At 33.6% G+C, this 71615-nt stretch overlaps 7 protein-coding genes across 11 annotated transcripts; 4 read left to right on the top strand and 3 right to left on the bottom strand.

Moving 5' to 3' along the window:
- The first annotated feature begins 4640 nt into the window (after nucleotides 1-4640).
- LOC110648410 (pentatricopeptide repeat-containing protein At2g18940, chloroplastic) lies at nucleotides 4641-9165 on the top strand. Of its 3 annotated transcripts, none has more exons than XR_009145505.1 (2): nucleotides 4641-7422; nucleotides 9027-9165. XR_009145505.1 is itself a non-coding variant. In XM_021802629.2 (1 exon), exon 1 carries the CDS (start codon nucleotides 4820-4822, stop codon nucleotides 7313-7315), a length of 2496 nt encoding a protein of 831 aa, XP_021658321.2. In that variant the 5' UTR covers nucleotides 4641-4819; the 3' UTR covers nucleotides 7316-7678. The 3 variants fall into 3 exon arrangements, 1 of the variants encoding a protein (XP_021658321.2); XR_009145506.1 differs by lacking the exon at nucleotides 9027-9165 and adding an exon at nucleotides 8716-8841; XM_021802629.2 differs by lacking the exon at nucleotides 9027-9165 and having other exon boundaries at nucleotides 4641-7678.
- Nucleotides 8151-9673, bottom strand: LOC110648411 (stemmadenine O-acetyltransferase-like). Its single transcript, XM_021802630.2, has one exon. It carries the CDS (start codon nucleotides 9622-9624, stop codon nucleotides 8317-8319), a length of 1308 nt encoding a protein of 435 aa, XP_021658322.2. The 5' UTR covers nucleotides 9625-9673; the 3' UTR covers nucleotides 8151-8316.
- Nucleotides 9674-27307: 17634 nt separating this feature from the next.
- On the top strand, nucleotides 27308-34189 carry LOC110648409 (adagio protein 1). The gene is made up of 2 exons (XM_021802628.2): nucleotides 27308-27814; nucleotides 32307-34189. Exons 1-2 carry the CDS (start codon nucleotides 27570-27572, stop codon nucleotides 33913-33915), a joined length of 1854 nt encoding a protein of 617 aa, XP_021658320.2. The 5' UTR covers nucleotides 27308-27569; the 3' UTR covers nucleotides 33916-34189.
- Nucleotides 34190-36188: 1999 nt separating this feature from the next.
- LOC131175538 (uncharacterized) lies at nucleotides 36189-39775 on the top strand. Of its 2 annotated transcripts, none has more exons than XM_058140090.1 (4): nucleotides 36189-36567; nucleotides 36865-36962; nucleotides 39338-39397; nucleotides 39488-39775. In XM_058140090.1, exons 1-3 carry the CDS (start codon nucleotides 36315-36317, stop codon nucleotides 39389-39391), a joined length of 405 nt encoding a protein of 134 aa, XP_057996073.1. In that variant the 5' UTR covers nucleotides 36189-36314; the 3' UTR covers nucleotides 39392-39397; nucleotides 39488-39775. The 2 variants fall into 2 exon arrangements, with proteins under 2 accessions (XP_057996073.1, XP_057996072.1); XM_058140089.1 differs by having other exon boundaries at nucleotides 39473-39775.
- A 1281-nt stretch (nucleotides 39776-41056) lies between these two features.
- LOC110648414 (uncharacterized) lies at nucleotides 41057-43461 on the top strand. Its single transcript, XM_021802634.2, has 3 exons — nucleotides 41057-41294; nucleotides 41411-41584; nucleotides 43080-43461. Exons 1-3 carry the CDS (start codon nucleotides 41161-41163, stop codon nucleotides 43318-43320), a joined length of 549 nt encoding a protein of 182 aa, XP_021658326.2. The 5' UTR covers nucleotides 41057-41160; the 3' UTR covers nucleotides 43321-43461.
- Nucleotides 43462-44298: 837 nt separating this feature from the next.
- Nucleotides 44299-47397, bottom strand: LOC131175609 (nifU-like protein 3, chloroplastic). 2 transcript variants are annotated; one of them, XM_058140308.1, is made up of 5 exons: nucleotides 47043-47397; nucleotides 46829-46946; nucleotides 45557-45855; nucleotides 44535-44736; nucleotides 44299-44398 (listed from the first exon to the last, which is right to left on the bottom strand). In XM_058140308.1, exons 1-4 carry the CDS (start codon nucleotides 47097-47099, stop codon nucleotides 44545-44547), a joined length of 666 nt encoding a protein of 221 aa, XP_057996291.1. In that variant the 5' UTR covers nucleotides 47100-47397; the 3' UTR covers nucleotides 44299-44398; nucleotides 44535-44544. The 2 variants fall into 2 exon arrangements, with proteins under 2 accessions (XP_057996291.1, XP_057996290.1); XM_058140307.1 differs by having other exon boundaries at nucleotides 44299-44736; nucleotides 47043-47396.
- Nucleotides 47398-47714: 317 nt separating this feature from the next.
- Nucleotides 47715-50568, bottom strand: LOC110648412 (pentatricopeptide repeat-containing protein At1g79490, mitochondrial). The gene has a single exon (XM_021802631.2). It carries the CDS (start codon nucleotides 50395-50397, stop codon nucleotides 47860-47862), a length of 2538 nt encoding a protein of 845 aa, XP_021658323.2. The 5' UTR covers nucleotides 50398-50568; the 3' UTR covers nucleotides 47715-47859.
- Nucleotides 50569-71615: the final 21047 nt, after the last annotated feature.

The following is a 71615-nucleotide window of genomic DNA, read 5'->3' as shown; positions in this document are numbered from 1 at the left end:
TAATCAAGAAGTAATCGTTTTCAAGTTCCATGATCTGGAATTCTCCAACAGGTTTCCACAAATCCTTCAATCTGTTTTCAAGTGCTTTATACCCAATCATACGTCCTAAAAGCTTCACAATCACAGCTTGGGCAAGGCTTTGCTTGAGAGTAGATTCAACCTTTTCATTAAAGACAATACTCTTCTTCTCCGTAATAATATAATCATCCCTGGTGCAAGCAACTTCGTCGAGCATGGAGTACTCAGCAGAGAAGACATCAGATCCCTTCCCAATTGAAAAGTTTGTCCTTGAAGGAAGAAGACTCCAGCATCCTAACATCAGTTTCCATCGAGTCAGCTTCATTCCCAACATCTTCCTCGGCATCATTTTTGTCTCGAAACCACACTTTTTTCATGGATCTTTCATCTGCCGGTGGTGGGGGAAGGTCCCCCTTCTTAGTGGCTGCGGAGAGAGCGAGAGGATTATATTTTTAATATATATATATTTTTTTTAAATTAGATTAAAATCTAAAAACTTCAAAAGAATGCATAAAAAAATTTTATTGTAGAAAAAAATAGTTATAAATTGAAAAAAAATTCTCTCATTGCATTGCATTTGATTACCATCCATGAAATGAAACATATGTAATGCAATGGGTGGAGTTAGATTTGTATTTGGGTTTACCTTAATGGGCTGAAAAGGAGACCCATTTGGTTCAATAGGCCAATAATAGGCTTGGACTGCCAAATCAATTGCTTTGCACTAAATAAAACATTTATGATATTTCAATTGAGAAATTGTGTTAAAAGTTCAATAAAAATATTTTATTATAAATGAATTTTAATTTATATATGATTCTATATTATATAAAATAGTTTAAATTTTTCAAGAACTTACCATGTGGTTAAATCTTTCTAAGAGTTTGTCATATGATATTAAAAAAAATAAAATAAAATATGGAGTATTTAAAAATTTTGCCCACTCTCTATTTTTTATGTGCTTAACAAATTTTAATTTACTTTAATTTAATTTATTTTTATAATTTTTATATTAATATGTATTTAACAGAATCTTTAATCGGATAAGTTACAATTTATATATATAAATTTTTTTTTTCACTATCCTTATATTTTCAAAAAATTAAAATTATTTTTTAAAATATTATTAATATTACTATATAAAGATAATATTTGAATATATTTTATTTCTTTAATTTATTAAGAGATTATAAAAATAATGATATTTTGAAGTAAAGATTATTATATGATTTAACCAAACTTAAATTATTCAATATTTTTAATCAATTTCTATTATATTGCTATATTTGTATTATTTTTACTATAAAAATCTCTATTAAAAAATTTGAAATTTTATTTTTATATATTAAAATTAAAAATATATAATTAAAATTATTTATTTATATTTTAAAATTATTATTGGTTAGGTGTAAAAGCATGTGCAATTCCCTAACATATAGCATGGTTTTTCCAAGACTATGACGCATGACATTTTTTATAAAAATGTAATGTTGTTACGTGACACTTTTTTTTTTATAAAAAGAATAATATGTTAATTAATAAAAAATTAACATGCTAATTAATATTATTTAATTAGTAGTAGTAAATATATAATTTAAATCATTAAGATCAATATTTTAATTGCATTTATTTAGTAAAACTATATAAATCCTAATTATAATGATGGAGATAAATATAGATATAATGGTAGCTAATTAACTTAGCTTTTAGCTTCGATACTATTAATACATATTAACATATATTCTATACACCTAAATTTTATATAATACAATTTTTTTAATTTTTTTATCATTATACTTTTTATATTATTGGTATTATTTTAGAATAATATTAAAATAATAATAAAGTTAAAGTTTATGCATTTTTTTTAAAATTTTAAGAGGATAAATAAAATTTTTTATATTTTAAAATGATAAAAATGATTATATGATTCAACAAATCTCAAATTATTCTATATATTTAATATGAATTCTTATTTATTATTATTTTTATAAAAAGTGTTTTTGGTTTTTATAATATTATGAGATCTCACTTAAAAAAATTGTGAGATAAAAAGTTTAGTCTACATAAAATAATAAAAATAAAAAATAGAGTAACTCATAATAAATTAAAATATTTTATTTTTAAAAATTAAAATTAAAAATTATTTGCACTTTAGGCATATATTAAAATTATTAATAGCTACGTGCAAAGCAAAGCATTATAGCTCCTTAGAAGAGTGAGTATGACTTTCAATTTCCATGATATCGTCCATGTCATTTTCTATGAATAATGAGTGTTTAATTTTCTTTTATATTAATTATTTAATTTTTTTTATATTTTTCTCTTAATTATTATTATTATTATTATTTAAATAATTATTTTCTTTGACAATTGATTATCAAAATTAAGGTTTTTGTGCTTAAATGTGTTATTTAAAAATTTATTATATTAATGCTTTATTTAAAAAAAAATATTTATGCAAAAATATAATATATTGATTTATATTTTATTTTTGTATTTCATTTTCAATTAATGATATATTTTTCTTTTTTATTAAAAACTTAAATTTTATAATTTACTTCATATTGATTAAATAATAAATACATATTAAATCATTGTTAACATTTCAAATATGCCTTGACTTTGGTAATATTATTACAACATTATCTCCTTAAATAACTTTTATAAAATCAATTTACATATAATTAATGTACATATTATTATTTAAATAAACACATATTATTTGACTCAAAAATATAATTTAATTATTTATTTAACTTTAAAAATTTTTAAAATTAGCTTTAAATATGTAAATTAGAAAATAATAAAATATATTAATTTATAGTATCATATTTAAATATTTAACTCTTAAAATTTTAACAATCAACTTTAAATATGAAAATAAAAAATAATAAAATTTATTAATTGATGCTACCATATTTAAAATGAAATGATTTCAATTTTTTAAAGGAATGTATTTTTTTTATTTTACTTTTTGTTCATTTGTTTTTTATAATCATTTGAAATATTAATGTAAATTTATGATAATAATAAATTTGTTAATATTTTATATGTCTTTTAATAATTTATATAGTACTAAATTTATGGTTTTTTAATTATGATTAGTTAATATTAATTTTAAATATAAATATATTAAAATTTAAATATTAAAAATTAATAAATTTACGTGCAAAGTATTATTATTGTTGTTGTTGTTAAAGCAAGCTAAATCTTTTTAAAAGTTTATCATATGTCATTCCTTTTCAAGAGCTAGTCATATGGCTTAATCCTCTATTTCCTCAATTTCCTTTTTAAGAGCTTGCCATGTGACTTAGTTCTCTCTCTCCCCTCTTTATATCTTTAATAAATTTTAATTTACTTTAATGCTATTTTATTTTTTTTATTTATCTTAAAAAATTATTTTTGGTATAATATTAATTGCCATTCAATTATAATAATTATTGCTATTATTTAAAAAAAATAATAGGACGAATTTGAGTTTTATATAATCGAGTTTATGATGGGTTCAGGTTTAAAAAAATAATACTCATGACGGGTTTGAGTCAGGTTCAGGTTTTATATGTTGAACATCCATTATCCGAACCTGTTTATATAAATACTTAATTAAATATAAAATATATATATTTTTATAATAATATTTATATATTTTATTTTATATAAAATGAAATTTAATTATTTTATGAAATTATTAAAATTTTAAAATATAAATTATTAATCAAAATAATTTTTTATACACAAATACACAAAATAATTCTATTTCAGATCAGTATAATTCTTCGGTTGATCCAAATATTCAGTCCATTTTCTGAAGAGGGACAATCTTTGATTTGTTCTCATGATATGCCCGAATTCATGTTTCTTCGGGCTAATAATTAGTTTAGTTTATTGAACAGTTTAAGTTTTTATTTAAAATCTGTAGAGACTCCGTAGTTTACTTATGGGATATTTATGATTTTTATTCAGTATTTTATTTATTTAGATTTTGTCTATTTTTTTGGGATTAGTAAGTGATAATATATTTATTCAATATACTCTGATAAGGCTTGTATAATTTAAGAATACTTAAATTATGCGCCGGTCACAACTCAGAATTTTGGGTCGTGACATAAAATAAGAAAAAAAAATATTTAAAAGGTACAAAAGTTTAAAAATTTCATAAAAAGTTAAAATATAGATATTAATAAAAGGCGTATTCTATGATTATTTAGTTTAAAATAAAGTTAAATTACTTTATTACAAAAAATGAGGTGATTTAATGAAATTTGATAATTCATTTAATTAAATTTTTGTAAAATAATATCTTTTTCATAAATTAGTTATCTATGAAAAACTTTATTAACTTAACAGAAAAAATATAATTTTTTCACATAAAAAACATATATAATATTTTTTAATAATATTAAAAAGTTATAAACAAAATTAAATAAGATTTATTTATTTAATATTCACATTTAATATTTATTATTTTAATTAAAATTTAAAATATTATAAAAAAAAAATATGATAATTTAAAATGTTGAAAAATTTTTTTTTCATTAAGTTAATAAATTTTTTATAATTAATTATTTAAAAAAAATATTATTTCACAAAAATTTTGTCCCCTTTGATAAATAAGGAAAATGTTGAAAAGGGCGTATCCCAAGCGCCTGTTCTCCATTCTATTTCTGCCTCGTTCGAAGGCCCAATCTTCCATCTTCAATAGAGACCAAACAACTCTCTTGCCTTACCCATTCTTGCTTTCTGCAACTCTCCACTATTTGAAGTAGAAGAACCCAAAAATCGCTTGTGGGTTCATGCGATGGAAGGTACTCTCTTCCCGAACAAACCCGTGTATTCTATCCCAAAGAACAGACCACCACAACCAAACCCACCTCTGAAATTCAGCTCAGCAAAACTACCTACACCTCCTCCGACTTCTACCAATCTCTCTTTCCATTTTGACTCTCTCCTGCAACACCTCCTCCATCTTTCTTCTCCACCCAATTCCACTGCCCACAAGCTAAATGACACTAAATTCTGTTCTTCTCTTAAAATTTCTGATGTTTCAGCCCAGAAACAGAGAAATCCCATTTCAGTCCTTGAGTTTGAAGTCGACGAAGGAGAGGGTGTATCCAATAATGATTCTCTCGATTACTTGTCAAGAAAGGGTAAGTTGATACTTGATTCAATTATGGAACAGCCTTTGCATAGTTTGAGTTCTTTCTTTGATTCTTGCAAATACGAGCTGCTTCATGTTGATTTGATCAGCCTCTTGAAAGCACTGGACTATTTCGGCAACTGGGAAAAAGCCCTTTCATTGTTTGAATGGACCGTTTTGAATTTAGGAACTGCAAATGAGAAAGTAGATAACCAGGCCATCGAACTAATGGCTAGGATTCTTGGTAGAGAGTCGCAGCATTCTATTGCATCGAAGCTGTTTGATGTAATTCCTCTTGATGACTACTTGCTAGATGTCCGGGCTTACACAACTATTCTTCACACATATTCTCGTACTGGCAAGTACAAGAGAGCAATTGAAATATTTGAGAAAATGACAGAGTCAGGTTTGTCACCAACTCTGGTCACTTACAATGTCATGCTTGATGTTTATGGGAAAATGGGTCGGTCTTGGAATAAGATTTTAGGCCTTTTAGATGAGATGAGAAGCAGAGGACTTGAGTTTGATGAGTTTACTTGCAGTACTGTAATATCTGCTTGTGGGAGAGAGGGCCTGCTGAATGAAGCAAAAGACTTTTTTACTGGATTGAAGTCTCATGGCTATGTACCAGGGACGGTTACTTATAATGCTTTACTGCAAGTGTTTGGTAAGGCAGGGATTTACTCGGAGGTCTTGACCATCTTGAAAGAAATGGAGGATAACAATTGTCCACCTGATGCTGTGACTTATAATGAGCTTGTAGCGGCTTATGTGAGGGCAGGGTTCCATGAGGAAGGAGCTTCTGTCATAGATGCAATGACTTGTAAAGGAATCATGCCAAATGCTGTTACATACACTACTGTGATAAATGCTTATGGCAGATCAGGAGAGATGGACAAGGCTTTAATGTTGTTTGACCAGATGAAGGAGTTGGGTTGTGTTCCTAATGTGTGTACTTACAATGCAATTCTTGGAATGCTAGCAAAGAAGTCACGATCAGAAGAGATGCTGAAGATACTTTGTGATATGAAATTAAATGGATGTGCTCCTAATCGCATTACGTGGAACACAATGCTTGCCATGTGTGGTAATAAGGGTATGGAAAAATATGTGAATCGGTTTCTTCAGGAAATGAAAATTTGTGGGTTTGAGCCTGATAAAGACACATTCAATACTTTGATTAGTGCATATGGAAGGTGTGGTTCTGATATTGATGCTGCAAAAATGCTTGAGGAGATGATTAAAGCAGGGTTTACTCCATGTGTTACCACATACAATGCACTTCTGAATGCTCTGGCTCGACGAGGTGATTGGAGAGTGGCAGAATCAGTCATCCTAGACATGAAGAGTAAAGGTTTCAAGCCCAATGAGACCTCTTACTCATTGATGCTTCATTCTTATGCAAAGGGAGGCAATGTGAAAGGGATAGAAAGGATTGAGAAAGATATTTATAGTGGTAACATCTTTCCCAGCTGGATGCTTTTGAGAACCCTTGTTCTTGCAAACTTCAAGTGTAGGTCACTAATGGGAACGGAAAGGGCATTTAAGGCATTGCAAAAATATGGTTACAAACCTGATTTAGTTTTATTTAATTCTATGCTTTCAATTTTTACAAAGAACAAGATGTATAAGCGAGCTCATGAAATGCTGCATTTGATTCATGAGAGTGGGTTGCAGCCAGATCTCTTCACCTACAATAGCTTGATGGACATGTATGCCAGAGGGGGAGACTGCTGGAAATCAGAAGAGATTCTCAGGATGCTACAAACGGCTGGTGGCAAACCAGACCTTGTTTCATATAACACTGTCATCAAAGCTTTTTGTAGACGAGGACTTATGCAGGAGGCTATAAGAATCCTATCAGAGATGACATCAATAGGAATTGGACCATGTATTTTTACATACAATACTTTCATTACAGGCTATGCAGCACAAGGAATGTTTACAGAAATAAATGAAGTGATTAGCTACATGATTGAGCATGACTGCAGACCAAATGAGCTAACCTACAAGATTGTGGTAGATGGTTATTGTAAAGCAAAACAATATAAAGAAGCCATGGACTTCGTTTCAAAGATTAAGAATATAGATGACTCTTTTGGTGATGGGTCTGTGCAAAGACTTGCTTCTCGGGTGCGCAATAATCTGGAATCATGAATTCGTGGAGTATCCCACCCAGACTCTGTATATTAATCACTTGGGGAGCTTCAGGGAATGTCAATTCTGAAGAAAAAAAAAGTGGATTTCTTTCTAATCTTCTTCAGGTAAGCTCTCCTGTCATAGTTATATGACAGCAACTTTGTTTAGGAAAAAACTTAAGGTGTATGTTTTCTAGATTATTGTATCTGCTTAAAAAGAGCAAGGCCTGTCAATATTTCAGTCCCAAACATATCTTTGATTTCTTGTCAGAGAAATTATGGTTCTTTTTGCAGTTCTTGCCATCACTTTTAGAATGGCTGTAAATTGAGAGCCACTATAAATAGAAATAGATGGGGCAAGACCAAAATGATTCTGATTTTCTCTTTTTATGTTTTTTTTTTTTAATAAAACAAAAAATGGCAATATGCTTTTGATGTTTATCATCATTTATCATTTCTGGATTGTGCAGTTAGCTCCAATTCAAACTAGGGCATACATTCTTTGTTATCATTATAAGCAGCTGCTTCTTCTTTATCATTATAAGCAGCTGCTTCTTCTTCTCCTTTTTTGGCACTTGTATATAAAGCTTTGCTAACTTTGAGTTCTTATGATTAAAATATGTTTAATTTCAGTTCAAAAATTGTTAATGATTTTAACTAATATATTAAGATTTTTTTTTTTAACAAGAGCTCAAATATCAATAATAAACACATCCTTGGCTAACAAAGGCCTTTGTCTCTGTTCATGAAAAAGTAAAATTCTATTTATTCAAGGGTATTTGGAAACTCTGCCACCTGATGAATCAACCGTAAACATTGGCACCTTCAAGATTGGAAGAATATAATGACAAATATTGGAAGAACATGATGACAATCTTATATTAGAAAACTGGAAGAAAATACAATGTTATGAATTATGCAGAAGAAAAAAACAAGATTACAGAAACCGTAAATAGAGCACTCACAATTGATAACCAAAGGCAGAACGTAGACTACTAGCATATCAATTTCACGACAGCATCAGGCACTCGTTGAAATGAACTGAAGAAGTTCTTGACTACGCTCAAATTTTTCCATGTCTTTTTCAGTCAAGGTCACCCATGCCTCTATCCCATCACCGGATTTTGTGCCCATCAAAATAACACAGTTCCTAACAGGCACAGTTATTGTGCAAACTCTTGCTGGCTTTCCCCATCCAAAATTAATCTCATATAGTGGAAATCTTGCCCAACTGCTAAAAGTGTAGACCTCAACTCCTCCTCCCGAGGCCAGTTGTCTTAGTTCTTGGAGAGGTTCTATGGCCTTGGCCAACCCGTTGACTCCTTGAAGTTTACTGACATAATCACTGTCAATCCTTCGAATTGATTTTCGAAGAAGACTGACCAACTCTTGTAACTCTACCTGTTTCTTTACATCTAGATATGGTGCTAGCGAAAGTCGCCAAAGATTACCTAGAGCATGCCTTGGCAATGGTGGATTTGTTCGTTCCCGAATGTTCACCAAGTGGGTGGCAATAGATGCTGGAAGCATATCTTTCCCTGAGTTTATTCTAGCTGTTTCCATTGCAGATTTCCAGATAAGAGCTGTTACAACTTCCACACGAGTAGGATTGCCGTTAACAATTTTTGCTTTTAGATTAGCCAAATTCTTCCCATCAAATTCAAATCTCCTTGTTACAATTTTCTCATTTCTAATAATGTCACTTTGCTTGATTATATCTATGCCTTTAGGTGGAAAGAGCACAGCTGAATCCAGATTGGGTGCAAGCTTTTCATCACTGCCACTTGCAGTTGCAGACCAAGCATTGAGGAAGGAGGCCATGGTTGCGCCGTCTGCAACCTTGTGAGAAACACACACACCGATCCCGACACTACCACACTCGAAAACATTAAGTTGAACACCTGTGATCACTGCTTCCCCGTCGGCTTTCTCACCATCAGGCCTCACTTTGTAGGGATCAAATGGGAAAAGCTTATACAGCATCTCAGTTTCTGGGTTCTTGGCAATCTCTGCTGCAATATTGACTTTAGTCTCCACAAAGAGAGCACCTTCATCATTACATTCGACGAAAAGATTTCCTTTCAGTTTTCCACATAATGGATAGAAGCGAACAAGAGTTTCAGACAAAGACTTCTTCAACTTGTCTGACATAGCTTTGCAATCATATATCGTGTCAAAATCAGCAGAAGAATAGAAAAGAAGAATTGGAACATAAGATGGAGGAGCCAACTCATCTAAGAGGCAAATTTTGAAGTTTCTAAGATGATCAGGAGTTGGGGAGGCTGGCTTTATGGTTGCCCTAGAGATGATCTCCACCTTCATTGCCATTGTTGCATATATCAGATTGCTCTGCACTAGAAGTTTTTGTTCTTGTAGTTATCAATTTTCTACTATTTATAGAGCAACTTTTGCTATACAAAATTACATTCTTTCTTCTTTACAATTAAATGAATTACGTCAGTTTCAGTGTGCCTAGGAACTCTTTTTTGTGCACATCCTAACATGTGTACAAAATTGTCAACCATTGGATTAGATAAACAATGTTGATTTAACGGTTCATTTACTACTCCTACGACTGATTCTTTGTTTTGGTTAGTTAGACATAAACTGGAAATTTTCAGATAGACAGTAATTTCATATAAGATATTTTATATGAAATAATAACTCAATAGTTAATGAACATGTATATGTGTCCTAATAAGTGAATATGTATGAATCAGTGAGTCTCAAAAATTTATATTTTTTTTGCATTTTTTTCAAATAATAACCATATTTGTACATACGTCTAATTACTATTTATTTATTATTTCATGTCGAATACTAACATGAAATCACAGTAATACTATATAATTATTTTGAATTATGAATAAATAAGTTTAAATCATAACCGAATCAATTCATTTAAAATTCATTTATTACCCATAAAAAAAATGTATAAATGAATAAACAAGTGTAACCCAAAATGATACAATATAACCTAGTGTATATATATATTGAAATAATTTGAAAATTAGAATGTTGTAAAGTATATTAAATGTAATAGAAAGATGATGTATTTATATTATATTATGTTATATTTTGTTAAAATTTATTTTAAATTATATATTTAAATTGATTAAATGGATTATGTCATGTAACATGTTTAATAAATATATTTAAATTAGAGTTTATGATGACACGATATGAATAAATATATTCAATTATGATTTGAACTCATATAGACAATTTTAATATCTCTAAGAGAAAGCTTACTCATGGGTAGTGTGGGTTGATCCCGTGAACTTGTGATCTGGACATAAAATTAGGCAGGTTCTTTAATTAAACCGAATAAAGAATTGATAAGAAAAAAATTAGATGATCAAGTGATTGAACCGATGACTCACCTAATGACTTGATTTTTTTAAAGTGAATTTTTTTTAAAATATCAATTAATTTTAATAAGTGTAATATTGAATTAATTTTTTCAATAACCTATTAATTGAATCATTAACCCATTAATTAAATCAATGATTCATTGATTCAATCCTTTAACTAGGTCAAGCTATGAGTTAGGTTTAATAACTATGGTCATGTTACAACATATGTGACTTATATTTGAAACTCTTGGCTGGCTCTGGATACCCTTGACTTGTTGGTTTGAATGGCGTATATAGCTTGGATTTGGATAAAACTAGGGCAGCATATGAGATCTAGTATAAGACAAACAATGGGACATTTCAACATTTAGAAAACTCATGGATTTGGACAAAAAATGGTATAATATATCTACGAATGTAGATTTGTTTCTTGATCATGAAAGATTATAAACATGAAAGATTATAAAAATGAACGATTTATATAAATATACATATAACTAAAATAACAATTAAGTCATATATATTATACGTAAATGTTATAAAATGAAAAAAAATATATTTTTTTTCTACAAAACAAACTGAAGGTAGGAATGAAAAACACTAACTGGATGTGGATGCCTATTTTTGGTATGATTATGTATATATATGCATTATTGAATAACGTGGGGAAACTCAATAATGAAAATTTAAGTTTGAAAATGTATGAGCAATGAGTCAATTGTGATTTAGGGTTGATTTAGGGTCTTTTGGTTCTTAACCATAGTATTTTCGGCTTGGATAAAGTTTGAACCCTTGAAAATGTATTTAAAATCAACAAAAATAGTTTAGAATTGAATTAACTAGAAAATCAGTTGGCTCTAGATATTAAAATTAGGTCAAAGCTTAGGATACGAGGCATTTTTAGAGTTATGTGAGCCCTGAGCCTAGCCATTGTGACTATGCTAGCCCTAGACCTTATAAATAGAAGCCTACACGCCGATCTTAATTTCTTGCTTGGATTGAATGCAACATAGTTTGTTAATATATTGTATTGTATAATTTTTATTATTAATATGTTTAAAAAAATAATATGATATAAGATGATTTAATAGTATTTTCTTATTTGGTTAAATAGTATGGTATGATAAAATAAATATAAATATTATTAAAATATTTTTATTATTGTTTTAAATATATAAATAATTTTATTTAAAATGAGAATATAAAAATTTAAAATCATCTCAAACCACTAATTTAGTGGTTTGAAGACCTATATTATACAATTTAAAATTATTATTTTTTAAGAATAATTTAAAGAAAATAAAAAATATAATCATATCATACAATATAAAATCATGGTAAACCATCATCCGAGCAAAGATTAATGGAAGAGGGAGCTTTGGGCCATGAGTTAGGTTTGGCTTATTAGGGAGCTCGATCAAAAGGTCAACTCAATGGCAAAATTGACTTAGATAAACTTATAATTAGATAAACCTTAAGCCCCCGTATGGCTCAACTAATTAATTGGCCAAATGCTAATTAGACTTGATTAAGACCCCACAAACCCTTAACTAATTTTGAAATAGATATTTTAACATTATTTTAATGGTTGGCCGATAATTGGATGTGACACCCCTTACCCGTCTACAGTGCAGCCGAGTAAGATATGCCACACAGTGTACCGGAACACCATATTTTATTTCAATTATTTTTATCCTTCCTTATTTATTTCTTTCATAGTTATAAAGTACCATTTTGTGAAGTATAATTTATTTAAGTCATTTATTGAAATTACAAATTCATTTGGGGTTCCAAAAATTTTATAGAAAATCCGGCGAAGTCCTGGCTAAAAATGGATAAAAAAGTTATTCGGAATCTGTGAAAAACACTTCCAATAATTTCCAATCATTCTCAAACTCCATTTGTATCACATCAATTTATAACAATTTCTTAACAATTCCTCAATTTGTCATTCATTCATTTCACATTATCATCATGCTTAAACCATAAATAAATTCTTATATGTTATTTATAATCACAAGTTATAAATACTTACATTAATACAAAATTATATTACATTTGTTTCAAATATACATGATAAGATAAGAGTTTTAAATTATATTACCCCCGTCTGATGCAGTAGAGTAAGATATGCCACAGAATCAAACACCATATTTTATTTCAATTATTTTTATCCTTCCTTATTTATTTCTTTCATAGTTATAAAGTACCATTTTCTGAAGTATAATTTATTTAAGTCATTTATTGAAATTACAAATTCATTTGGGGTTCCAAAATTTTATAGAAAATCGAGAAGTCTGGCTAAAAATGGATAAAAAGTTATTGAATCTGTGAAAAACACTTCCAATAATTTCCAATCATTCTCAAACTCCATTTGTATCACATCAATTTATAACAATTTCTTAACAATTCCTCAATTTGTCATTCATTCATTTCACATTATCATCGAGCTTAAACCATAAATAAATTCTTATATGTTATTTATAATCACAAGTTACAAATACTTACATTAATACAAAATTATATTACATTTGTTTCAAATATACATGATAAGATAAGAGTTTTAAATATATAAATAATTTTATTTAAAATGAGAATATAAAAATTTAAAATCATCTCAAACCACTAATTTAGTGGTTTGAAGACCTATATTATACAATTTAAAATTATTATTTTTTAAGAATAATTTAAAGAAAATAAAAAATATAATCATATCATACAATATAAAATCATGGTAAACCATCATCCGAGCAAAGATTAATGGAAGAGGAGCTTTGGGCCATGAGTTAGGTTTGGCTTATTAGGAGCTCGATCAAAGGTCAACTCAATGGCAAATTTGACTTAGATAAACTTATAATTAGATAATCGTTATGCCTCGGTATTGCTCTACTAATTAATTGGCCAATTGCTTATTAGACTTGATTAAGAACCCTCAAACACTTAACTTATTTTGATATATATTTTTTAACATTATTTTAATGGTTGGCGATAATTGGATGTAACACCCTTACCCGTCTGATGCGTGAGTAAGATATGCCACACTGATGTCTAGGAATACCATAATTTATTTAAATTATATTTATCCTTCATTATTAATTTCTTTCATATTTATAAAGTACCATATTTTTAATTATAATAAATATAATACATATATTGAAATTACAAATACATATGGGGATCCAAAAATTTAATAGAAAATCCGTGAAATCTTGGCTAAAAATGGATAAAAAGTTCTTCGAATCTGTGAAAAACACTTCCAATAATTTCCAATCATTCTCAAACTACATTTGTCTCACATCAATCTATAACAATTTCTTAACAATTCCTCAATTAGTCATTAATTCATTTCACATTATCATCGAGCTTAAACCATAAATAAATTCTTATATGTTATTTATAATCACAAGTTATAATTATTTACATTAATAATAATTTATATTACATTTGTTTCAAATATACATGATAAGATAAGAGTTTTAAATTATATTACCGCAAGTAAGATAGATATGCCACGATGTCTTGGAACACCATATTTTATTTCAATTATTTTTATCCTTCCTTATTTATTTCTTTCATAGTTATAAAGTACCATTTTGTGAAGTATAATTTATTTAAGTCATTTATTGAAATTACAAATTCATTTGGGGTTCCAAAATTTTATAGAAAATCCGGCGAAGTCCTGGCTAAAAATGGATAAAAAAGTTATTCGGAATCATGAAAAACACTTCCAATAATTTCCAATCATTCACAAACTCCATTTGTATCACATCAATTTATAACAATTTCTTAACAATTCATCAAATTGTCATTCATTCATTTCACATTATCATCGAGCTTAAACCATAAATAAATTCTTATATGTTATTTATAATCACAAGTTACAAATACTTACATTAATACAAAATTATATTACATTTGTTTCAAATATACATGATAAGATAAGAGTTTTAAATATATAAATAATTTTATTTAAAATGAGAATATAAAAATTTAAAATCATCTCAAACCACTAATTTAGTGGTTTGAAGACCTATATTATACAATTTAAAATTATTATTTTTTAAGAATAATTTAAAGAAAATAAAAAATATAATCATATCATACAATATAAAATCATGGTAAACCATCATCCGAGCAAAGATTAATGGAAGAGGGAGCTTTGGGCCATGAGTTAGGTTTGGCTTATTAGGGAGCTCGATCAAAAGGTCAACTCAATGGCAAAATTGACTTAGATAAACTTATAATTAGATAAACCTTAAGCCCCCGTATGGCTCAACTAATTAATTGGCCAAATGCTAATTAGACTTGATTAAGACCCCACAAACCCTTAACTAATTTTGAAATAGATATTTTAACATTATTTTAATGGTTGGCCGATAATTGGATGTGACACCCCTTACCGTCTGATCTGCGGTAATGAGTAAGATATGCCACACGATGTCTTAGGAACACCATATTTTATTTCAATTATTTTTATCCTTCCTTATTTATTTCTTTCATAGTTATAAAGTACCATTTTGTGAAGTATAATTTATTTAAGTCATTTATTGAAATTACAAATTCATTTGGGGTTCCAAAAATTTTATAGAAAATCCGGCGAAGTCCTGGCTAAAAATGGATAAAAAAGTTATTCGGAATCTGTGAAAAACACTTCCAATAATTTCCAATCATTCTCAAACTCCATTTGTATCACATCAATCTATAACAATTTCTTAACAATTCCTCAATTTGTCATTCATTCATTTCACATTATCATCAGGCTTAAACCATAAATAAATTCTTATATGTTATTTATAATCACAAGTTATAAATACTTACATTAATACAAAATTATATTACATTTGTTTCAAATATACATGATAAGATAAGAGTTTTAAATTATATTACCCGTCTACAGTGCAGCCGAGTAAGATATGCCACACAGTGTACCGGAACACCATATTTTATTTCAATTATTTTTATCCTTCCTTATTTATTTCTTTCATAGTTATAAAGTACCATTTTGTGAAGTATAATTTATTTAAGTCATTTATTGAAATTACAAATTCATTTGGGGTTCCAAAAATTTTATAGAAAATCCGGCGAAGTCCTGGCTAAAAATGGATAAAAAAGTTATTCGGAATCTGTGAAAAACACTTCCAATAATTTCCAATCATTCTCAAACTCCATTTGTATCACATCAATTTATAACAATTTCTTAACAATTCCTCAATTTGTCATTCATTCATTTCACATTATCATCAGGCTTAAACCATAAATAAATTCTTATATGTTATTTATAATCACAAGTTACAAATACTTACATTAATACAAAATTATATTACATTTGTTTCAAATATACATGATAAGATAAGAGTTTTAAATATATAAATAATTTTATTTAAAATGAGAATATAAAAATTTAAAATCATCTCAAACCACTAATTTAGTGGTTTGAAGACCTATATTATACAATTTAAAATTATTATTTTTTAAGAATAATTTAAAGAAAATAAAAATATAATCATATCATACAATATAAAATCATGGTAAACCATCATCCGAGCAAAGATTAATGGAAGAGGATCTTTTGGCCATGAGTTAGGTTTTGATTATTAGGTAGATCGATCAAAAGGTCAACTCAATGGCAAAATTGACTTAGATAAACTTATAATTAGATAAACCTTAAGCCCCCGTATGGCTCAACTAATTAATTGGCCAAATGCTAATTAGACTTGATTAAGACCCCACAAACCCTTAACTAATTTTGAAATAGATATTTTAACATTATTTTAATGGTTGGCGATAATTGGATGTGACACCCTTACCGTCTACGGTCTGTGAGTAAGATATGCCACACAAAATCTTAGGAACACCATATTTTATTTCAATTATTTTTATCCTTCCTTATTTATTTCTTTCATAGTTATAAAGTACCATTTTGTGAAGTATAATTTATTTAAGTCATTTATTGAAATTACAAATTCATTTGGGGTTCCAAAAATTTTATAGAAAATCCGTGAATCTTGGCTAAAAATGGATAAAAAGTTCTTGAATCTGTGAAAAACACTTCCAATAATTTCCAATCATTCTCAAACTCCATTTGTATCACATCAATCTATAACAATTTCTTAACAATTCCTCAATTTGTCATTCATTCATTTCACATTATCATCAGGCTTAAACCATAAATAAATTCTTATATGTTATTTATAATCACAAGTTATAAATACTTACATTAATACAGAATTATATTACATTTGTTTCAAATATACATGATAAGATAAGAGTTTTAAATTATATTACCCGTCTACAGTGCAGCCGAGTAAGATATGCCACACAGTGTACCGGAACACCATATTTTATTTCAATTATTTTTATCCTTCCTTATTTATTTCTTTCATAGTTATAAAGTACCATTTTGTGAAGTATAATTTATTTAAGTCATTTATTGAAATTACAAATTCATTTGGGGTTCCAAAAATTTTATAGAAAATCCGGCGAAGTCCTGGCTAAAAATGGATAAAAAAGTTATTCGGAATCTGTGAAAAACACTTCCAATAATTTCCAATCATTCTCAAACTCCATTTGTATCACATCAATTTATAACAATTTCTTAACAATTCCTCAATTTGTCATTCATTCATTTCACATTATCATCAGGCTTAAACCATAAATAAATTCTTATATGTTATTTATAATCACAAGTTACAAATACTTACATTAATACAAAATTATATTACATTTGTTTCAAATATACATGATAAGATAAGAGTTTTAAATATATAAATAATTTTATTTAAAATGAGAATATAAAAATTTAAAATCATCTCAAACCACTAATTTAGTGGTTTGAAGACCTATATTATACAATTTAAAATTATTATTTTTTAAGAATAATTTAAAGAAAATAAAAAATATAATCATATCATACAATATAAAATCATGGTAAACCATCATCCGAGCAAAGATTAATGGAAGAGGGAGCTTTGGGCCATGAGTTAGGTTTGGCTTATTAGGGAGCTCGATCAAAAGGTCAACTCAATGGCAAAATTGACTTAGATAAACTTATAATTAGATAAACCTTAAGCCCCCGTATGGCTCAACTAATTAATTGGCCAAATGCTAATTAGACTTGATTAAGACCCCACAAACCCTTAACTAATTTTGAAATAGATATTTTAACATTATTTTAATGGTTGGCCGATAATTGGATGTGACACCCCTTACCCGTCTACAGTGCAGCCGAGTAAGATATGCCACACAGTGTACCGGAACACCATATTTTATTTCAATTATTTTTATCCTTCTTATTTATTTCTTTCATAGTTATAAAGTACCATTTTGTGAAGTATAATTTATTTAAGTCATTTATTGAAATTACAAATTCATTTGGGGTTCCAAAAATTTTATAGAAAATCCGGCGAAGTACTGGCTAAAAATGGATAAAAAAGTTATTCGGAATCTGTGAAAAACACTTCCAATAATTTCCAATCATTCTCAAACTCCATTTGTATCACATCAATCTATAACAATTTCTTAACAATTCCTCAATTTGTCATTCATTCATTTCACATTATCATCAGGCTTAAACCATAAATAAATTCTTATATGTTATTTATAATCACAAGTTATAAATACTTACATTAATACAAAATTATATTACATTTGTTTCAAATATACATGATAAGATAAGAGTTTTAAATTATATTACCCGTAAGATATGCCACACACAAATTTTAACACCATATTTTATTTCAATTATTTTTATCCTTCCTTATTTATTTCTTTCATAGTTATAAAGTACCATTTTCTGAAGTATAATTTATTTAAGTCATTTATTGAAATTACAAATTCATTTGGGGTTCCAAAAATTTTATAGAAAATCCGGCGAAGTCCTGGCTAAAAATGGATAAAAAAGTTATTCGGAATCTGTGAAAAACACTTCCAATAATTTCCAATCATTCTCAAACTCCATTTGTATCACATCAATTTATAACAATTTCTTAACAATTCCTCAATTTGTCATTCATTCATTTCACATTATCATCAGGCTTAAACCATAAATAAATTCTTATATGTTATTTATAATCACAAGTTACAAATACTTACATTAATACAAAATTATATTACATTTGTTTCAAATATACATGATAAGATAAGAGTTTTAAATATATAAATAATTTTATTTAAAATGAGAATATAAAAATTTAAAATCATCTCAAACCACTAATTTAGTGGTTTGAAGACCTATATTATACAATTTAAAATTATTATTTTTTAAGAATAATTTAAAGAAAATAAAAAATATAATCATATCATACAATATAAAATCATGGTAAACCATCATCCGAGCAAAGATTAATGGAAGAGGGAGCTTTGGGCCATGAGTTAGGTTTGGCTTATTAGGGAGCTCGATCAAAAGGTCAACTCAATGGCAAAATTGACTTAGATAAACTTATAATTAGATAAACCTTAAGCCCCCGTATGGCTCAACTAATTAATTGGCCAAATGCTAATTAGACTTGATTAAGACCCCACAAACCCTTAACTAATTTTGAAATAGATATTTTAACATTATTTTAATGGTTGGCCGATAATTGGATGTGACACCCCTTACCCGTCTACAGTGCAGCCGAGTAAGATATGCCACACAGTGTACCGGAACACCATATTTTATTTCAATTATTTTTATCCTTCCTTATTTATTTCTTTCATAGTTATAAAGTACCATTTTGTGAAGTATAATTTATTTAAGTCATTTATTGAAATTACAAATTCATTTGGGGTTCCAAAAATTTTATAGAAAATCCGGCGAAGTACTGGCTAAAAATGGATAAAAAAGTTCTTCGGAATCTGTGAAAAACACTTCCAATAATTTCCAATCATTCTCAAACTCCATTTGTATCACATCAATCTATAACAATTTCTTAACAATTCCTCAATTTGTCATTCATTCATTTCACATTATCATCAGGCTTAAACCATAAATAAATTCTTATATGTTATTTATAATCACAAGTTATAAATACTTACATTAATACAAAATTATATTACATTTGTTTCAAATATTCATGATAAGATAAGAGTTTTAAATTATATTACCCGTCTACAGTGCAGCCGAGTAAGATATGCCACACGATCTTAGGAACACCATATTTTATTTCAATTATTTTTATCCTTCCTTATTTATTTCTTTCATAGTTATAAAGTACCATTTTGTGAAGTATAATTTATTTAAGTCATTTATTGAAATTACAAATTCATTTGGGGTTCCAAAAATTTTATAGAAAATCCGGCGAAGTCCTGACTAAAAATGGATAAAAAAGTTATTCGGAATCTGTGAATAACACTTCCAATAATTTCCAATCATTCTCAAACTCCATTTGTATCACATCAATTTATAACAATTTCTTAACAATTCCTCAATTTGTCATTCATTCATTTCACATTATCATCAGGCTTAAACCATAAATAAATTCTTATATGTTATTTATAATCACAAGTTACAAATACTTACATTAATACAAAATTATATTACATTTGTTTCAAATATACATGATAAGATAAGAGTTTTAAATATATAAATAATTTTATTTAAAATGAGAATATAAAAATTTAAAATCATCTCAAACCACTAATTTAGTGGTTTGAAGACCTATATTATACAATTTAAAATTATTATTTTTTAAGAATAATTTAAAGAAAATAAAAAATATAATCATATCATACAATATAAAATCATGGTAAACCATCATCCGAGCAAAGATTAATGGAAGAGGGAGCTTTGGGCCATGAGTTAGGTTTGGCTTATTAGGGAGCTCGATCAAAAGGTCAACTCAATGGCAAAATTGACTTAGATAAACTTATAATTAGATAAACCTTAAGCCCCCGTATGGCTCAACTAATTAATTGGCCAAATGCTAATTAGACTTGATTAAGACCCCACAAACCCTTAACTAATTTTGAAATAGATATTTTAACATTATTTTAATGGTTGGCCGATAATTGGATGTGACACCCCTTACCCGTCTACAGTGCAGCCGAGTAAGATATGCCACACAGTGTACCGGAACACCATATTTTATTTCAATTATTTTTATCCTTCCTTATTTATTTCTTTCATAATTATAAAGTACCATTTTGTGAAGTATAATTTATTTAAGTCATTTATTGAAATTACAAATTCATTTGGGGTTCCAAAAATTTTATAGAAAATTCGGCGAAGTACTGGCTAAAAATGGATAAAAAAGTTCTTCGGAATCTGTGAAAAACACTTCCAATAATTTCCAATCATTCTCAAACTCCATTTGTATCACATCAATCTATAACAATTTCTTAACAATTCCTCAATTTGTCATTCATTCATTTCACATTATCATCAGGCTTAAACCATAAATAAATTCTTATATGTTATTTATAATCACAAGTTATAAATACTTACATTAATACAAAATTATATTACATTTGTTTCAAATATACATGATAAGATAAGAGTTTTAAATTATATTACCCGTCTACAGTGCAGCCGAGTAAGATATGCCACACAGTGTACCGGAACACCATATTTTATTTCAATTATTTTTATCCTTCCTTATTTATTTCTTTCATAGTTATAAAGTACCATTTTGTGAAGTATAATTTATTTAAGTCATTTATTGAAATTACAAATTCATTTGGGGTTCCAAAAATTTTATAGAAAATCCGGCGAAGTCCTGGCTAAAAATGGATAAAAAAGTTATTCGGAATCTGTGAAAAACACTTCCAATAATTTCCAATCATTCTCAAACTCCATTTGTATCACATCAATTTATAACAATTTCTTAACAATTCCTCAATTTGTCATTCATTCATTTCACATTATCATCAGGCTTAAACCATAAATAAATTCTTATATGTTATTTATAATCACAAGTTACAAATACTTACATTAATACAAAATTATATTACATTTGTTTCAAATATACATGATAAGATAAGAGTTTTAAATATATAAATAATTTTATTTAAAATGAGAATATAAAAATTTAAAATCATCTCAAACCACTAATTTAGTGGTTTGAAGACCTATATTATACAATTTAAAATTATTATTTTTTAAGAATAATTTAAAGAAAATAAAAATATAATCATATCATACAATATAAAATCATGGTAAACCATCATCCGAGCAAAGATTAATGGAAGAGGGAGCTTTGGGCCATGAGTTAGGTTTGGCTTATTAGGGAGCTCGATCAAAAGGTCAACTCAATGGCAAAATTGACTTAGATAAACTTATAATTAGATAAACCTTAAGCCCCCGTATGGCTCAACTAATTAATTGGCCAAATGCTAATTAGACTTGATTAAGACCCCACAAACCCTTAACTAATTTTGAAATAGATATTTTAACATTATTTTAATGGTTGGCCGATAATTGGATGTGACACCCCTTACCCGTCTACAGTGCAGCCGAGTAAGATATGCCACACAGTGTACCGGAACACCATATTTTATTTCAATTATTTTTATCCTTCCTTATTTATTTCTTTCATAGTTATAAAGTACCATTTTGTGAAGTATAATTTATTTAAGTCATTTATTGAAATTACAAATTCATTTGGGGTTCCAAAAATTTTATAGAAAATCCGGCGAAGTACTGGCTAAAAATGGATAAAAAAGTTCTTCGGAATCTGTGAAAAACACTTCCAATAATTTCCAATCATTCTCAAACTCCATTTGTATCACATCAATTTATAACAATTTCTTAACAATTCCTCAATTTGTCATTCATTCATTTCACATTATCATCAGGCTTAAACCATAAATAAATTCTTATATGTTATTTATAATCACAAGTTACAAATACTTACATTAATACAAAATTATATTACATTTGTTTCAAATATACATGATAAGATAAGAGTTTAATTACAAAACTTACAAAAATTACAAAATATAAAATGGGACCTAGTGTCCTACCAATGCACTGTAGCCTATGAGGTGACATGAACACTAAGCAGAACTGTGAATGGCCTTACCCAGTCTGTGGTCTACTGGGCTTTCTGTCCAAATCTTCAGTACCTACGCATTGCAAAAGAGAAGCGCTAAGCATAAAGCTTAGTGGTGCCAATAATACAAGAAAATATAATATGCAAATAAAAGTAAAAATTTCATAGTTATTGTGTTCATAAGAAATGAATATTTACTAACTTATTGTTTAGTCGAAGGCTAATTACATTTTATGATATTAACTTCTTCATGCATTTTGTTAATTATTTTCTTGATGATTTTGAGCTTCTTTATATTTTATTGTAATCACTCTTGATCTTTATCTTGATATTTCATTTCCTTATTTTCTTTAATAATCAGTTCAATTACAGTTATACTTTTCCATGCCCAAGTAACCTATACAATTTGACCGGACTGGATAAATGGATAAACTAGCATTGGGTACCAGGTACCTCGGGCCGTCACACCATCGGTCACAATGTATCTCCCGGTGTGCAAACAAAATGGCTAATAAGCCATAAAAGCAATTAGGCATAAAGCCAAATATAACATCATAATCAGTATAGCCATAGGTTATCATCACAGAATGGCATGGAGCCATACATCATACGCAGTACTACTATCAGAACCTTATTGGCATGCCAACCTATTCAAACCAATTACATTAGGCTTACTAGGGCATGTTACAAAGTCATTTCTTGAATATTTATACTTTATATGTAAGGTTACTATTTATTTCATTAGTCAACTAAAATGTTCACTTTTTCACAAATAATAGGTATATTGGTTCAAATATCACCAACATACCACATTTTGCATTCCAAAGTTGTTGGCATTGGTTGCTAATTCCATTTCAGAACTTAGTGTTAGTTATTCACAATTTTCAGATTTCAAGCACAAAATTTACTGTTTCATTGGTCATTTGTACAGTAGGAATTTGATAAAATTATCTTCATGAAAGTTGTTCCTTATTGTATCTAGTTACATTTCTTTTTTTAAATCACTCAATTTGGAGTTTTTTAGCTCAAGTTGTGGCCTAAACACCATAATTGGCCGGATTGCAATTTTCCAGATTTTTCTGGGTAGAACCAATTCTGCAGGTTTTGTACACTGATTGTAGATCAGTTTTTGAACATGTTATGATCAAAATTTGGGTTTTATTTCTTCATGAAAGTTGTAGGTCTATGTCTCAGCTATTTACTGGTAAAATTTCAGGTCAATTGGACCTTTCTACACTGAGTTATGACGAAATAAATAAATACTATTCATTTGGTCATTTTGCCCAGGTAGAATGCAAGTCACCCAGATTAGGGCAATTTTTAGGTCAACTTGGTTTGGTTTTCTGGGTAGGGTTTCTTCACCAAAGTTGTGCAATGATGTGTCTAGTTTCATATCCAATTGGCCTTACACAAATTGAACCTATACAACTCCATTTATAGCTGCCCAAACCTGCTAGACTCACAACCAGTCCTGCAGGTCACCAAGGGCAGCATGCCTAGGTTCAACTCCAACATCCTTACTCACTTCAATTCCTCTTTACACACATTCAAATGGTCACTAATTGACCATTACAATGTTAATATACCATTACATGAGCAAGTCCTAATGTTGTTCAAGTGTCCACATTTTCAAGGTTCATTCATGCATCACACTTGCATTTCACTTACTCTTACATGTTCAAGCACTCATCTCATGCTATGGGCAGCTCATAAACACTTTACTTCAAGTAAATTCATCAAACTCTAACCACCCCTAAGTTGCCAAAATTGTAGGGGTGAATATACATAAGTTTTATTTTGTTTTTCTTACAATTTTCATTTATCTCATGTTAATAAACATGAATTAAACAAGAATGGAAGGAGATTGGTCACTAACCTTGTTGGAGCTACTCCCAAGCTTGCCAAAACCTTTCTTTTTCCTCTTCAAATTACTGTCCAAGGCTTGCTCTAGTGGTAGGGATAATTTTTCATGAAGAGAAGTTAGGGTTTAGAGGTGATTTGGTGGGTTGTCTCAAGCTTGCCTTAAGCTTTCATGGAGGAATGGGTTAGGGAGAGGGAAGATGAGAGTCACGGCTGGAAATGGGAAAGGAAAGAAACAGATTGGTTTCTTCAAATTTTCAGCCCATTTTATGCTTTTTAAGTGGTTTATGGACATATGTCACAATGTGATTGGGTGGGAGTGCTTTAGTGATATTATGTGATATCATAATTGACATTTTCTTTCATTTTCTTTTCATTTCTTCTCTACTCATTTTCAATTTAATTTTTAGCAATATTTATTCACATTTTATGTCATAATAATTATTTACTTAACTGAACAAGTTGGTTAAAAATTATCTCTGAAGACGAAATGACCAAAATGCCCTCTGTTTGGCTTAACAGACTAAAATTGTCTGTACCGATTGAAAAATTTTTCTAAACATTTTCTTGACATTCTAATGCCATAGAAACCTCAATGACTCTTCTCTGGAGTCCCAAAAACTATTTTATAAATTTTCTCCCAGGTCTAAGGCTACTAGTTACGAGGACCGCAACTTCCCATTGGGTTACCCATCGCTAAAGCACTGGCTCACTGAACTTGGTTGTATTTTATTTCTAAAATTTTTCTACATTTTTCTTGTTAATATTTGAGTTAATTATGGTTCCTCACTTTAGTTTAAATATTTTTCTAAACGTTCTAGCTGTCCTGACCGACACCAGTCATCGAAACAGTAGAATGTACGGAATGGATACAGTGAGGGTGTTACATTGGAGGTAGGGGTGAGCATTCGGTTCAAATTGAATCGAATTGAATTAAATTATAAAAAAACGAATTATATATTTTAGAAATCGAACCGAATCGAAATAGGTAAAAAATCGAATCGAATTGAACCATTCTATTTGGGTTCAGTTCGGTTTAAATCGATCAGTTTTGATTTTTGATTGATTTTTTAATTTAGACTTTATTTTCAAGTTATTTGGTCTAATTTTAACATTGGTTTGAACCTAATAACCATTAGTCAATGAAATTAAGTAATTAATATATATAAAATTAAATATAATTCATAAATTTCTCATAAAAATAAATCAATTCAAAAATTGATTCGGTTCGATTTGATTCAATTTGAACATATAAAGTACTATTCGGTTCGGCTCGGTTTAACCGATTTTTTTCTCTTCAAAACCTAACCGAACTGAAATAACTGAAATATTTATAATGTAAAACCGAATCGAACTGATTAAATTTAAAATTGAACTGATTGAACCAAATTGACTTGGTTCGATTTGATTTTTCAGTTTAAACCGAAATCTCTCAGCCCTAATTGGAGGGAGAGGATAAGGGTTTTGGAGTTGGTTTCTCAATCCCATTCTTATTATAAAAGTTTTATCTCAACGTATTTATTTTATATATATATAAAATAAAATATTAATTTAATTACTTAACCAAAAAATAAAATTTTATCAGTAATTAATATTGTAATTTAATTAGTGAAACATAATATATAAATATTTAAAATGTTTTCATATCCATGTTGGAAAATTTTGTCACATCTACAATAAAATTATAAAATAAATTTTTTTAAAATATAATAATTTATTTTTTTTTAAAATTATATATTGTATGAGCATTAATTTAAATTTTAAGCCTATTAATATATTCAGTGTTAAATAATTAATAGTGATATATTATTAATATTAGCACAACTCTTTTCGCATCCTTTGTACACTTCCTCCTCTCCATAGCACTATTTCCCTTACAACACGTTTGAAGGTTACTGTCGGCCTTTCGTTTTTATTATTATCATCTTAAAAAATAAAAAATTGAAATACCCCGCTTGTCCCTTCCCTTCCCCACCTCCTTCGCTCTCACTCCCATTTTCCTTGACAGTTCCCCCCTCTCTTTCTTTCTTTTTACGGCAACCACCCAAAATAGCCACACATTGTGCCTCCTCCACTGGCAATCTCAATGTCTGATGATACAAACAGAGGTGAGTGAGGCGTTAAATGGTGATGGCAACAACTTGAATCGAGGGGAGAGAAAGGAGAAATCGCACTACTTTTTTTAGCCAAAATTCGACGTTTCGGATTTCGAATGGTCCTACTTATGCCAACGCTGTATTCCCTTTCCCTTAGGTTTCCATTCCCAAACAACAGCACCGAAAATCAATGCCGGAGGAGAGAGAAATACAGACGCTTTCAGCTTGATTTCAGTCAACTAGTAGCTTATTCGGACGATTAAAACTGGGCATTGTGACTTATGTTCTGCACACTTCGATTTGGCACATATAATTTACTCATGTTTATAATTTATATCTTAAAAATTTTATCGAGATATACATATTATATTGTTGTGAGTCGACTCGTTTATGAGTTAGTGAGCCAACTCATTCATAAATTAATTTTATTATAGATATATACATAAAATTTATGATCATTATAATTTAATAATTATTATTAAATTACCATGATATTAAAAATATAATAATTTTCTTTCTTTATTTTTCTTTTTATTAAAATATACAAAATACATAATTCACTAATTTCTTTTCTTTTTTCCATATGAAAAAAAATCTATAAAAAAATAATAATTTTCTTTCTCTTATAAATTGATATAAATTTATTTTTTATAATTCCAATCATTTTTCCTTATCGAACTTTTATTTCCATAAAGAGGCTTTAAATTTCAACTCGAATTTAACTCAAGCCATAGGCGAATTTGTGACCCGCTCTCTCTCTCTCTCTCTCTCTCTAAAAATAGCTATGTTGTCAAACATTGCCCGCCACTCGTTGTCTCGCCATCTTGATTTCCTTTGCACTTTGGACACAACTAACTGTTTCGCACTCCCTCCTCTGTAAAATCCATTTTGATCCTTGTAATTCTCTTCCAACCCTTTTCTTCTTTTTGTCAGTTTTTGCTTCTTTCATTCATGGGTTAGATTATTTTTTCCCTTTTGCCTCGATTCTCGTAATGGAGTGGGATAGTAATTCGGATCTCAGTGGGGACGAGGATGACGGATTCACGCTTAACGATGATGCTGATTCTGGTGGTGCTGCTGGTCCGCTCCCTTTCCCTGTTGAGAATTTGCTCCAAACGGCGCCTTGTGGGTTCATTGTCACTGATGCGCTAGAGCCTGACCATCCTATTATCTATGTCAACACTGTTTTTGAGATGGCTACTGGCTATCGAGCTGAGGAAGTGCTTGGGCGTAACTGGTTAGCGTTCCTTTTTTTCGCTCTCCCTTGAATTTTTGGGTATTAGGAGATAGCTTATTCAAGTGTAGGGTTTTCCTAATTGGGTGAGAAATGGCTCATTTTGATGATGTGATTGCTTTTTTAAGTTTCTTAGTTTGTTTTTTGCGTTGGTTCTTGAAAACCCACTTCTGTTCTGGGTTTTTTTTTTTAGGAAACGAATGCTAGCTGCTTCAACATATTTCAGGGGGCTCCTGGGTTTCAGATGTAGGGTTTTTGTGTTTAGTGTAGGAATGAATATTGTAGAGTTAATGTTTTGCTAACTGATGTAGGCGAGCTTAGACTCTGGTAACTAGAAGAAAGGAATAGGATAATTTTAAATACTTCTTAATATTTTATAAATATGGCTTGCATTATCTCAGGCCATCAAAGCCCCTACTGAAAATTTGGGTTTTCTCATTTCTGAAATCTCTAAAACAGATGCTTGCTTCAATTAGTTCAAGAAGCTGGCAACTTTTTGGCCTTTTTCTTCTTTTGTGTTGTTGTTAGTTCGTTCACAGCACAAGCTAAGTCATTAGTTTTCTTGAGTTTAGGCATTTTTATTAGGGGCCAAATTTCCTTGTCATTTGTGTTGTGACATACACAAACATGTATGAAAAATCCATTTGTTTGCTAACACGAACTGAGCTATAATTTATGGCATGTTTGAGAAATCTGCCTGTTGATGCTCATGAAAAGCACTGATTTTTGTAGTTTGTGAAATGTACTTGAAGAGGTTTAATATTTGTTAGGCTAATTTGGAAATCAAAGATGTTTGTTTCTTAGTGGAACATTGAATGCATAGCAAGTTAAATTAATCAGAACCTGTTAACTGTGAGCCCAATTGTGGATGAAAATTTACCAGAAAAGGTGAGGGGAATAAATGCTAGGGAATATTTGGGTTTAGAGATGCTTGAGGGTAAGGAAAAGGTATGTGATTATGCATGGAGAAACACTCAAGTTATGGGCAGATTATTCCAGCAAATAGTAACTGAATGAAGCTACTTTTGGGGATTATTGACTTGCAGGCTCATGGGTTCTGGTACTGGACTTTTAGAGAATGTGTTAGTGATTTAGAGCATAGGTAAACAAGGGCTGTGCTGCACAAGTTTGAAGAAGAGAATAGTGTGAATTTTTGAGGAAAAGATAGCTGGTATTTTATATTAAGGAGTTGTTTACTTTTTTTTTCAATGTACAGTACAACATAGATATTCTTTGGATTTTTGTGACATTTTAGCGTCTAGAATCTTGATTGCAATTATATTTCTTTCCCCTCTCATCTATTATTATGAAGTACCATCTTGTGGTGAATGTGAAGCATGATGAATTGGGTATTGATTATTGGTTTGAGGTCATGATTTACCTTCAAATTAATGCAAAAGTAGATCAGAGAATATTTTTAGGATTCATTATAGAGCATGCCGGAATTTGCCCTTTTCTTCTATGTTATTCTGGTATTCATCAAAACTACGTGAATTCTATATGTTTATCTTGCCATTTAGTTTGAAGAGGCTTAAGGAAATAATCCTGTGACTTTATCATGTTGGCTTGAATCATTTTAGTTTTGGCTACCATAATAAAGTGTAGCAAAGCAAAGATCCTTATTTGTAACCAGTTCTCATAAATGGATAGTGCCAAATGCAGGGTTGATGCTATACTTCAATCTTTTCTCCCTCAATTCATTAAATCCTTTTGAGCCATCAGTCTTTCCCATCTAAGGCTTTAATGGAGATTAAATGGTGTATTGTTTACATCTGGCAACATTGCATTCTATAAGAAAGATGCCCATGTATGTTAGGAGGGTATGCATTCAATGGTGAATTTTTGGAGTTTCTCAACTAGTTTAATCAAAATAAAGCAGAAAATTGAGTCATTCCACTTCTTAGGTTTGTTTCAATATTGGGCTATGATAGTGAAAAAACAGCATTGGTTTTCTAGTTTGGTTTAATTTGGCAATTAAACCAACCTGCACCTTGCTTGAGAATTTATATTCACGTTTTTACTTGAAAAGAAATACATGCAGCTTTACTATTTATTGTATGTGTATTGTTTACCTTCTTGTTTTCAGCAAGATATATGTTGTATCCATGGACGACTAGGAGTAAACGTTGATCTTTGATGTTCCATTATATTTTTATATTTGAATAACTTTAATTGAGGTGAAAAAAAATCTTCAATTTTAGGCTATGGTCTCTTTGTGGAAAATATTTTACAAGGAAAACATTTTCTGGAAAAATCACTTATTTTTTCTGTTGTTTATTAACAACATTAAAAATCAAATGGATTTTGTTTAACAAATGACTGAAAATATTGGGATCTACATGAATGCCATATTTTTCTATTGATAGTTTATATGAGAGAAAACTGAACAAAAAGAAAAGGTTGTGCTTGTCATAGGCAATTAGCAGTGGTTTGTGGACTAGTCAACATGTGCTTTTATAGTTTCCTTATACATTATTGTCTTTTTGTGATTTGTGAGTTGCTAATAGTCTGGAAAATGGCTTAGTTTTCTTGTTAGGAAAACATTTTTCACTTACCAATCTTTGAAGTGCCTCAAATACTAGAAATGTGGAAAATGTTATGTATGAAGATATTTTTCCATGAAACAAGCAGGGCCCTTAAGTATAAATTTTAGAACTTCCATTAAATTATATTTGATTATCTAAAAAAATGAAATTGGAACAAGAATCTTGGAATAGGAAACAACCATTTCCAATCCTATTTTAGAAGTGAACCAAATGTGCCCCTTGTTATCATTGAACTCCTACAATTGTACGGGCTACAACTGGGAGATTACCAAAAACAACAATTCTGACAGCACATCTATTACATAATGCAATTGCCATTACAGATATTGTAATGTCTATGGTGATATTTAGTTTTCTTAAAAATCTGAACATATTGTTATTAAGTACTATATTCTGTATTTTAAGTTTGAAAGGATTAAATAACAGGTTCAATATGTCAGTTAATTAATGTGTATTAATGCCTTAGCACTGGCATAAATAGGATTTGCATCAAGTTCAGAAAGTTGTACAATTACGGTCCTTGAAAAAGAGACTTGGAGTTAGTTCTTTCCTTTAGCTTTTTCTTCATAAAGTGTATGCTTCGAAGCCTCAAACTTGCAACCTATTGCAAGCCTAAAACTCCTACAAATCAAAAGAAACATGAGAAAATTATTAAACTTTTCTTCCCTTTCTGTTCAGGGTATTTATTAGATGTTTTGACTAAGGGGCTCTATAAATTTGTTTTCAAGATTACGAAAAACAACAGTTCTGACAGCACATCTATTACATAATGCAATTGCCATTACAGATATTGTAATGTCTGTGATGATATTTAGTTTTCTTAAAAATTTGAAGGTATTGTAATTAAGTACTAAATTCTGTATTTTAAGTTTGAAAAGTTTAATTAACAGGGTCAATGTATCAGTTATTTTGTATTAATACCTTAGCACCAGCAGAAATAGGATTCGCATTAAGTTCAGAAAATTCAACAATTACGATCCTTCAAAGAGAGACCTGTAGTTAGTTCTTTCCTTTAGAGACCTGTAGTTAGTTCTTTCCTGTAGCTTTTTCTTCATAAAGTTTATGCTTGGAAGTTGGAAGCCTCAAACCGGAGCCTATTGCAAGGTTAAAACTCCTACAAATCAAAAGAAACATCAGAAAATTATTACACTTTTCTTCCCTTCCTGTTCAGGGTCTATATTAATGTTTTGATTGAGGGGCTTAGGGCTCTATACATTTGTTGTCATTATTGTGTGTTCTAATCAGTAAGTTTCTGAGCTGTTTTGTAATTTATTGCTTCTAACTTAACATTAAGTAGTAAAGAGTATTAAAATGGACTAGGAATGTACAGATTTCAGGGTTTTCATGGCTGGCTTAACAGAGCTTTGGACTCTTCTAAATTATGGTTCCTTTTTCTAGCTCTAGTTATGAAGGCTTTTCATATATATATATACATGTATCTTCTTCTTCTTTCTTTTTTTCCTTTTTTTTTTTTCCCTTTTGCTTTGTACAATATTCTGTTGTTTTATTATCATTGTATTCATAAATATTATTATTTACTTTATGAGAGTTATTGAAATGATATGCATGTAGTGTATTCATATCTGTGTTTTTCGTTTTCAGAATTGTGCATTGTTTGATGACTATAAGTTAGTCTGGGTGTGTATATATTTTGTATGGATCTTTCTAGTCCGTGGCGGATTACTTTGTAGGAATGCATGTAATTGTACTTTTTCTGTATTTCTCTCTTAACAATGTCCATCCCCCCCTTTTATATCTATCTATCTATCTATTACTGGTAGCTTTTATGATCTTGAATATTCTTGTTCATCACAGCTTAGGTGCTATTTTTTTTTTTTTTCAACAGCCACTTCTTGCTATGTAGAGGTCCATTTGCCAAAAGAACTTGAATATCCTTGTTCATCACAGCTTAGGTGCTAATTTTTTTTTTTCCTTTTTTGTTTCAACAGCCGCTTCTTGCAATGTAGAGGTCCATTTGCCAAAAGAAGGCATTCATCGGTGGATTCAACAGTGGTTGCAGAAATAAGAAAACACCTTGAGGAGGGCATTGAATTTCAAGGTGAATTATTGAACTTCAGAAAAGATGGATCTCCTCTAATGAACAGGTTGCAGCTTACTCCAATATATGGAGATGATGAAACAATAACTCATGTTATTGGAATCCAATTCTTCACAGAAGCAACTATTGATCTAAGTCCTGTGCCGGGTTCTTCATTAAAGGAGCATGCAAAATCAGCTGATCGATTTCGTTCTGGTTTTTCTACTTATTGTCCTATCCCAGTACGGGACTGCAGTGTTTATCGCGGGGTTTGTGGGATACTGCAATTGAGTGATGAGGTGCTGTCTATCAAAATACTTTCACGTTTGACACCAAGAGACATTGCATCTGTAGGTTCAGTCTGTACGCGACTCTATGAGCTGACTAAGAATGAGGAGCTTTGGAGAATGGTTTGCCAGAATGCTTGGGGTAGTGAAACTACTCGTGCTATAGAGACTGTGCCTGGTGCAAAGAGACTTGGATGGGGTCGCCTTGCAAGAGAATTAACTACTCTTGAAGCAGCAGCCTGGAGAAAGCTAACTGTTGGAGGTGCAGTTGAACCCTCAAGGTGCAATTTTAGTGCTTGTGCAGTAGGGAATCGAATCGTCCTTTTTGGAGGGGAGGGTGTTAACATGCAACCAATGAATGACACCTTTGTGATGGATTTGAACTCCAGCAATCCTGAGTGGCAACATGTCCAAGTGAGCTCCCCTCCTCCTGGACGGTGGGGTCATACTCTTTCTTGTGTTAACGGGTCTCGTTTGGTAGTCTTTGGAGGTTGTGGAAGGCAAGGCTTACTTAATGATGTCTTTGTTTTGGATTTGGATGCTAAACCTCCAACATGGCGTGAGATTTCTGGATTGGCTCCACCACTCCCACGATCATGGCATAGTTCCTGCACTCTTGATGGCACCAAGTTGATAGTCTCTGGCGGGTGTGCAGATTCTGGAGTACTTCTTAGTGATACATTTCTGCTTGATCTATCAATGGAAAAACCTGTTTGGAGGGAGATTCCAGTAGCATGGGCCCCGCCTTCTCGGCTAGGTCACACTCTTTCAGTTTATGGTGGAAGGAAAATATTGATGTTTGGGGGTTTGGCCAAAAGTGGGCCCCTTCGATTTCGTTCGAGTGACGTTTTCACTATGGATCTAAGTGAGGAGGAACCATGTTGGAGGTGTGTAACTGGGAGTGGAATGCCAGGTTCTGGAAACCCTGGGGGTGTAGCTCCTCCTCCAAGGCTTGATCATGTAGCTGTGAGTCTTCCAGGGGGTAGAATCGTAATCTTTGGTGGTTCTGTTGCTGGTCTTCATTCTGCTTCGCAACTGTACCTCCTTGACCCAACAGATGAGAAACCAACATGGAGGATTCTAAATGTACCTGGGAGACCCCCAAGATTTGCTTGGGGACACAGTACCTGTGTTGTCGGAGGGACGAGGGCTATAGTCCTTAGTGGTCAAACTGGGGAGGAGTGGATGTTAAGTGAGCTCCATGAGCTGTCCTTGACGAGTTACATTATTTGATTCGCAAAAAATGTATTGGCAAGCTGTGGCAAAGGAATCACCTGAAGCCTTCAACTTGATAATTTCTTGAAAACTCAGTTGAGAGGTTAACTAAAAACTTTTGACAAATGTTGCTTTGGTCAGGACTTTGTATCAGGTGGTTGTCGGTTATTTGATTTTCTTGTACAAGGTTGTTCTGGCTCCAGATGAACTTTCATAAGGTGACTGAAATCTCAGAAAGTAGAAAGCAGCTGAAAATGTCAAAAATGAATGTGAAAAATAGCTGGTTCTTGTATTCTCCTGCAACTTTGCAGGCTCTTTTGTTTGCTGACCATTCTGTTTAATGGAGTGTATTTGTTCAAAAAAAGAAAAAAAAAAATCAGAAAGCGGCCAATATTCATATGAGAAAGACACATTGAGGAAAGGAATCACCTCAAGGATCCATCAACGCCATGCACAGCAGTACTTGATATGAACATTTTTTGTTAGTTAACCATTAAAAGAAGTTAAAAAATTTAAAATGTGTGTAAAATTTTTAAAAATTTAAAATACATGTAAAATTTTTAAGATATCACCATTTAAAAAAAATTATCCTGGAAAAATAATTATTTAAAGAGACATTTTAAACCATTTTTTTTTCCAATTTTTTTTAAAAAAAACCCCAAAACGTTTTTTAAAACACTATTAATAGTGCATTTTAAAAATTTTATATGCATTCTAGATTTTTTTTTAATGCCTTTAACAATTAATTAATGAAAAAATAGATGAAAAAATTAAATTGTTCAAAAAATCAAAAAGCAAAATGATTGAATTAACTTAATTTTTAAACAGTAGAGGTATATTAATAAATATGATACACTTCTTAATAAAATTATCATTATTAATAAATATGATGTATTCTTAATAAAATTATGATAATTTTATAAAAATATAAAATTTCATATAAGTTATGTATACACACTTTTTACATGTGATGTGAAAAATTATAAAATATTCTAATTCATCATATATTTATAAAAATTTAATTATGATGTAGACCTCATTTAATTATGAGAGGAATATGTCCTTAAGGGTATATATGCTCCTGAAACACTTAATAAAACATAAAACCATTTCACATGTGAAACACTTAATAAAACATTGTCACATGTAATGGGTATGCATGGAGGGCTCGTTGCACACTTATTTGAAGTTTTATATAACCTTTTAAATGTACATGGGTCGACGATGATGCCTAGTCTCCTTACACTGATAAGGTTTTGCTGGCTATATGCCTAGATGTGCTGAAGCTAGTTCAAGTCTGGTACGTTTCAAAAGCTGTGTCGTAATTTATCAACCCTAGCGTTTGGTAAGATGATTTGCTTAATCTCCATTCGGTTATTGAATAAGTGAAAATAAAAAGGCCCGAATTAAAGTATTTTTTATATATAATGATAAATATAAAATTTATTTTCAATTATTTGAAATTGTTCTAAATCCTAATATTATTAGTATTACTTAAAAGAGCCTAAATTCATTTAATTTTATATATTTTAATTAATAATCTATATAAAAAATATTTTGATTAATAATTTATATTTTAAAAATTTAATAATCTCATAAAATATTTAAATTCATTTTTATATAAAATAAACTAGTTAAAAATTATAATGAACTAGTTAAAAATATAAAATATATTTTTAAAATATTTTTGTGTTTTTTTATTAAATTTAAGAAACTAATATTATAATTAATTAAAATTAAAAATATAAAAAATATTACTGTTATATTTTCATATAATAATTAAAATAAAAAATTTTAAAAATAATTTCCATTAATTTTCATATTAAATTAAATATCTTAAAAATATATTTAATTTTAATTTTGTAATAAATCAAACATAAATAAAAATTTACCATTTCATTTTTTATTTTATTCAATTGTAATTCTAATATTGATTTGATTCCAATATGCAAACTAACAATCCTAAAACTCATTACCAATTCTACAATGTGTTTTCTAATAAATTAACATCTTTAAAATTATAAAAATTTAAATTTATATTTTTATTGACAATAAGAGAATATTTTTTATTAATAAAATAAAACTTCGAACAAATAATTATTTCAATTTAAAAATAAGTAAAAATTGGATTTTGAGATAAAAATAAAAAAAATAAAACAAAACAAAATAAAAAGAAGTAGATATGAAAAGCCAAAGATCTAGCAACTTGGTATGCGTGCGCTGTTCACTTCGCACTGCGTAGACCAAACGGTCCAAACCCACCCTTTTTAGATTCTATCGACCACTCTCACTCTTTCTTTACTCTTCTTCTTCCCCAAGAGGAAGCCAGCTCTCTCTCTCTCTCTCTCTCTCTCTCTCTCTCTCTCTGGTACTTTTCTTCCATTTTCTATCACTTTCCTTATCGTTTTCCTCTCACAATGCCAATCAACAAGGACCCATCTCCTCCTCCTCCTATGATCGGGAAAATGGGGCCCTATACTGTCTTCAAGACCCCTCCCTCCACCCCTAAACCGGCGGAGCCCCCTGTCTTTGATTCCCCTAAAAAAGTGGTTTCTCCGCCTCCTGTCCAACCGCCTCCTCAGCAAATAGATAAATCTGTTTCTACTTGGCATTTGTCAGATGGGTCCGTTTCTGGTTTCTTCAGAAATGCTGTGAACAAAGTGCAAAACGGTTTGTAGTTTCTTCTTGTTTCTTTCTTTTGTTTCAATGCATTACAAGTCATGACTCTCTCTCTCTCTCTCTCTCTCTCCCTCTCTTGATGTTGGTTTGGTTTGATGAATTTGCTTTAATGACTTGTTCCTTACAAAATGTAATATTTGTATGCTGTTTTAGTTTTCGGATAGGGGGGATGAGCTCGATTAAGAGTTTGTCAATGGAATATTTGGGATTTTGTGGACTTATTTATTCTTCACTTGTTTTTATTGACAACAAGCTTGAATGGTCTTTTCTTTTATGCGTTATTTGCAGCGCATTCGAGCTTAGATGAGCATTTGGCACGTTGGTTTGGGTTAAATCAGTCGAAGTATCAGTGGGCTTTGGATGATTATTATGAGAACAAGGAATTGGTAAGTTGGATTGCACGTATGATAGATTTTTTAGTTATTTTGTTGTTCATCAATTATCTGTTATACTGTTTATAAAATTTGTAATGTAAGTCTTAATTGAATGACTTAATGTACTTTTCTCGTATCCCTGCGATTGATTCTTTTTAGGAATATATTTGTGCAGCGTTAGATTTGACTGCTCTAATTATGTATCATATTAAGTTTGGTAGAATGAATTATTGTTGAAGTTAAAGGGAAGTAGCTTAAAACCAACTGCTTTTTAATTCTTACACTTTTCTCTTCATATGCTTTTCTCTCAGTCTTTTTCTTTATCATTCTTACTTATACAACAACCAAGTATAATTGTCATGGTAATAATCACTTCCTGATATCATTCTGTTGCTTGTTCTAAAACATTATCTGAGTTGTTGATTGGTTTTTCAGTGTGTATGCGTTTGCTCACTATCAGTTGCTTGATCTCAGTTCTGGAAGCTAGTTGCACTGACTATATGAGATTTATGTTATTCTTCGGAATTATTGTAGCAAAACCAATAGTGTTTATGCAATGCTATGATAATCGAAAGTGAGAGCCTTGCCATGATAATCTATTGGCTTGTACTTTAGCCATAAATCCTTTTGAAGGATTCACTTTATGTGCATCCTAAGTGGAAAATGAATTGGCTTTGAGCTCATTAATAGAGAAAAGTATTTGTTATTTTGAAAAGTAGGTTCTCCTCTAATGGGGGTAAATACCAATTAATATGCTCTTCAATTTGACATGTGTATATATATATATATATATATATATATATATATATATATATATATATATGAAGGTTGGGGTGGTGGTGGGGTGGGTGTGTTTGTTGGGGGGGGTGGGGTGGGAGTGGTGGTGCATGAGAAAGAGGAGATATAGGGCCAATTTAGCATTGAGTTTCAAAGCAGCAGAAGCTGCTTTTTGAAAAAGCATCATATATGAAGGGTTGGGGTTGGGTGGGGTGGGTGGTGGGGGGGTGTGTTTTGGGGGTGGGTGTGGGAGGGGTGGTGCATGAGAAAGAGGAGATATAGGGCTAATTTAGCATTGAGTTTCAAAGCAGCAGAAGCTGCTTTTTGAAAAAGCATCCTTTAGATGCTGCTGAAAAAGCAGTTTGAAAATGTTGTTTGGCTGTTTTTAAATTTTTATGACTAAAATATATCAAAATTCACTTAAAAATAAATTTTAATGGCATGCAATTAATGTATTTAAGGTGCTGCTTTTATGAACAGCTAGTTAGACATCAATGCCAAACTGGCTTGTAACATACTTATCTGGTTTAAAAGTCAGATGCTGACTATTGATTGAATAAATAGCAATTTGTATGCTCCCCAAGTTGTTCACTACTTTTCAACATCGAGATTACTGCACAAGATCATTCCCTTTTTTTCTCCTTGTAAGTATTTAGACTTTTGTGAAGGTAGATAAACTGCAATATAAGATAAAGGCAAATTACCCCCATTAAAGGTAGTCACTGCCTTTCATGAAAATAAATGACTACTTATATGCAGTCCAATTGTTTTGTTCTGGATCTTGATGAGAGAAATTTCATTGGAAACCTGCTTCTGAAAATCAAATAGCAGTGAATGCCTCACAAGTCACAATGCTTTAATTCAAATGTTTTGTTATATGCACTCTTGACTTCTATTGTTACCATTGTTTATGGGAACACTATTGGTGGCCCTGATTCATTCTGCATCTAACAAAATGCCAAACAAAACTCTGGCCCCCACCTTCTCTTCTCTTAAGAGACTTGTAATTTCTGTTGGTCTTTCTTAATTCAGAGATAATAAGTGTATAACATATTGTTGAATAAGAGAAATGAAAATATTTTGTTCTTTCATATTTGTTGAACCAGGTTTTCTTTTGTCCCTTAACATAAAAAGAAAATAAAAATAGTGAAAAACAAAAGAGAATGGTTATTCTTTGATTCACTTCATTCAAACTCGTCAATCAAGTATTGTAGATAAGTAGTTTTAGGTTTTTTAGTTGAAAACTAGAGTTATTCTTTGATTCAGCGAACATTTGTTTTTTTTTTTTTTTTTCTTCCCCCTACATATGAGGGACCCATAAACTATGACATATCCATGTATACTTGTTTTCTTCTGATGGAAACCATGGATGTGGCATTTGTATGGTCTGACGATTGAACTTGTTAATGTGATTGCGTTTTAATGGGTTGTTCACTAGATTTTTGGTTTTGTTATTCGTTCAATTGTCCTTACTGTTAATGTGCATATCTATTAGTGTACGCTTACTACATATTGTTCTGGTTTTCTGGTCTTTATGATTCTCTTCCTTAGATATTGTTAGTGGGTGAATCTCTTACCTCGGAGATTTTAATTTCTTTCTTGGATTGCAGGGAAAAGATGAAGCAAAACCTAAAGAAATATTAAGCAAAGTACAGAGTGTGTAGCATATGGTAAGGCTGGTAATATGACATTTCTTATCAGTTTCCTGTTTTACCATATGCTTATCATTCGATTTTGACCAACAGATTGCTGGTATGGAGTTTTTAAATTGCGCGAAAATGCATGTTGAATCACCCTTATATTACCATATCTACAGACCTAATATATGGAATATCAAAAGTACCTCTGGATTGTTAAAGGGAACGGTCGTTTGGGTTTCTAGAGATCGGCTTGCTTGCAATTTGCTGCTACTTATTGCAGCTGTTAAACAAGTTTGGCTGTGGTGTATTAGGCTGTAAGTTATGTGATCTCTTTATATGTCAAAATTTTTTGTTCATGGACTTGATGAGTTGCAATCAAATTTGAGTAATCCAAGTTGTTGAGATGTATTAATTGTTGTTATCTGTACTTGTACACCTGACTAAAACATTTACCAGCAGCAATTATGTTGTGGCCAAGCTTGGGATTATGTTTCAAAATCTGAACACGCCATGAGTATTATTTTTTAAATTAAAATTTATTTCAAATTCGATTATATACTCATAAAAACCTGATCTATTGTCATCCTTAATCTAAATAAAGCCTTAGCAACATGGCAAGAGAAGCCCATCAGGTTTTCACTTAGCAGGTTGAAGAATTCACCAATTGGGTGTTAGGGCCTAACGAGTGCCGTCTTCTCTTAAAAATATCACACCGCTAAGCATATCAAACCGCTAATGCTGCGTATTGAATTTAGTTTGATTCTATTAAAAATCTTGATTTTGTACAACCCACCTTGAATCGAATTAAATTGGTTGGGTAATCAGATGAACCGGTGAATTTGGCCGATTTTAAACTAGTCAGTTGGGTTAAATCAATTGGTCTAATTACTCAAAAAAATAAATGAGAGCACAAGCGGAGAGGCTGAGATTCAAACCAACAGCGTTCGCTTGCAACTAAGCATATCAAACCGCTAATGCTACGTATTGAATTTACCAGTTTACTTCCTCAAAAATATATAAAAATATACTTCATTTTCTTAAATATTTTTTTTAATATTATTTCATTAAATATTAAAAATAAAAATTTAAATTTTTTTAAATATTTCTTTAGCATTAAAATTTAAATAAATTTATTTTAATTACTATTTATAAAATATTCATATGAAGGCCCTTATTAGATAAATAAAATATATTAAATTAAAAAATAAAAAAAAATAAATTTAAGCTGATTTAAAAAAAAATAATATAATATGATCTAAAAATATTATATATTATATGAATTTAATTTAAAATTATTTAAAGTGAAAAAAAAATTTATATAGTCAATTTTAATAAATTTATGAGATAAATATAATTGAGTTGTGTTATTATTGTTATTAATATTTTTAAAATAAATAATAATTTTATAATATATTTAATATTATACTAATTAAATTTTAATTAATTCTAATTAAATCACAAATCCCTAATTTTTTCCCTTCACCGATTCAATCAAGCCAAATTTAAATCCCTTGATTTTTATTGAAATTTATACTCAAAATTTTATAATTTTAGACACGATTTTCAGTATAATATGAGAATTTATAAGAGATTTTTCTATTTGCGATTCTTGAAAGTTCGGTCCAGCCATTATGGTTGCACCACGTGGCCAAATCCCAATCATGAAGAGGATAAACCCATTACTATTTTACAACCTAAAAATGAAAGATCTCGAGACTCTCTGCTCTGCACTGCAAATAAACCATAGACAGAAAGCAACATAATTTAGCTTACTCTAAGGAAAGAATTCTAACATGTCCATAGCATCATCCCAGCAAAGCTTCCTCACCAACGCCCTCACCCCACTAATCCAAAAGCCCAAAACGAGATTAGCTATCTCCACCATCTCATGCAGGCTGTCTAAAGATGATCATAATGATTCTTGCAGGTAATTTAGAGTTGATTAAGTCAGTTTCTTGGATTCTTTAATGGAACTGTGGTCTGTTCTTTCTGGGGATTTTTTTTTGACTAAAGATTGTTTCTTGGTGAATTGAATTTTGGAAGGACAAAGAGTGAGAACAAATTGGCAAAGCTAGCAATTGTGACACTGGCAGCTGGGGTGCTTGCACTTGGTTCTGTCGGTGTTGCATCAGCTGCTAAATCTGGTGGTAGAGTTGGTGGTCAGGCTTTCAGATCATCTGCTCCTAGGTCATCACCTAGAATCAATAGTAACTCAAGGTATATAGACAAGTTTTTAATTGCATTATTTTACTGATTATTTTCTTCAAGCCGTATGTTTAGGGTGCTCACTATTGCACATTTGATTGGATTGATACCCTTTGTCCATTTCTAGCCATTGATGCAGTTGCATGCATTTTGAAGTCTTGATTGGTGACGGGTATTGATTGGATGCAGAGTTATTTTTTGCTGTTGAGTTCTAGTTGTGTAGTTTGATTATTTCTCAGATTAAAGAAAGGATTTACCTTGTGGGAAAGCTTCCGAATCTATTAAAGAAAATATTAAATTGAGAAATTTAGAAACAGATGTAACTTTTGATGTCAGTAGTAATGTATTAGATCCTACAAGGAGAGTATACGAGAAGGGGCAAAAAATCCTTTGCATAGGAAAATTTCTGGTTTGCTGCAGCAAATACAATGATAAAAACGACATAAAGGTGGAGTTGGGTTTCCTTGCAACCTGTATTTGTTTGTGCTGACCAAATATGGCAACAAAATTATGATCTCATTGTAGTTGTAGTAGTATACCAAAATTGTGAACACATCACTTTAAAATCAAATTTATAAACTCCAACGCTTACCTTTGTTGATGGTTTTGAATGAGATTTTAGATTTGTACATCACTGTATACAGAAGATTATTGCAGTATTGCTTATAGAATCTTTACTTTTTTTGACTAGCTAGGTGCCTTTGGTCCTCGAGTGGAAGTACACTTGAAAGGAACTAATAGAGAAACCCTTTATTGTCAGTATTCAACTTTGGCATATGAGTTCCAGTTTCTTTTTCATTTAGTGTTGATAAGCACAATATGAATGCAAGAGTAAAGCTCTGCGCATGGTAACTCAAAGAAATGTTTCACGCTCAACTGTGCTGGAATTATGGGGTCAGGACCCTATTGTGAAAAACTTGGGAAAATTCAAGGGAGTTTCTTATCTAAGGATAAATCATCAAATTTCATTTATATTAAGCACTTTACCATGTAAGATATGGCATGTATCTGTGTTGCAAGTATATATTGCTATATTTTACTATCATGCTGTGTGAAACACTCAATAACAGTTAAATCATAAACTTGATAGTAATTAAAAATATCATGGATCCATGTCGAACCTTGTTAGTACAAATCCCAAGGGCATTAGTTGGTTACTCATCACAGCTTTGCCCAAGTAAGATTATCAGCAAAAGAAAAACTTTGGAGAATAGATATAGTGTTTCTTATTTGAACTGATGCAGTAAAACTAGGATATCCTGCAAAATTTATGCTCTTCTTCATGCTTAATGGAATTGAAATTTGAGGTTTTGGTTTTCTAGGAAAAGCATTAAGAGAATTCAACAATTCCTTGTTTTAATATTGATTGTATCAATGTAATGAGGCAGCACTCTTCTACGGTTTCCTCTTCATGTTATTTTAGTTTGGATTACCACTCTGTATTAAGCACTTTACCGTGTAAGATGACATGTATTGTGTTGCTCTAATTTGGTCCCTTTTTTTGTAGGACCAACATATATGTCAACCCACCACTTGCCCCACCTTTAGTTGGTGGATATGGGTATGGTTTTGGTGTGCCATTCTATGGCGGCTGGGGCTGGTCGCCATTTTCGTTCTTTGCACCAGGTCCTAGTGTTGCCATTGTTGGAGGTGGATTCGAAACTTTAGCACTTTTTATGTTTCTTGGTGCTGTTGCTGCTGTGATCAAGAGATTCCTTGGAACAAGAGACGAAGACGACTACGAGTAATCAGAAAAGCTTTTTGATGGTTGGAGATGTACAATATTTTTAAGTGACCATAACACATTCTAAGCTGGCCAGTATTGTAATTCAGAAGATTACTGTTGCATACCATGTGATATAATTATGACGAGAAACATACTTTAAACACTGTTTGCCATTGCAGTATTTGATCTTTTTATATTTTATCATTAACTGAGATTTTTTTGGATAGGCTCGGATCAGCGGCAGTTTTCTTAAATAAAGAGATTGAGAAATTGAAGAAAGGGAATCTGTCATAACTGATAAATTTGTTCTCAACCTGTGATATTACTGAAAATGGAAGGCTGAAAGAGTCCATTGCTTCCATTGCTTCAGGCTTCTGCTGCAGTGCAATTTTTGGAGAAAAGATGACGGGGCATTATGAAAATATGCCATGTGCAACTGCCCCTAAATGAAGTTCTGAACATGTTATGAGAAGTTTTCAAGTATTAGGATGCAAGAAAGAGGTCTTTTAAATCTGAAGATGGTTGATGAATTCCCCACCAGAGAAACAAGAGTTTTCCAGTGAAAGATTATTGAGATATTTCCAGTCAATTTAAGAATATCAGAAATTTCCAGTTAATTTCTATGAAGTGCAAGGAGTAATTTTTCATTTACTGAGGGAAGAAACGAAAATAAGACTGAAATTTCTAACCCGTTGACAAATACTTATTAATCTTTTCCTGCAGTGTTTTTCATGAACTGCTGCTTTTTATCAGCAGCATTATCAAGCAGTCTTTAATTCGAGAGGAAAACATGCCCTTATTTTGATATTTGAAACAGATTTACAGATTTTCTTTTTTTTTTTTTTTTAATCTGCCATATTCCCTATTTCACTTCACTGTTCAAGCAGATGAAAATTCAATTTCTTCAACTCTCCCTCTTTCTAAGCAATGCAAATAGAATGAACCAAAATAGTGTCCAGATTAAAATTATCAGCCTGTGTGATACGAGTTGATACAAAAGTTTGATAAAATTCCATCAATTATCATCCCCAGAAAAGTTGAAAACAACTATGAAATTATTTCATTGCCATCAACTGAGGCATAATAACAGATACTATATCCTGTAAGGAAACGAAGAATTTCCCAGGTTAGAAATTGATCTTACAACCAAAATCAAACTCTTTACTGAAGAATATGAATACTCTACCAGAAGATTCTAACTTTCTATTTTTCCCTTAATAAAATTATTGTTCTCACCATTCCTCAGTTAATCGATCAGCTGTACAGCTGCAATGGCAGGTATCTTGTCTTTCAACTTTTGTGTCAGAGCGACACGAACAGTCATAACCGCAGCTGCAGGCCCGCTAAGCATAACCTTGACAACATAATCATTGATTTGAACAAGTTCAAGCACTCCACCTCCTGTCCCAGCGAGGTACGGTCTAATCTCAGCAAGAACCTGAAAGTTATGAATTTGAGGCCTTTAATTGGAGTGACTTGCATCTTCCATCTTAAATACATAATAAGCTGTTATAATTGTTCCATGCAGGAAGGTAGCAGATAAAAATTAGTTGGGAATTAGCAAGACAATGAGTGATCATAGTCAAAGTTTCTCAAAAGAAAACAAGAAACTTGTGATGGTTATGTTAAAGAAAAGAAAAATACCATAGATATTTTCATTCTACTGATTAAATTTCCTATTACTCATAATCATTGCATTCTCCTATCAAATGTTCCAAAGATAGTAATGATATGAGATGTTAAGGGCATCTTCTAAAACCAAAATCAATTAGCACATTTGATTTTTTTACATGATTGTTAGCTTCCAGTGTATTAATGGCATGCACCAACTAAAATGAACTGCGGATACAACATTTGGCAAATATTCCGGGCAAAATATTGAAACTTCAGATGCATTAGTTTGCTGCAGGCAGCCGCAAAAGGAAGGATTCTGTGATGATTCACATCAAATGTATTCTCTAATAATTACATCTAAACTTGGGATTCAGATTGCAAGTGCACTCTGTAACAACATAACTACAAACATGAAACTGAAAATTCCTGACAAATATTGTAACTTCAGGTACAATAGTTTGCTACAGGCAGCCACAAAACAAAGCATTCTGTGATGATTCATATCAAATGCAATTTCTAATTAATCTCTACATCTAAACTCAAAATGCAAGACATTAACCATTCTAAGTGTATTTTTCATTCTATATGTCCAACATAAGCAGTGCCAAATGACTCAAACTAAAAATAAAACTGCTTTCGGTTACCTTTTCAATGTTTTCCTCATTTAGCTCCAGTCCTGTTTCAGTGTCCAGGATCTGTTCCACAGCCATGATTTCTGGAATTTTATCCCGCAGCCGAGTTTCAATTCCCATCTTTAGTGTCATTGTAGAACTTGGACATGATCCACATGCCCCTTGTAGCTTCAGCACTACAACAAGACCATCTATCTCATGTAAAACTACATTGCCTCCATCAGCCATCAAGCCAGGTCGCACCTCATCCAAAACCTTCTCCACATTTTCTTCAGTTAATGGAAGTACACAGCTTGGTGAAACCACAAGTCCTTCAAATTATATAAACCACACAATAGTTACAACTTCAATCAAGTATTTGCATTTAAAATTCAATCACAAATTTGTTGTTATGGTTTGGATTATGAGAAAATTGAGGTTATAAAAAAAAAAAATAATTGGCAGTGCTTTGCTCTTTGTTCCTTTTTTTTTTATTTTTTTAATTTGGGTTCAATAATATTGTTAAAATCATCCTGGAACAGCTTAAAACATGGGATCATAGTAAGAAATATTATATTTGAATCCTTAGTGGGTATATTATAACATTTCTTTTATCTCTGATTTGAGGTTACCATCTCAATTCCTTCTTATAACCAAGCAAATTTTCAGTAAAGCATGTAAATTGGCTTCAATTTAGGCGCCATTTGGTTCAACTTCTTGCTCTTCAATTTTTTTTCCCAATATTTATTTTTTTCCAATTTTTTATTATAATAGCAAGAAAGAAAACATGAGAAATATATGAATTCTGCTTCACTTAAGAAAAGAAAAAAAGCAATTACAATAAAAAAAAATTCATTTTTCTTTTCATAAAATGTAATTCTTTTTCCTTTTTAGGCATTGGTTTTTGATTTTTGCTTCCAAACCAGCCAAAAAGCAAAAATAAAATAAAATAAAATAAAAATTAAAAAAAGCAAGGTAACCAAACGAAGCATTAGATGATGCAAATGAACAAAATAAAGCAAAGAACACTTCAATGGAGTTCCACTTGGAGTGCTGCAGCCAATACTTTGTTCCAAAAATTATTTAAATTCATATTTTTACAAAAAAATTGAAAGTTTCCTCTCAAATTAGTTCCTACAGAAATTTAAGCAGGAGTTTTCAACAACAGGATTACCCATGAAAAAATACAGTGAAAATTTCATATCAGATAATCAGCTACCCAATCTGGTCAGTATACAGGTTCATAATTTAAACCATTTGGGTTCACTCAAAATACACCAAGAAAAGCAATTACATTACAGTTACCCGCAAATTTCCTTCGAGTACGGTTCAGCTTCAAGGAGAAAAGGTGTCTGCTATGAAACGGTCCCCTAAGGAAAGTATTCTGCCTTGAAGAAAATCTACATGAGTCTGAAATTTGGTTCTAGACAGAAACAAAGAAATATGAGAAGTACAATACGATAATCAGTCTAAAGATTTTTCCCATATTTACTAATGCAAACATAAAACAAGATATTACCTTGAAAACTGACGAATAGTGGGTTCTTCTAGATAAAGACAGGGAAAGGTTCAACATTGAAGTAGCTATATGATAATGCTATTACTTCAAAGATTTTGTGCTATCCTAAGGTTCCCTCTTGTGCACTGAAACTAATCAATTTCCATTTGAATTTGATACTATTGGCAACAAAAAGCGATGCCAATTTCAATAAGATATGTTAGTATGGTATCTCATGCTTAATCTTCTTGTTGTTTCTGTTTTAAAATTTGGTTTTCTAGTCATTGTAGCAATGGTAATGGGGACATTTGATAGGGAGATTTGGATAGGCTAAGAATGCTGAAGATAGAAGAAAAATGCCAATGCTTGTGGATAGAATCTCAGCTTCTAAACTGAGAAAGCAATGAAGCCACGTAGGATTTCTGGCACTGTTAGTTTATTTTATGGGCTTTTATTTCTTTATTTTGGGCTAGCTTTAACTAGACCAAAAGATTTCATTAGTACTAGCACTAGAGCCCTCCAATGCTCGTTCTTGAATCAGAATTGCAACGGTCGGTTAGGATAAAGATATTCAATTACATGTCAAACATCCATTAACCAAATGTAAATAGTTAAGGCTATTATTCAGTATTGTGCAACTTCAGAATCCTGAAAATTTAATTTAATTTATTTTATTTATTTTAGATAAAGATATTCAATTAATTAGTTTTCTTTCTCTAGCCAATATTCATCCAATTCAGGGATCATAAATAATTAACCATGTTTTGGATACCAATAAATTGGAATCCATTCCTCTACTACAAGTACACCTGTAGCTGATCCCCACTATCACAAATAATTACATAGCCTTCCCTGAAATGAGTGGTTTTGGAGGAGACAGTGATCTAATTTCAGGTGCAGAACTAGGAAATAGAGTGTTCAGCTTGTGCATGAGTATGTCAGCTCTCGAAGGAATCTCATTCAGAAGAAACTGCTGCACGATAGGCTTCTTGAACCATTCCATGACAGAATCCCCTGGGGCTCTTAGAACCACCTTGCTAACCTCAAATGGAGATTCTACTGAGCTCAACGTCTGAGCAACCACAATCTTCAGAGTGGGTCCTGTAACCAATTTGATGCGTCTTGGAATCACACCATAGTACAACATTCGCTTTCTGAACCTGTGGAGAGTGTGCACAACTGCTATAAGAGCAGCTCCCACTGACAAGTTCCTAACATCTAGAGACCAAGCAATATGCTGGTCGAACACTATAGCCTTTGGAAATAGCTTGTTCTCATAAGCAACTTTCCAAACACATCGAGCACGATTTATTTGCCCCATAAGAACAAGGTAATTGAGCAAAACATTTACAAAGTACCTCGCAGCACCCTCCTCCAACTCATAATCAAGGCCTTGAAAAAACTCCCTCACAAAGGATAAAACTGGTTGTTTTCTCTGTTCTGGACCAGTGAATAGCCCACACATAAAAGTGTGTGCTTTATGTCTTGTAGCACTAAGGATTGACATCAAATGCCTCTCATTCTGCTCTTCTTGGCACCGGACAAGATGAGCAAGAATTGATGTATAAAGTATAAGATCCACTTTAGCAGCAGAGTTCACGTAGGTCTCAAGAAGAGGCTTTGCTGATTCATATAAACCATTCTTCATGCAAGACTCAAACAACTGCCTGATTATAAAATTATTCGTTCTTATCCCTGATGAACCCATGAAACGTAGCCACCTCAAGGCAAGGTCAACAGAACCATCCTTAATGTACACCATTAAAACATCACTTGCACTGACATCAACAGAATATCCCAACGTCTTCATTTCAAGTAAAATTTTGGCAGCCACATCCACAAGCTTCTTACTAGCTAGGAGAGTCAAAAGGGAAGTGTACGTACTTAAGCCTGGTCTTAGACCTGCATTAGTCATCGAGTTATACAGCTTCATTGCAGAATCTACTTGTCCAGAGGCAGCATGCATTTCAAGAAGACATGAATAGGTAGATGGGGTGGGTAGAAATCCAGCCTTCTCCATATCATTAAAGATAGACATTGCAATATCAAGCTTCCCTGATTTAGCATGGGATTCAATAATCATTGTATACAAACCATAGTTGGGCCTAAAACCAGATTTCTTCATCTCATCCCATAGCCTAAGAGCAGCATCTAATTTCCCAGCCTTCGTATATGACTCAATCAAAGACACATACATAATTGCAGATGGCCTATGCCCAAAGCCCTGCATTTCCATGTAAACCTTCATAGATGTGTCCAACCTTCCTGCTTTCCCCATTGAGTCAACAAGCGAGGAAAAAATACCAAAGCTTGGCCGAAAATTCCTTCCTTTCATCTCTTGGAAAAGCTTAAATGCCACATCAAGACGACCTGATTTCGCTAAGCTTGGTATCATTAACTCATATGTTGAGCCATCCAATGAACATTGTGCAGCTTCCATGCTCTCATATATCTCAAATGATTTGTACGGCAAGCCCTTATTCAAAAACAAGGTTATAAGTGCATTATACGTTTCTGTGTCAATTTTACAGCCGGATTCCTGAACCTTCTTGAAACAACAAAACGATAGCTCCAACTTCTCTGCTTTAGCTAGACATTGAATCACCCTATTATGTGCACAAAATGAGGACATCCCACCCTTAATTGAATCTTGAACCATCTCATCAAACAAAGACTGAATCCCATTAAAATCTCTACTTTGATTCAACCCTTCAAATAACAACAAATAACATTCATCATTCGGCACATACCAAGGTTGCCTCCTGGCCCATTTATACAAACTCAATAAGCCATCAGTATCATTGATAATTTTCAAAGCTTGAACTATATGAGTCATGTTTGGAACAAATTGTAGCTTGTCCAATTGGGTCTCCAATTCTGGCCCCCATTTCCACCTCTTCACAAACTCAACAATCTTTGCAACTGCAGCGACATTCAAAAATGGCTTCTTCAGCTCACCGATCATCACATGGTCATCAAGCCCTGGCTCAACTAACCTTATACCTTTACCACTATAAATCACACTACCCGATTCATCCAAATACTCTATATCCTCAGTCCACTGAGCAGACCCACCTTCAGTGTTCTTCCCAGAACAGTAATTTCTCACAAAGATGGGATCTTTACCGTAGACTAGGTTGGTAACGTAATTAGAATGAACGAAAAAATTGGGATTTTTGGATAGGTAAAAATTTGAGGGAATCAAATTGAGACCCAAAATAGAGCTCTGGAAATTGAACTTAACACAAGTGTCAATTACTAAATTTGTCGAGCAATTAGAGTTTTGTACATTGAAAGCATGCAATGGAATCCTAGAGCTGAGGTTTCTGGTAAGTGTACAAAGCTTTCTAGGGCACAATCTATTGCGATACAACATTGATTTCTAGATAAAACTAAGATTTTAGGAGTTTGAAATACTTACTAGAATCCTTAGGCTAAGCCAGAGAGGAGAAGAAGAAGAAGGCGACGACGACAGCACAGATGCTTATTGAAATATTGGCAGATGGTTGTTTCGGCGAGACGTAGAAGGTTAAAGAAGAATGGTTTGAGTTCAGATGCTGACACGACAGAAGGGAATGCCGTTTCATGTGAGTTTTTTTAATCACCAGCGATTATGTTCAATCAATCTAATTTGCACAACATTTTAATTCTCAAATTATTAGTAATGATAATATATGTTTTATTAAAAAAAAATATATTGAATTTAATATGATAATTTTTTTATTGATTTAACTTCAATTAATACTCTAATTTAATTCAGAATTTTAAAAATTATTATAATGTTATTGTAACACCCCAAGTTTTTAAATTTATTATTTTGTGAGTAATATTAATATTTTTATTTTATTTAAATTTTAAGAAATTATTTAAAATTTTTTAGATTTTCGAAATCGAATTTGATTTTTTAAAAATATAAAATTTTGTTGATTTTTAAAAATTAATTTAAAGACCACGTGGCAAAACTAAAAATATATTTAGAGTCTACGAATTTTTCTAAGTTTTCTAGAATTTTTTCGAAATTTTTGGGCCTCGTTTTCGGTCCTAAGGCAGAGTAAAAATTTAAAATTTTGTATCATGAATCGGACCGATCGAATCGAACCGAACCGGATAGGACCGATCAAATCGGACTGGCCCTTTTCTTTTTCTTCTTCTTTCTTCCCCGCGCGTCTCGACCCTCCTTCCTCTCTCTCTCGTTTTCTCTCTCCTCCCTCACCCCCAGGCTGCGCCGCTGCCACCCAGCCTTCCCCACCTCGCCAGCGCATTGCCCTAGCGCCTCCCCACAGCCGCCCGACGCTCCAGGCGGCCGAAAAACGGGCGCGAAGACCCACCTGCGTGCAGCGCGCTGCTTCAGCTTCCCAGCCAAAATTCAGCCGATCCGGTCACCGATTAAGCCGGGTCTTATGTCAAACATCATCTACACCTCGAAAGCTTTCCATAGACACTAAGAACACTAAAATCCATTGAACGGTTTGCCCAATTTTTGTCCGGAAAGTTTTAGCCCATTTCAAAATTTGGGCTAAATTTCTCGCAAACCGTGAACCCCATGAGAAAACCGAGAGTACCAGAGCACTCCACTCGTCGAGAGCTTCGCAGAAATATAAATTTCGAAATTTTTCGACACCGTTTTTCGATGAGTCCCACGAAACTTCGTAGTATTTTTTCGAGCATTAAATGAGCTTAAAAAATTTCGTAAAAATTATATACTAACCCCATGTTGTGGGCTTCGTGTAGGTGCCTTCAATTCGCGGAAATTCGACTGTTGTCCAGGTCTGTGAATTTCCGGCCAGACAGATAGGCTACTGAAAAAATCTTGGAATTGGATTGAGTTTTTGGCTACCCCACCTTTGTCAGATGTCCTGAGTGCGTCCCCAGAGTCGGAATCGGCATAGGTAAACCCGAACCTTACTTTTTCGTAATTTTCTAATGCTTGAATGGGATTAAAAATTCCATAAAATATTCGTGGTAGTTCAGAAAATTATGATTCTTTTTGCATTAGCTTAGTAATATTGCTAAGGATCACGGGGCAAAGTTTTAGAATTTTTAGAGCTTATTTGGGTAGTTTTTGCAAAAAGGGTCAATTATAAGGACTAAACTATAATTTTACATGTTGTGATTGATGACTGTTTGGATGGGCCCAGGAGGGGCTATGTGATGTGATTGAGTTGTGGATATATGGTTGTGGATACAAAAGTGTGTTTTAAGCCTTTTTGCAGGTTGGGTAGGCCCTAGGTATAGGGGAGACTCTGCCAGATTTTTGGCACGACTTAGGACATCTTTGGTCCTTTTCTTAGTTGCATTGAGTCAAATTTATTAAATAATTGTAATAAAAATTGTCAGGTGAGTCGGGACAGCCTTCCTCCTCCGCCCAGCCGCCACAGTGACTTTGGTTGAGTCTGTGAGTAAAATATTAATTTTAATTGTAATTTCGATATTATTATATGTTCAAGCATGCCCATGCATCACTTATAAATATGTATCTATGTAGTTAAACTCTAGGCACGTTTTATGTTGCATTCACAACTGTTAAAGTGCCATGGATGTTGTTGTGGTAATTTGGAGCAGTGTGCGTGAGTTGGCGTGCGTGTGGTGTGGTGTTGGCTATAGACAGGACGGGTAGACACGGCTTGAGATCTTCGCTGGGACCCGGTCCTTCAGGGTAGACACGGCTTGAGTTCTTCGCTGAGACCCCGATTTAGTTTATTAAGTGGAAGTCCGAGCTTGAGTTCTTCACGTACGCTTTGGATTAAGAGAGTCAGATAGGGGATCAGCTCCCATATATGTATAGTTTGACATTATCGGGTGCGTGAGTACTCCAAATTACCTTTTTGCTGTTATGATGTGAAAATATTGCTGATGTTGCATCTCACTCTACAGGGTGCATTAGCTTTAGATAGTTATAGAGATTATGGTTAAAATTGATATTTTACTCTCTGAGTTGAACGCTCACTCCTGTTCATTATTTTTCAGGCTACAGGAGGATTATTATTATGGTTAACCTGCTTTTCTCCTTCGCAGGTTGTTTATTAATGTTTGTGTAATTCTGTTAACCTTTAGAATTTCGCATGTGTTAGAAATATTCATTTGATTTGGGTCTGTAATATAATTACCATGTTGGACATGTAAACTTATTATTACATTCGTGTATATTGGACTGGATGAGGGAGCTGAGCTCCCATTTATTTTTATTACATTTGAGTATGTGGAAGGTGAGCTAAGCTCCCCAATTGATTATATATTATGTTTACAGGTCGGGTGAGTCAAAAACTCCCCGTTGAAAGGTCCATTTTATGGCCGGACTCTGTTTGGTTAAATTCTTGAAATTAGACCCAAATGGGCCTTAGAGTTGGGTTGATGAATAATTAGGCTTACTACGAGCCTCGGGAGCTTTAGGCTGGCCCAGGTCCTAGTGCCGGTCCTGCCCATAGGTTGGGTCATGACAAATGTGGTATCAGAGCTTAGGCTCCAGATTCATAGGGGAAAATTGTCTAAAGTGTTGGGAAGAGTCTAATAGGAGTCACATGCGGAATATAGGGTCCACATTCGTCTTGCATTGTCATCTTTGCTTCTAGTTTCTGCTTTATATAATTGTGTGAAATATGAGTTTATAGAGCTGTGTAATATGCAGTTTTGAAATTTTGTGGGCTAACTGAATTTCAGAAAAATGCGTAAAAGCAGGAGAGCTACCACTGCACCAGAATCAGATGTGCCTAACGAGGCGTCGGCACAGGATGAGGCGCTTGCCCCTAGGAGGTGGGGTAAGAGGCCTAGCGCTGCTCAAGTAAAGGAGCAGCTGCCACCAGTTTAGGATCAGTCTTTGTGTCCCATGGACCCAATGGCAGCTACTCTAGCTGGTTTGCAGAGAACCATTGATATGATGGCACAGTATATGGTCCACCCTCCCTAACAGCAGCAGTCCACCGCACCAAGAGGGGAACCGTACAAACAAATAATAAATTTCAAAAAGTTGGTGCCTGGTACTTATGATGTGTCAGATGATGCTTATCGGTTTTTGGATTCCTGCAGACGGGCAGGAACAGAGTTCCAGTTGACTGACAGAAGACTTATTGAGTGTGTGCAGCATGTCATGGGGCCTATGCCTAGACAGTGGATGAATGACTACATATTACCTCGGATGGAACGTTTGTCATAGATTAAGTTTGTGGAACTGTTTATCAACCGGTTTGTACCAGAAAGTTTCAAAGATCAAAAGCAGTGGGCCTTTGAGGCCTTAAGATAGAATGATAGGTCTATAGATGAATATACTACAGAATTTCTAGAATTGAGCAGATATGCCCCTACAGCAGTGGCTACTGAAAGTATGAAGGTGAAAAGGTTTCTAAAGGGGCTGGACAGGAGGTATGCAAACCTGGCTATGATGTCTGATCAGTCTTTTGGTGTGGTAGTTGATCGAGCCCTACAGATTGAGATTAGCTACACCAGAGATGACAGTGGGAGAGCAAAGAAAAATAGAGCAGAGGGTTCTTCAGGTGTTCCCCACATGGGTGCTTCGGACAGCGGAGGCCAAAGTAATTACAGAGGAAGAAGTAGGAGCAAGAGGAGTGGTTTTAGACACAAATCTTGAGGATTTAGACCAGGGTACGGATCTAGCAGTGGTCATAGTTTGGGATATAGCAGTTCTGGGTCTGGTTCAGGATCCTCCTTGGCACCTTGCGCACAGTGTGGAAGAGGACATTCAGGACCTTGTATGATGGGTTCAGGAATATGCTTCAGGTGTGGCCAACCAGGTCACTTTGCTAGGGAATGCCCAGTGTTTAGCGAGCCACAGATGGGGTCACAGGGTTCTATTGCAAATGTTCCTCGTCAGTTGTATCCTAGTGCTTAAGCATGGTAGGCAGTTAGTTCAGTGGCCAATAGGGCCGAGGACAAGGGGGACATGGATTTGGAGGCAGATCAGGAGGTAGGAGTCAGTACTAGGGTTCTGCCACCCAGGGTAGGGGTCAAGCTCGGGTTTTCACCCTGACCCACCAGGATGCTCAGGCTTCCAATGCAGTTGTGGCAGGTATTCTTCTGGTCTATTCCTATGAGGCTCGTGTTTTAATAGATCTGAGTGCTACGCACTCATTTGTCTCCCCAGTGTTTGCCATGAGATTGGGTAGAAACCCTACAACTTTAGAATGTCCTTTGTCAGTAGCTACCCCGCTTAGTGACAACATAGATGTAGATATGGTTTTTCCGGATAGCCTAGTAATAGTGGATAGAAAGATCCTCCTAGCAGACTTGGTTCCTCTACCAGTAATGGATTTCGATGTAATTTTGGGAATGGATTGGTTGGCAACTCATTATGCCACTTTAGACTACAGGAATAAAAAGTTATATTTCCACATACCTGGTGTGGAAGAGTTTAGCTTTGATGGTGACAGGAGCGTGGCTCCATAGAATTTGGTGTCAGCAATTAGTGATAGAAAAATGTTAAGGCGTGGATGCCAAGGGTATTTGGCATTGGTGAGAGATACATCTATAGAAGGTGTCAACATGGAAAATGTTCCTGTTGTCAGAGAATTCGTGGATGTCTTCCCTGAGGAGCTTCCAGGGTTGCCACTAGGAAGGGAAATAGAGTTCTGCATTGATGTTGTGCCAGGTACAAACCCCATATCAATGCCACTTTACAGGATGGCACCAGCAGAATTAAAAGAGTTAAAGGAGCAACTACAGGAGATTTTGGACAAGGGTTTCATACGTCCGAGCACTTCACCCTGGGGTGCTCCTATTCTGTTTGTGAGAAAGAAAGATGGGTCCTTGAGGTTATGTATTGACTATAGACAGCTGAACAGGGTGACTGTGAAGAATAAGTATCCACTTCCTCGGATCGATGATCTGTTTGATCAGCTCCAAGGAGCTAGATTCTTTTCCAAGATAGACCTGCGATCAGGCTACCATCAGTTGAGAATCAGGAATGAGGATGTGTCCAAAACAGCATTCAGGACAAGATATGATCATTATGAGTTCTTGGTGATGTCTTTTGGACTCACTAATGCACCAGCAGCCTTCATGGACTTGATGAACAGGGTGTTCAGGCCATTCCTGGACTGTTTTGTCATCGTATTCATAGATGACATGTTGGTATACTCTCGGACCGAGGAAGAAAATGTGTGGCACTTGAGGATGGTGTTGCAAATTTTGAGGGAGCACCAGCTATATGCCAAATTTTCAAAATGTGAATTTTGGCTAGAAAGCATCTCATTCTTGGGACACGTGGTTTCTAGTGAAGGCATTCAAGTGAATCCCAAGAAAATTGAGGCTGTAACTGATTGGCTTAGGCTTACAACAGTCACTGAGGTGAGAAGTTTTTTGGGCCTAGCTGGCTACTATAGGCATTTTGTGCAGGATTTTTCCAGGATAGCAGCTCCCCTAACTAAGTTAACTTGGAAGAATGTTCCATTCATTTGGACAGATGATTGTGAGGAGAGTTTCCAGAAGCTTAAGGAGTGTCTAACCACCGCCCCTGTGTTGACACTACCGATGAGTGGTGAAGGATATACCGTGTACTGTGACGCCTCCAGAGTTGGCTTAGGGTGTGTTTTGATGCAGAATGGAAAAGTAGTGGCTTATGCTTCAAGATAGCTGAAGAGGCATGAGCAGAACTACCCCACCCATGATTTGGAAATGGCGGCTGTAGTCTTTGCACTAAAGATCTGGAGACACTACCTGTATGGTGAAGTGTACGAGATATACACCGACCACAAGAGTTTGAAGTACATCTTCCAACAGAGGGATTTAAACTTGAGACAGAGGGATTTAAACTTGAGACAGAGGAGATGGATGAAGCTTCTGAAGGACTATGATTGCACCATCTAGTACCACCCTGGGAAGGCCAATGTAGTAGCAGATGCTTTGAGCAAAAAATCTTCTGGCAGCTTGGTGCACATATCAGCGGAGAAGAGACCATTGATTCAGGAAGTACATGAGTTGATGGATCAAGGTCTAATCCTAGATCTTTCAGATGAGGGGGTATTATTGGCTCATTTTTCAGTGAGACTAGACCTGCAAGATAGGGTTAGAGTTTCCCAGCACAGAGACCAACAACTGATGAAGATCATAGAAAGAGTACAGCAGGGTGAAGGTGGTGAGTTTGGATTTGCCAATGATGGCGCCCTTATGCAAAGTTCCAGGATATGTGTGCCCAATGTGGACAATCTCAGAAATGAAATCATGCGAGAGGCACACTATACACTGTACAATATCCACCCAGGCTCCACCAAGATGTACCATGATGTGAAAGATAGTTATTGGTGGAATGGCATGAAGAGAGACATAGTAGATTTTGTGTCCAAGTGCTTGACTTGTCAGAAGGTGAAGTTTGAACACCAGAGGCCGTCAGGGAAGCTGCAAGAGCTCCCTATCCTAGAATGGAAGTGGGAAATGATTACTATAGATTTTGTGACTGGGTTGCCTCTTACTATAGGGGATATGATTCGATATGGGCAATTATAGACCGCCTAACTAAATCAGTTCATTTCTTGCCTGTGAAGACCACATATTCTGTGGCACAATACGCCCGGTTCTATATTCAAGAAATAGTCAGATGCATGGAGTTTCGACTTCCATAATATCTGACAGAGGGCCCCAGTTCACTTCTCAGTTTTGGAGAAAGTTGCAGGAGGCACTTGGCACGCAGTTGAACTTTAGTACCACTTTCCACCCTCAGACAGACGGACAGTCCGAAAGGATAATCCAAACACTGAAAGACATACTTCGCATGAGTGTTTTGGATTTTAGAGGTCAATGGGATGATCAGCTACCTATGGTGGAGTTTGCCTACAACAACAGTTATCATTCCAGCATAGGGATAACACCCTATGAGGCATTATATGGCAGAAAGTATAGGTCTCCTCTTTGTTGGACAGAGATGGGAGAAGTAAAGGTACATGATGTAGACCTAGTGCAATACACTTCAGAGATAGTTCCTTTAATAAGGGAACGATTGAAAACAGCTTTCAGTACGCAGAAAAGTTATGCAGATCCCAGACGTAGGGATGTAGAGTTTGCAGTAGGCGACTATGTATTCCTGAAGGTTTCTCCGATGAAGGGAGTCATGAGATTTGAAAAGAAGGGCAAGTTGGCACCTCGGTATATTGGACCTTTTGAGGTTACTAATAGAGTTGGAGCAGTTGCTTACCGGTTGGAGTTACCACCCAACCTTTCTCACGTTCATCCTGTATTCCATATCTCCATGCTCAGGAAATACATTCCTGATCCTTCTCATGTGCTACAGCCGGATGTAATAGAGCTGGAAGACTGACATTTGAGGAGCAACCTGTAGCCATAGTAGACTACCAAGTGAGGCAGCTAAGATCAAAATAGATCCCTATGGTTAAGGTTTTGTGGAGGAGTCAGTCAGTGGAAGAGTGCACCTGGGAGTTAGAGTGGGACATGCGTAGCAAGTATCCTTATCTATTTAATGTGTAATTCTGTACTTTATTATGCCTTGTGTAAAATTCGAAGACGAATTTTCTGTAAGGGGGGAAGAATGTAACACCCTAAATTTTTAAATTTATTATTTTGTGAGTAATATTAATATTTTTATTTTATTTAAATTTTAGGAAATTATTTGAAATTTTTCAAATTTTGGAAATCAGGTTTGATTTCCTGAAAATATAAAACTTTGATGATTTTTAAAAATTAATTTAAAGACCAAGTGGCAAAACTAAAAATATATTTAGAGTCTACGATTTTTTTTGAGTTTTCTAGAATTTTTTCGGAATTTTTGGGCCTCGTTTTCGATCCCAAGGCAGAGTAAAAATTCAAAATTTTATATCCTGAATCGGACCAGCTGAATCAAACTGGATCGGATCGGACCGGTCGAATCGGACTGGCCCCTTTCTTTTTCTTCTTCTTTCTTCCCCGCGTGTCCCAACCCTCCTTCCTCTCTCTCCCATTTTCTCTCTCCTCCCTCACGCCCAGGCCGCGCCGCCGCCACCTAGCCTTCCCCCCCTCGCCGGCACACCGCCCCAGCACCTCCCCGCGGCCGGCCAATGCTCCAGGCGGCCAGAAAACCTGCGCGAAGACCCACCTGCGCGCAGTACGCCGCTTCAGCTTCCCGGCCGAAATCCGGTTGATTCGGCCACCGATTGGGCCGAGTCTTATGTCAAACACCATCTACACCTCGAGAGTTTTCCATAGACACCAAGAGCACCAAAATCCATTGAGCAGTTTTCCCAATTTTTGTCCAGAAAGTTTTAGCCTATTTCGACTTTTGGGCTAGATTTCTCGCAAACCGTAAACCCTATGAGAAAACCGAGAGTACCAGAGCGCTCCACTCATCGAGAGCTTCGCGAAAATATAAATTTCGAATTTTTCGACATCATTTTTTGATGGTCCTACGAAACTTCGTGGTGTTTTTCCGAGTATTAAATGAGCTTAGAAAATTTCGTAAAAATTATATACTAACCCCCGTGTTGTGGGCTTCGTGTAGGTACCTTCAATTCGTGGAATGTAACACCCCTATGTTTGGTAGTGCGTTCTACTGTTCCAGTGGCCAATGTTGTCCGGACAGCTAGGATGCCTAGAACTACACTTCGATATGTGTGAGGAGACGTAAAATAATAAAATACAAGTAGAGAAAATAAAAGAAAAACAAAGGAAAAATAATAGCAAAGAAATGTAATCAAGTTAAACAAGCCGAGAACCCTAGCGATGGGTGACCGCACCGGGAAGTCACGGTGTGGACCGTTGACTAACCCTGATCATGGAACCACGAAAAATATTTTTAGGACTTAAATAGACCCCTATTGAAGTATAAATATCATTAGAAATATTAAATGAAAATTAAATAATTAGTACAAAGAAAAGTGAGAAATCGAAAAACGGACAAAACCCGGTGTTACCGAAAAATCGGGAATACAACCCGAACAGGGGCATTGTGGTCATTTGACATCTCGAGTTGTCTTTTGACCTAAATGTCCATTAAAAATAAATAATATTACACTTGGAAAATATAATGAAAAATTAATTTAGGGGTACCTAATGTAAATAGTAAAAATGGAGGGTAAATTGACTAATTAACACATTTAAACATATAATATAGTTTATAATTGGTGAGTGGAGCACTAAGGATTATAATAACCATTAAATGGGCAGATTTCTCCACTAACTAACTCATTTTCTTCAAGCTTCCAACAATGGCCGATTGTCACTCCCAATTCTCCATGGAAAATTTTCCATGCAAAGCTTAATTCTCTCCCATTTTCAACATAAAACCATAAATTCTCTTCATTAAACTTGGTCCACACCTCTTGGGCAGATTATAGGGAACAAAAAGGAAGAAATTTGGTGAAGATTTAACAAGCCCCAACAATAGGTAAGTGTTTAAATTATGTTTTTTCTTAAGTAAAGTTTATGGGAAGCTTGAGATAAAATGATTGATGAAGAAATTTTGAGTTTTTGGTGAGTTATGATGATGTGTACTTTTGGCAGCCATGGAAACACTTTGAAGGCAGTTTATTTGTGCTTGTAAATGGTGAATTAAATGATTGATTAAATGTATATTGTGTAGGAAATTGTTTGGGTGATGTATACTTAGTGTATGTAAATGTAAAATGAAATTTAAAGCTTGGAAAGTAATGGAATGTAAGTGTACCATTGTGACAGTTTGCTAACTCTTGAAAAATGCTGGAATTCATGCTTGGTTTATGGAATAATGATGTTAAAATATGTTGGTTGTTATGGCAGTTTGAGTGTGTGTAAGGTGATGTGAAGTGGGACATGTAAATGAGCATAAAAAGGTGATTGAATTGTTGTAAACTAGATTGAAAAATTCTGCACTTATTGGTGTATGTTGAATGTAATTGTAAGCTGCCAAAATGACCTATAATGTATTGTGAATTATGTTTAGGTTGTGGTACAACCAAAATTGGTTTGAATGTTAAGTTTGGTGAGTATTAAAAGTGATGCTTGATGTGTATGCAAGAATTGCAATAAGGCAGTTTGAGTTTTAGGCCTATAACTTTAAGTGTGTGGCTCCAATTGGTATGAGACCAATTAGAGGTGAAACTAGGCACAAAATGTGCCAACTTTCATGAAGGAAGCTTGCCAAAATTCTGCTTGCAAGGTAGCTTGAAAAATGACCAAATCCGGATTAAGTGCAAGTAAGGCCTGAAAATTGACCATTTGGGCAGCAGTTAGTGTTTAGGCCATAACTCACTCAAAACAGGTCCAATTGACCTGAAATTTTAACCATGAATAGTTAAGAACCATATCTACAAGTCTTATGAAGGCACCAAAGCCCAAAAATGACCATAAGCAAGTCAAACAGCTTGCACAAGTTCGGGTCCAAAAACTGGCCGAACCTAAAATGACCTAAAATGACCTTAAGTGACCAATTTTAGTGCAATTTGACCAGCAATAGTAAAATAACCATAACTTGGTCTACATAACTCAGAATGATCTGAAATTTTGTCCTGCGTTCCATAAGGCATAGATCTACAAGTTTTTAGTTTAGACCGAAACCCGAAAACCGAGGGAACTAGGTCGTCCAGCTAGGTCAAACTAGTATTCCGGAATCTAGTAAATTGCAAGAAAATGCAGTATACACGGAAATGAACTTGGTAACATGTACCAACCCTAAAATACTATCGAATGTGACATATTAATAACATTAAAACCTAATTTACCTAGAATGCATCGAGGGTCGACATATTAGATTGATTAAGCAAATATTAGAATTCAGTGAATTAATTATCAAGCATTATCGTTAGAGACAGTTTAAAAGAGTACTGAAACACTTCAAATTGTGTTTCTCAGTTAGCAAAGACTCAGGGATAGGGAAGGAAACACTGAGTCAAGACCAGGACACAGTTATCAGAGGTTTGTGCACAACAGCTATTTCTTTTGAATTTTTCAATTGAAATGAATTATGACTATTTGTACATTATTGTTTTAAATTGTGGAAATATGCTTGAATGAATATTTATTTCTTGAAAAGCATTGTAAATGGTTTGAAACTGTGAAAATTTGTTTGAATGATATTGATGGATACTTATTGATTGAAAAGCATTGGAAATGATTTGAAACCATAGCTATCATGTATATTGATTGTATTCATCGCTAGCTTGTCTAGTGGGACGAATTGAATTCCCTCTCTGGCTGAAGTGTTGAGGTGTGTTCCTATTGAGGACGAATCGAATGAGTACTCATATTTTTGCTAGCTAGCTATGTTATTCCTCATTAGTCATTGACTTTTGGGATGAATTGAATACCTCATTAGCCATCAGCTTTTGGGACGAATTGAACTTTGGAACATGATTAAGCTATGTGTGATTTATTGATATGTATTGTGAGATTGTGAAATGAATTTAAACTCTTATTGACATACACTGTCTTTTGAATTTAACCATGATCTGACTTATTGAAATTTATTGTGATATTGAGAAATGGAGTTTAAATTCTTGTTGATAATTACTGTCTTGAAATTAACTATGATTTTAAGTATCCACTATTAATATGATTTATGAATTGTGATTTAAAGTTGTATTTGGTTAATGTTGTGCACCACTGAGACATTGTCTCAGCGATAGCTTTTCATTGCTGTCATAAGTAGGTAGACAGACAGACAGGGTAGCAGATTAGGCTGCTAGTATATCCAGCGAGAGATTATTGGGTATAACGAGTATACCACATTTTGCATTTTGTACAGTAATGTATAACCACTATATGTATATATTGTTTTTGGTTTTGAGCAGTTATAAATTAAAATTATACATTGAAGTTGTAAAGTAAATTATAAGTTATTTTGACTTGTAAAAATTGTATTATATTTCTTTTATCTCAGTCTTTGAAAAATTACTGTGGATTTGAGTTGAGAAATATGTTGTGTTGAGAAATATGTTGGAGTTGAGATTTGGAAATATATTGAAGTGCTTTTTACAGGTTTTCTGAAGAACTGTTTTATCCAAAATACAGATGGCACTCTGCCAAACTTTTTATAGAAATTCCAAATAATTCAAATGTGTTAGTTCTATCGCTTCAGTTCAAAAAGGTCTTTAACACCTGTAAATAGTGCTCACCACTGTAAAAGAAGTAAGAAAAGTTTTTAAAATCCCTTGTAGTGTATTTAATGGGTTATCAGTAGACGGAGTTGGTAATTCATTAGGTATACTATGGGATCATGTTATGCCTTACAGAGGGGTAGGGTGTGACATGGAAATTTGACAGTTGTCCGAGTCTGTGAATTTCCAGCCAGACAGACAGGCCACCAAAAAAATCTTAGAATTGGATTGAGATTTTGGCTACCCCACCGTTGTCAGACGTCCCTAGCGCGTTCCTGGAGTTGGAATCGGCATAGGTAAACCCAAAACTTGCTTTTTCGTAATTTTCTAGTGCTTGAATAGGATTAAAAATTCTATAAAATATTTGTGGTAGCTCAAAAAATTATGATTCTTTTTGCATTAGCTTAGTAATGTTGCTAAGGACCGCGGGGCAAAGTTTTAGAATTTTTAGAGCTTATTTGGGTAGTTTTTGCAAAAAAGGTCACTTATAAGGACTAAACTGTAATTTTACATATTGTGATTGATGACTGTTTGGATGGGTCTAGGAGGGGCTGTGTGATGTGATTGAGTTGTGGATATATGGTTGATGAGTACTCCTAGGATGCCAAGAAACACAACATCTAAAGATTGGAACCAAGATCTTTAATCATCCAAACAAGGCAGAATTTCAAATTGAAAACCCAAGTGTCAATACACAAATAGTAACAAGCTAAAGCATATTGATCATCAAAATAAGACTAGCAAGGGGTTCATGTTGCTAGAATCCAAGTTCTTTCAAGAAACATGGAAGAAACATAGAAGAAACTCAAGCTCCAGCAATGGAGTTCTCTCCCTAATGCTCACACTAAAACTAGAAAAATGAAGGCTGCCCATACAATCTGAATATCTTGGGTTATATATAGCATCTCTAAAACCCTAAAAGTGTGCTAAAACCCTAAAAGTGTGCCAACATGGCTAAAAAGACAAAAATACAAGGCTCCTCAATCAGATGGGGCGTCTCCATAGGGGGGGGGGGGACCATTTGGGACCACTTGCTTTATGGCTGCCCTTTATGTAGTGGGGACCATAAGGTGGCAGCAACACTTTAGGTGGTAGAAGCCTCTTTTTAATGTAGTGGGAACCAATAAAAGGTGTCAGCACATGGCAAATCCAAATAAGCATAAGAAGCTCCTCCAATCCACTTGGCCGAATGGTCTTGTGCCAAGTCATGCTGATGTGGTGAAGTCACGCTGATGTGGCTCCACTTGTCAAGTCTCCCATGCCAACTTGTGTGAGAACGATCCACCTAGATTCCAACAATATGCAAGAAAGTCCAACATGGCAATTTTGATCCCCCTTTTGCTCACAATGCTCCACCACCAATGCTTGCAGCTCTCTAGCTCTGGCTCTGGTGATGGGTCCTCTAAATAATGGCATAGGCACTGGTGCTTCTTCATCATCCCCTCCTCCTTTGAAAGAATTCGTCCTCGAATTTGGTCCTGCATCAATGCAAGGGGAAAGATCAGTAATGTTAAAAGAATTGCTAACACCATACTCACCAGGTAAATCAATATTGTATGCATTGTTGTTGATCCTTTCTAGCACTTTGAATGGACCATCACACCTTGGCTGTAATTTCGACTTTCTTAGGTTTGGAAACCGCTCTTTCCTTAAATGCACCCAAACAAAGTCACCTGGTTCAAACACAAGAGGCTTTCGGCCTTTATTAGCATGAGTAGCATATTGTGCATTTTTCTTTTCAATTTGTAACCTAGCTTGCTCATGCAATTTCCTAACCAAATCTGCTTTCTTTTTGCCATCAAGACTATTAATATGATCAATAGGTAAAGGCAACAAGTCTAATGGTGTCAATGGATTAAATCCATACACAATTTGAAATGGTGAAAATCCGGTAGAAGAATGCACTACTTTGTTATAAGCAAACTCAACAAAAGGAATGCAATCTTCCCAAGATTTCAAATTTTGTTTAACCATCACACGCAATAAAGTAGTTAAGCTTCTATTCACTACTTTTGTTTGTCCATCAGTCTGGGGATGACAAGTAGTTGAGAACAACAGTTTAGTACCTAACTTACCCCACAACACCCTCCAAAAGTGACTTAGGAACTTAACATCTCTATCACTCACTATAGTCCTAGGTATGCCATGTAACCTGACTATCTCCTTAAAGAACAAATTGGCTATGTATGTGGCATCATCTGTTTTGTGACACGGTATGAAGTGTGCCATCTTATAAAATCTATCAACAACCACAAATATAGAATCATGACCTCTCCTAGACCTAGGCAAACCCAAAATAAAATCCATAGAAATATTAGTCCAAGGTTCCTTAGGAATAGGCAAGGGTGTGTACAGACCATTTGGCATTACTCTAGACTTTGCTTTCTTACATTTAACACACCTAGAACACATTCGATCAACATCTTTCCTCATATGTGGCCAAAAGAAGTGTTCTTGCAATATGTTTAAAGTCTTAGCAACACCAAAATGTCCCATCAAACCACCACTATGTGACTCCAAAACAAGCAAGTCTCGCAAAGAGCATTTAGGCACACACAATTTATTCTCCTTAAACAAGTATCCATCATGCCTATAAAATTTCTGAAATGCACTTTTCTCACAAGCAGCATATACATTACAAAAATCCACATCTTCTGTGACACCCCTTACCCGTCTACAATATATCCGAGTAAGATATGTCACACGGTGTACCGGAACACTCTATTCTATCTCAATCATTTTTATTCTTCCTTAATTAATTTTTATCATAGTTTTGAATATAACTTGTGAAATATAATTCATTTAAGTCATTTATTGAAATTATAATTTATTTGAGGTTCCGAAAATTTTATAGAAAATCCGCAGTGATCTGGCTAAAAATGGAGAAAACAGTTCTTCGAAACCTGTGAAAAACACTTCCAATATTTTCAATCAATCCCAAACTCCATTTCATCAACAAAATCTCAATATGTTTTTCAACAACATTTCCATTTCTCAATCATTCATCTCATATGATAATCATGTAAAAGTCATAAATAAATGTTCACTTTTTCATTCATAAACACAATTTCTACTATTTACATTAATACCAAAATACATTATATAAGTTTCAATTACATATGAGAAAATAAAAGTTAATTACAAAATATCAAAATAAAACCTAGTGTCCTACCAATGCACAGATGACGGTGAGGTGACATGGACACTATGCAGAGCTGCAGGAGGTCTCACCCAGTCTGTGGTCTACAGGGCTCTAGGCCAAGATCTCGGAACTCACGCTGCGTGGCAAAAGCAACGCGCTAAGCAATAATGCTTAGTGGTGCCAATAATAAAATAAAAAGAAATAACAAAAAATAAATATGTAGTGAATGTATTGATGTCTCATTGTAAATAAATTTTCGTTGAGTATTTGTAGTCGTACTTATTTTGTACTGGTTATATTCATTATTTCTTTAAATTTATCTACTTTCATTTTTGGTTGCCCAAGTAACCTATACCGACGATCGATGGATAAACGTAAACCGCACTGGGTATCAAGTACCTCGCCGTCACACCATCGGTCACATATGTATCTCCCGGTAAATGTAAGCGGCTAATAAGCTGTAATAATATTAGGCATAAGGCCAAGTCTCAACACAATGTCAGAATGGCTAAAAGCCATGAAATCACAGAATGGCATAATGCCATGTGCAGTACTGCTAATTGAACCCTATTGGCATGCCAAACTATCCAAACCAATCTTGTTAGGTATACTAGGGCATTTGTCACTTTGAAATCTTTCAATTTTTGAATTTCGAGTTTTGGTGTTACTATTCCCTTCATTAGTCAACAAAAATATTGACTTTTGTATAGAAAATATGTACATTGGTTTTAACACTCCCATCATACCACATTTTGCATTCAAAATTTGTTGGCATTGATTACCAATACCATTTTTAAGCTTAAAATTAATGGAGCAGAATTTTCAGTTTTTATACCCTATATTTACTGTTTCATTAGTTACTGTTTCAGTGGGAACTTGAGAAAATGATAAACATGAAAGTTGTTCCTTATTTTGTCTAGTTGAATTTCTTTTTTTGAATCACTCAATTTGGAGTTTTGTAGCTCAAGTTATGGTCAAAAAACCACAACTGGCCGGATTAAAAAATTTCAGAACTGACCATATCTACAGTGCAGTAAATAGTAACTTCCACTCTCTTGTTGAATAGGTTTTGGTCATAATTTGGGGTAGGTTCCTTCATGAAAGTTGTTGGTATATATCTCAACTTGTTGCTGGTAAAATTTCAGGTCAATTGGACCATTATACACTGAGTTATGGCCAAATGAACAATCACTGTTCATTTGGTCATTCTGCAGAAACTGGTTGCAGGACACCCGGGTTGAGGCAAGTTTTTGGTCCACTTGGTTTGGTCTTTTGGGCATGGTATCTTCACCAAAGTTGTGTCATTATGGATCTAGTTTCATGTCCAATTGGCCAAATACCAATTGAACTTACACAGCCCAAGTTGTGGCTGTCCAAACAGGCTAGACTTACATCCCAACCTGCTGCTCTCACTAGGCAGCATACCAAATCAGTTTTCTAATGCTATAATTCACTCCAAGTTATGGTCAATTTCCCTCAAATGGTCACTAATTGACCATTAAAACTTTAGTTTATGTCCATTTTCATCCACCACCAAAATTAAATTTCAAAACCCTAACCCTAATTGACCAAGCCTCCAATTCATGCATCTTACTCCTAATTTGCTATACTAATCATATAATTTATAAGAGAGGCAGCTAATATGTCACTTTAACCAAAGAATTCTCCTAGCTCTAACTCATGTCAAGGCTGCCAAAATTTCATGGAATATAACCATGCTTCATTAATTCAAATTTCATTAAATTTTCAACTTAACTTAGCTCAAATTCATGATTAGAAAGGTATAAAAGCAAAGTATATGGCACTAACCTCTTTGGTGATTTTCTAAGCTTGTTCACACCTCACTTTCTTCCACTTTCTCTTCTTCTAATTGCTGCCCAAGTCTTGCTCTAGTGGTAAGGGAAATTTTTAGTGAAGGGAGGATAAGTTTTTAAGGTGAATTGAAGTGGGAAATGAAGCTTAAGGGAGCTTTAATGGTGGAAACTCTTCTCTCTCTCTCTCTCAACGTTTTTGGCTGCCCAAAGGTTGAAGATGCAGATTGGTTTTTCAATTTTTTGGTCTCTTTTATCTCTTTTAATGAGTTTAACAAATTGTGATTGGTGGATAGGTTTTTAATGACATCATATGATGTCATTATTAGGTATTTTCTTTCATTTTCTTTTCTTTTCATCTCTACTCATTTTCAATTTAATTTTTAGTAATGTTTATTCACATTTTATGTCATAATAATTATTTACTTAACTGAATAAGTCGGTCAAAAATCGTCTCTGAAGGCGAAATGACCAAAATGCCCTCCATTTGGCTTAACGGGTCAAAATTGTCTATACCGATTGAAAATTTTTCCTAAGTATTTTCTTAGCATTCTAATGCCATAAAAACCTCAATGACCCTTCTCTGGAGTCCCAAAAATTATTTTATGAATTTTTCCCCGGGTCTAGGGCTCCTAGTTGCGAGAACCGCAACTTCCCACTAGGTTACCCATCGCTAGGGCACCGGCTCATTTAACTTGGTTGTATTTTATTTCTAAAATTTTTTCCTAATTTTTTCTTATTAATATTTGAGTTAATTATGGTTCCTCACTTTAGTTTAAATATTTTTCTGAATGTTCTAGTCGCCCAAATTAATCGGTCACCAATAAGAGAATGTGTGGAGTTGCTACAGGGAGGGTGTTACAACTCTTCCCCTCTAATTTAAATTTCTTCCTCGAAATTTACCTGATGGAAACAGTTGAGGGAACTGTTGCCTCATCGTTTCTTCACTTTCCCAAGTTGCCTCTTCGGTGTTGTGGTGCCTCCAAAGCACTTTCACCAGTGGAATCTGCTTATTCCTCAACTCTTTCACTTCCCGAGCCAGGATCTGTATGGGTTCTTCTTTATATGTCAAATCCGGTTGTACTTCAATTTCTTCCATGGAGATGACATGTGAAGGATCTGAGCGATACCTTCTTAGCATAGATACGTGGAACACATTGTGGATCTTGTCCAGCTCTGGTGGTAAAGCTAGCCTATAGGCCACTGGACCCACACGTTCAATGACTTCATATGGGCCAATGAACCTAGGGCTTAACTTATCTTTTCTTCCAACCTCAATACCTTCTTCCACTGTGACACCTTGAGGAACACTTTGTCGCCAACCGCATATTCTATTTCTTTTCTCTTCAAGTCGACATAGGATTTATGTCTGTCTGAGGCAACCTTCAGATTGGCTTTGATTAGTTTTACCTTCTCTTCAGTCTGTTTCACCAGGTCGGGCCCTACCAGTTTGTCTTCGCCCAAATTAGTCCAGCACACTGGAGTTCTACATTTTCTCCCATACAGTGCTTCATACGGGGCCATTTGGATACTAGCTTGGTAGCTATTGTTGTATGCAAATTCTGCCAGTGGGAGGTATCTATCCCAACTTCCCTCAAACTCAATGACACAACTCCTCAGCATATCCTCAAGAACCTGACATATATTTCATGTTATTGTTATAATTTAGTTCAATATTTGTATTAATTCGATTGATTCAATTGTTTACCTGGATTACTCTTTCTGATTGCCCATCCGTCTGAGGATGGAAAGCTGTGCTAAAGTGGAGTTGTGTACCCAAGGATTCATGCAACTTCTTCCAGAATCTCGATGTAAACCTTGGGTCTCGATCAGATATGATGGAAAGTGGAATTCCATGCAGTCTAACTATCTCACTGATATACAATTCTACTAACTTCTCCAGTGAGTAGTCACCCTAATCGGCAAAAGTGTGTCGACCGTCAATCTATCTACTATCACCCATACTGCATCATGTTTCTTCTGGGTGAGAGGTAGACCACTCACAAAATCCATGGTGACCCGATCCCATTTCCATTCAGGTATGTGTATAGGCTGTAGCAAGCCTGATGGAACTTGATGTTCTGCCTTGACTTGCTGACATGTCAAGCATTTAGTCACATAGTCAGCTATATCCCTCTTCATACCAGGCCACCAATAATGAGGCTTCAAATCATTATACATTTTTGTGCTTCCTGGGTGCATAGCATAAACACTGGCATGTGCCTCTTTCAGAATACTGGCTTTCAATTCCCCATCATCTGGTACACACAGTCTTCCTTTGTAGTATAAACACCCATCTGTTTTCACTTCATAGTCAGTTTCTTTCCCTTCTAGGATTTTTCTCATAATAGCCTTTAGCTTCTCATCTACCTTTTGCCCATCTAAAATCTACTGTAGCAGGTTTGGCCTCACTTGCAACTCAGCCAAAATAGCTTTATCTCGAACCAAAGATAGACGGGCATTCAATGATCTCAAAGCTGTGATGGATTTTCTGCTCAAAGCATCTGCAACTACATTTGCTTTCCCAGGATGGTAGTCAATTACACAATCATAGTCCTTCAGGAACTCAATCCATCGTCTCTGTCTAAGGTTGAGCTCCTTCTGGGTTGGCAAGTATTTCAGGCTTTTGTGGTCTATGTAAATGTAGCACTTTTCACCATACAAGTAATGCCTCCATATCTTCAATGTGAAGATAATTGCTGCAAGCTCTAGATCATGGGTAGAGTAATTCTGTTCATGTGGCCTTAGCTGCCTAGAAGCATAAGCGATCACCTTCCCCTCTTGCATCAATACACACCCTAACCAATTATGAGAGGCATCACTGTAGACCACAAAGTCCTTTCCCGACACTGGGTCAGCACATACGGTGCCTCGACCAACATAGCCTTCAACTTCTCAAAACGGTCCGACACTTGTCATTCCATCCAAATCGGACATTCTTATGTAACAACTTGGTCATTGGAGCAGCTATTAAGGAAAATCCCTTCACAAATCTTCTGTAATACCCAGCTAGCCCCAAGAAGCTTCTGACCTCAGTTGTATTTCTGGGAGGCTTCCATTCCATCACTGCTTCTATTTTCTTGGGATCCACTCTAATCCCATCAGCTGACACTATGTGTCCAAGGAATGTAATTTCATTTAACCAGAAGTCACACTTTGACAATTTAGCATACAGCTTCTTTTCTCTCAGGGTTTGCAGAACAATCCTCAAATGTGCATCATGCTCTTCCCTAGTCTTGGAATACACCAAAATATCATCAATAAAGACCACTACGAACCGATCTAGGTATGGATGGAAGATACGGTTCATAAGGTCCATAAATGCCGCTGGTGCATTTGTTAGGCCAAAGGGCATCACTAGGAACTCATAATGCCCATATCGGGTCCTGAATGCAGTCTATGGCACATCTGCATCCTTCACCCTCAACTGATGATACCCTGATCTGAGATCAATTTTAGAAAATACTCCTGCTCCCTTCAACTGATCAAACAGATCATCAATTCTAGGCAACGAATATTTGTTCTTCATACCACTTTATTCAACCGCCAGAATCGATGCATAACCTCAAAGTCCCATCTTTTTCTTTACAAGCAAGATCTTGGAGCTCCCCATGGTGACACACTGGGGCGTATGAAC

The sequence above is a fragment of the Hevea brasiliensis genome, chromosome 17, assembly GCF_030052815.1.
Source record: "Hevea brasiliensis isolate MT/VB/25A 57/8 chromosome 17, ASM3005281v1, whole genome shotgun sequence".
NCBI lineage: Eukaryota > Viridiplantae > Streptophyta > Magnoliopsida > Malpighiales > Euphorbiaceae > Hevea > Hevea brasiliensis.
The sequence above is the reverse complement of the archived record's forward strand: the minus strand, read 5'-3'. Positions and strand labels throughout refer to the sequence as shown.

What these genes read in the sequence shown, in the direction of transcription:
- LOC110648411 (XM_021802630.2), bottom strand. Translation starts at nt 9,624, where the DNA reads ATGGCAATGAAGGTGGAGATCATCTCTAGGGCAACCATAAAGCCAGCC.
- LOC131175609 (XM_058140308.1), bottom strand. Translation starts at nt 47,099, where the DNA reads ATGTTGAACCTTTCCCTGTCTTTATCTAGAAGAACCCACTATTCGTCA. An exon ending in ACTATTCGTCAGTTTTCAAG is followed by an intron (nt 46,947 to 47,042) that starts GTAATATCTTGT and finishes GTTTCTGTCTAG; the next exon opens with AACCAAATTTCAGACTCATG. An exon ending in ATGAGGAAAACATTGAAAAG is followed by an intron (nt 44,737 to 45,556) that starts GTAACCGAAAGC and finishes CATAACTTTCAG; the next exon opens with GTTCTTGCTGAGATTAGACC.
- LOC110648412 (XM_021802631.2), bottom strand. Translation starts at nt 50,397, where the DNA reads ATGTTGTATCGCAATAGATTGTGCCCTAGAAAGCTTTGTACACTTACC.
- LOC110648409 (XM_021802628.2), top strand. Translation starts at nt 27,570, where the DNA reads ATGGAGTGGGATAGTAATTCGGATCTCAGTGGGGACGAGGATGACGGA. An exon ending in GAAGTGCTTGGGCGTAACTG is followed by an intron (nt 27,815 to 32,306) that starts GTTAGCGTTCCT and finishes TTGTTTCAACAG; the next exon opens with CCGCTTCTTGCAATGTAGAG.
- LOC131175538 (XM_058140090.1), top strand. Translation starts at nt 36,315, where the DNA reads ATGCCAATCAACAAGGACCCATCTCCTCCTCCTCCTATGATCGGGAAA. An exon ending in TGTGAACAAAGTGCAAAACG is followed by an intron (nt 36,568 to 36,864) that starts GTTTGTAGTTTC and finishes CGTTATTTGCAG; the next exon opens with CGCATTCGAGCTTAGATGAG. An exon ending in ATTATGAGAACAAGGAATTG is followed by an intron (nt 36,963 to 39,337) that starts GTAAGTTGGATT and finishes CTTGGATTGCAG; the next exon opens with GGAAAAGATGAAGCAAAACC.
- LOC110648410 (XM_021802629.2), top strand. Translation starts at nt 4,820, where the DNA reads ATGGAAGGTACTCTCTTCCCGAACAAACCCGTGTATTCTATCCCAAAG.
- LOC110648414 (XM_021802634.2), top strand. Translation starts at nt 41,161, where the DNA reads ATGTCCATAGCATCATCCCAGCAAAGCTTCCTCACCAACGCCCTCACC. An exon ending in GATCATAATGATTCTTGCAG is followed by an intron (nt 41,295 to 41,410) that starts GTAATTTAGAGT and finishes GAATTTTGGAAG; the next exon opens with GACAAAGAGTGAGAACAAAT. An exon ending in AGAATCAATAGTAACTCAAG is followed by an intron (nt 41,585 to 43,079) that starts GTATATAGACAA and finishes CTTTTTTTGTAG; the next exon opens with GACCAACATATATGTCAACC.